The sequence below is a fragment of the Oncorhynchus mykiss genome, chromosome 2 (assembly GCF_013265735.2).
Source record: "Oncorhynchus mykiss isolate Arlee chromosome 2, USDA_OmykA_1.1, whole genome shotgun sequence".
In the NCBI taxonomy this organism is placed as follows: domain Eukaryota; kingdom Metazoa; phylum Chordata; class Actinopteri; order Salmoniformes; family Salmonidae; genus Oncorhynchus; species Oncorhynchus mykiss.
The window spans coordinates 49,719,291-49,791,379 of NC_048566.1; the positions used below are offsets into that span (position 1 = coordinate 49,719,291).

The following is a 72,089-nucleotide window of genomic DNA, read 5'->3' on the forward strand; positions in this document are numbered from 1 at the left end:
AACTGTTTGAATGATGTCGGTGAATATAACAGAATTCATATAGCAGGCAAAAACCTGAGAGAAATCCAACCAGGAAGTGGGAAATCTGAGGTTTGTAGTTTTTCATGTCATTGCCTATCGAATATAGTGTTTATGGGGTCATATTGCACTTTCTAAGGCTTCCACTAGAAGCAGTCTTTAGAACCTTGTTTGATGCTTCTACTGTGAGGGAGGGGGGAATGGGAGCAGAATGAGTCAGAGGTCTGCCAGAATGGCATGAGCTGATCACGCGCGCTCAAGTGAGGGCGAGCTCTGTTCCATTGCATTTTTATAGATAAAGGATTTCTCCGTTTGAAACATTATTGAAGATTTATGATAAAAACATCCTAAAGATTGATTCTATACTTCGTTTGACATGTTTCTACGAACTGTAATATGACTTTTTGTCTGAACGCTAAAACTTTTTTGAGATCTGACACAGTGGTTGCATTAATTTGACTATTCTCACATCATTGATTTAATTTACTTTCAGCAATTTGAGTTTAGGTTTTCATTACAGTTGTCTAATGTTGGTGGGGCATATTATTCTGTTTTTATGTTATTCCTGAATCTCTATGATAAATATAACCGTTTCTTTTTAGAATATTTTTAACAGACCTAAAATGTACTTTGAAGCGCACAGTGTCGAAATACATGTCAAATCAGTCATGCTGTGAACCAGGAGGTTGTGAGGTCAAATCCCAGGTGAGGACATGTTGAGTAATAATTGCTGTATATTTAAACATACACAATGTTATCATGTATATAAAAGTGTGTCAAATATGTAAGTTGAAAACACTGTATCTTAAAAGCACTGTGTGTGTGAGTCTAACATTGCATTTTTCTGCAACCATCAGGTGTCAACCATCAGGTGACGTCCATGGGACAAACCGGGAACTAGACAAAACTACCAGAGGACCATGAAATAATGTCCCAAGAAAGTCTTAAAAAACAACCTCGGGGGCAAAGATCTGTGTGACAAACTGGAAACTAGACAATACCTGTGGGACAAACCGGGAACTAGACAAAACCTCCAGGGGACCATGACACAACGTCCCAAGGACATCCTAAACATGTCCTTGGGAACATCCCCCTGACAAACCGGGAACTAGACAAAACCTCAAGGGGAACATGACACAACGTCCTTACCATTTTAGGCGACCATTTCATGACTTTTCCTTTCTATAGACAAATTCTTCTTTGCAGTGTTATATAAAAACATTGCATATCAGTTGAGATTTTAGTAGTAGTTTGTAGTACATACACACACATACACACACACACACAATCTCTCTCATCTCTCTCATTTACACAGACAGACAGACAGACAGACTTACTCATCCACTGACTCACTGATTCACTGACTGACTGGGGTTGTGGGGTCAATTGTGGGTAACACTTTATTTGATTAGTCCATCTGTAGATGCTCTACAGACTATCGGAAACATTTCAACAGACTATCGACTAACTCTAAACCTTAACCTAACCCTAGACCTAACCCTAACCTTACACTTATTCTAAACCTAACCCTAACTATAACCTTAGCAAGCAGTGGCTTATCAACAGATAGTTTGGTGATAATAGGACTATCTGTAGAGCATCTACAGATGGACTATCTGGCCTGTCCAAAATAAGTATAACCCAATTGTTTCATTTGAATGTCTTGATATTACTGCTGAAATACGGTTTATGCACAGGACGGATATCTGAGAACGTGTCTACAACTTCATCAGCCAGCTATCAAACTGTGGTAAATAAGTTACACGCTACATGTGTAACGCTACTGTTCATCAGTGGCAAAAATCACTAGCTAGCCACATTCCATCTGTGTTTGTCATAAATAAGCTTATCACTGGCATGTGGCAAAGTGCTTCAGTGGCGTTTTGTCTTTACAACATATTCACTATCTATTTAAGTTATATTGCCTGAAAAGCTGGTGTATATAGGAGGATATATTGGCATGGGTGTTGTTAGGCCCGAGACGAAGTTGAGGACTAGCAAACCATGCCATTTTATCCTCCAAACACCGTCTTCAAGGGCATTATCACTTTTATACAATGGGTTACCAACATATTAAAATGATTGACATATTTTCATTAAAAGCTTTATTTTGATGAATATATTTATACTATTTTATCCTTCCACAGAATATAGTCCCAACACAAATCTAGGGTTTCTACCCAAGCTCACTGTTATTTATTCTATTGGTTTGGTTGCGAGAGACACGACCCAGTCGTTCAGTCTTTTTGTTCTCTATCTCTGGACTCGACCAAGTCGTTTGTTCTAAATGTTCCATTGCCATACTGACTGTCAACATTCTTAGCCCTTGCTTGCTAGCTAGCGAACTGCGTCTAATTTACAGTCACGTCAAACAGTGCAGAGCGCATGATGTCTGTCTCGTCCCAACTTCCGACCTCTACACGTTCATTACTATGGGACAGCTGGAGATCAAATTTTATATTGAAACAATGTTGCAGATGTCGGAGAAACAGATAGCAAGGTTTATACAAATCTCCGCTATTAAAATCTATGTTAGTCTAAAATACATTTGAAATAATGTCTAGATACTTTTTATAGTAGAGATCGTTTATAACTTGCCTGGCTGGGCTGATGAGACAGATGGAACAGAGTAAATAGGCACTTTAATTTAGACAGTGGTAATTAACCAATCAGCATTCAGGATTAGACCCACCCATTGCATAAAATGCCATAATCAATGCATGATGTTATTATCATTATTTCATTATGTGCAAAAACGTTATTACGTTACTCTATTCCAGCTCACTGCACAATCCACTGTCTCATTAACCCAGCCAGGTGATTTAGAAACTTCATATCCACTGTGAAAAGCACCTAGATATAATCTCCAATTTCTTTTAAACTAGCAATTGGTTTTCAACAGCTGAGATTTGTATAAACTGTGTTGCTTGTCTCTCTGACATTGAACATGGTTTCAACACTGAAATCCGATCTCCAGCTGTCCCAGAGTAATGAACATGTTGGGGTAGGGATTTGAACGAGACAGACAGGCAGCTTTTCTCAGCCAGTTGAAATCATGAATCAGCATCATTTTTATGGATATATGCAAAGAAATACCAATACAAAAACACGAAACGCAGATAGTTTTCTGTCATTACAGCTTCAGATTGAAGTGATTGTTTGTAGCCGGCTAGCTCCTCCTGAACAGTGCCCTGGCGAGACAGCACATGTTCTATGCCAAGCGAAATCACGCAACATTAGCTCATTGTTATGAATGTATCCCCCCCAAAAATCACTAGAAACAGCTTTGAAGAAATGGAAATACAGCTACTTTGCTATTATTCTGGCTGCACTGTTTGACATGACTGTGTTAGCCGAAATTGGCAAGCTAGCAAGGAAGGGATAAGAACGTCTGGGTCGCGTTCATATATGTAGACTACAAAGACAACGACTGGGTCGTCTCTGGCAACCAAAACGATAGAACGAACAACAAGAAAGCTTAGGTAGCAAACCTAGATTTGTGTCAGGACTATATCTCGTGAAAGGATGAAATAGTATGAATAAATTCATCAAAATAACGTTTTTGTAATTCAAATATGTCAATCATTATTTGAATATGTTGGTAACCCGTTGTATAAAAGTGATAATGCCCTTCGAAGACGTTGTTTGGAGGATATACTGGCATAGTTTGCCATACCAATATATCCTCCTAACACCAGCTTCTTGGGCATTATCACTTAATAATTACATTATCAGTTGCTACAGGGTGCATCCCATCACCTGGTGATATTTTTAGGGGTGTGGCTTAAGGCAGATTCATTCCATAGTCTTTTAATATGTGTGTTTTGGTAGTGACAGCAAAAAGTGGGACAGCATGTTTCAGTGAAAGATGTTTAAAAACAAACACAACTACTAATCAGATCAGTATCTTCAAATGTAATCATATAACAAGTCAAGGTGTTGTACAGAAATAATAGTGTTAAATATTGTTTTACTTTATTTCCAAAAATAAACTTTTGGAGTCAGGGTGTGGGACAGCCACCTCTCATTAAAAATGGGTATATTAACAATGACTTTGTACTATTAATGTAACATTATGTTTGTTATTGCCTTGGAATTAATTGGAATATCGTCACGATGTAAATACATTTGCACAACTTCTTTAGAAAAACCCATATACACTGAGTGTATGTAACACCTGCTATTTCCATGACATTGACTAACCAGGTGAATCCAGGTGAAAGCTATGATCCATCATTGATGTCGCCTGTTAAATCCACTTCAAATCAGTGTCGATTAAGTGGTTAAAGAAGGTTAAAGGTTAAAGAAGAATTTGTATGTACCAGTCACAGGGTGAATGGGCAAGACAAAATATTTAAGGGCCTTTGAACTGAGTATGGTAGTAGGTGTCAGACATGGGAAGCATTGGAGTCAACATGGGCAAGCAACCCTGTGGAACACCTTCGCCACCTTGTAGAGTCCATGCCCCGAAGAATTGAGGCTGTTCCGAGGGCAAAAGGGGGAGCAACTCAATATCAGGAATGTGTTCCTAATATTTTGTACACTCAGTGTATATACACTACCTTTACAGGTATCTTCCAGTGACACTAGCTAGCCCAACATCCCAGTTACAGATTATACGTCATACACTGTATATGCAAAAGTATGTGGACACCCCTTCAATGTGTGGATTTGGCTATTTCAGACACACCCGTTGCTGACCGGTATATAAAATCTAGCACACAGCAATGCCATCTCCATAGACAAACATAGGCAGAAGAATGGCCTTACTGAGGGAGGAGCTCAGAGACTTTCTATGTGGCACCGTCATAGGATGCCACCTTTCCAACAAGGCAGTTTGTCAAATTTCATCCCTACTATTGCTGCCTCGGTCAACTGTAAGTGCTGTTATTGTGAAGTGGAAACGTCTAGGAGCAACAACAGCTCAGCCGCAAAGTGGTAGACCACGCAAGCTCACAGAACAGGACCGCCGAGTTCTGAAGCACATAGCAAAGCACATAGCATGTTGCTTCCAAACTGCCTTTGGAAGCAACATCAGCACACTAACTGTTCGTTGGTAGCTTCATGAAATGGGTTTCTATGGCCGAACAGCCGCTCACAAGCCTAAGATCACCATGCGCTATGCCAAGCGTCAGTTGGTGAGGTATAAAGCTGGCCACCATTGGACTCTGGAGCAGTGGAAACACATTCTCTAGAGTGATGAATCATGCTTCACCACGAATCTGGGTTTGGCGGAAGCCAGAGGAACGCTACCTACCCGAATGCATAGAGGCCAACTCTTTTTCATGTTTCGGGCCTAGGCCCCTTAGTTCCAGTGAAGGGAAATCTTAATTCTACAGCATACAATGAGATTCAATACGATTCTGTGCTTCAAACTTTGTGGCAACTTTTTTTGTTTCAGCATGACACTGCCCCGTGCACAAAACAAGGTCCATATAGAAATGGTTTGTCGTGCCCTAACCTCAATCCCATCCAACACCTTTGGGATGAATTGGAACGCTGACTGCGAGCCAGGCCTAATCGCCCAACATCAGTGCCCAACCTCACTAATGCTCTTGTGGCTAAATAGAAGCAAGTCCCCGCAGCAATGTTCCAACATCTAGTGGAAATCCTTCCCAGAAGAGTGGAGGCTGTTATGGCAGCTAAGGTGGTCCAACTCCATATTAATACACATGATTTCATCATTTTGGAATTAGATGTTTGACGAGCAGGTGTCCACATACTTTTGGTCATGTAGTGTATCATAATTATTAGTTATTATAACAATCAAATAGTATCATAATAAAAAACATTTGTTTAGAGATTGGTGAATTCTCAGCCACCAAAAAGCGTAGAGCTAAGGAATGTATTCATGCTTACATCATCTCACATCATTGCACCATAATTTATGGCTGGTGCTGACTGAAAACCAACTCCGAAAGACCAAGGAGTTCATAAACCCCCGGAACCTCAGTGAAATACCAAGGCACCACAATAATAATATGAAAAAAACTATGTCAACACAATATCATAAAATATTAAGAACATTAGAATATATCAACAATAGCCTTATGGATTGCAGAATGTTATTTATATCTGATAGTCATCTAATTTAATGTATTTGTGTGTCTGTGCAAAACTGTGTATTGGAGACAACGCCGGTGTTCTCTCACCCGGCAGACAATTATGTTGTCCAACCAAACTCTTCCCTGAGGGTTTCTTCCCTGGATTTCACTCAGTACAGTGTGGACTGACACAAGAGACAGTGGTGCTGTGTCCTCTGCCTGCTGCTTCTCCCATGTGTGTGTGTGTGTGTGTGTGTGTGTGTGTGTGTGTGTGTGTGTGTGTGTGTGTGTGTGTGTGTGTGTGTGTGTGTGTGTGTGTGTGTGTGTGTGTGTGTGTGTGTGTGTGTGTGTGTGTGCGTGTTTCTATTTCTGGACGTGTGAGACGTCTGAACGTCTGACCACAAAGAGAAACAGACATGCCCTGGGAGAAAGAGAGCAATGCAGCTGAGCACACACACACATACACACACACACACACTTTAACATAGAAATGTCCATTCACAAGTAACCTTAGAGACTGTACACACGTGAATACGAGGAACACATTTGAACATAATTTTTAACTTTTCTCAGATAAATGAATATTCTGAATGAAATGAAAATAGTCGAAGTCTCCACAGTTCCAATGCACTTCCTACCTTGTTGTTTGCAGGTTCTACCTTTCAGTCGCTCTCTGTCTTTCCAACGACGTTGGTTCCTCAAGATTTCTCTCCTCTTAAGATGGAAGACATGCGTGTTCCAAACTCCTCTTCTCTCTGCACTTCTCTTTTCGCTGTTTGTTCTCTTCTCTTCTTCCCCTTCTTTCTTATTCTTTAGTTCAAATCCAGTTCTGCCGTTCTCCTGCCAGGTCTACTCCTCAACCAGCTCCTAACAAAACAGTCTTGATAAACAGAGACTGAAAAAAGAAAGAGCGAACACAGAGAGCGCAGAGAGCACATAAAGGCCTTAGCCTGCACACACTCTGGAAGTCATCTGAAAACAGAGCCAGCCACAGAGAGCAGAGCGCCCTCCTAACAGAGAGGCACACTGAAATGAACACAGCTTTTTTCCCACTGGCTAGCTCCCCTGTGTGGGACTCCAATCCTGGCTGTTCGTCCTCCTCTGATATCCTCCCCCTCCCATCCCAGCCGCTCCAGCTCCAACCAACGACTCTCTCGACAGAGCAGCCACCAGTGAGAGTGCAGTCAGACTTAAGTCCAGCATGTGTGTTTGTCTGCTTGTGAACATACTCTGTGTTTATGAGCATGTACTGTAGATTTTTTTTCCATGAAATGTCTGCTGTAGTCATCTTAATAATATGCACTGAAGATATGTGTGTAATACATGTGACTCGTTCTGCATTTCTCAAAGGAGAATATGGTGTGATGTCTGGGTCTGCCTCCCTAATGGCACCCTATTCCCAATACAGTGTACTGCTTTTGACCCGGGTCCATAAGGCTCTTGTCGAAAGTAGTGCACAATACAGGGAATAGGGTACCATTTGAGATGCAACCTAGAAGACCTAGAAGCGCAAGACTAGTGACTATGCATTATTGGTGCAGCCTCTTACTGCCCTTCAAAGTGCTTCAAGGTAAAAAAAAATGTATGGGGGCACTGAGTTTTTCAATCTAAAAGCTTTGTCATAAAAGAAGGCCTCTCCCTAAGTATGAAATAGTATATTTCTCAATTCTCTTTTCCTGTTTGAGTTGAAATGGAATGGTGTGCCGTTATGGGTAATTTAAATTATAGAGCTCTATAATTTAAATTACCCATAACGGCACACCATTCCATTTCAACTCTATGAAGGTAAAATAAATCTAAAACAAGTGTAATTTATGTTTACAATTCCCTTATCCAAACGGATTACTCATTTACCTAGCTCTTATCAATAGCTCTTATCAAGTTGTAAATTACAGTGCATGGAAATTGTGTTATTTAGAGTAGGTAGTAAGTAGATGCTTTTTCCACTTGGAACCAGTAGGTTCGCTAGACCTTATTCATGGTTTCCTCACCGTAAAGGTGATGGAATTAAGTCAAGGTCAAAATAGGAACTGTAGACACACCGCAATTTATTCCATCTCCACCCTAAATGAAATGCTGGTGAATACGGGAAGGATTTCTGTATTTTGAAAGTTAGATATCTTGACAACTTGATTCCTGACTATGTTGACAATGGAGTAATGAAACAAACACCTAAAGATTGTTGTTGGGGGGGCCTCCCGGGTGGCGCAGTGGTTAAGGGCGCTGTACTGCAGTGCCAGCTGTGCCACCAGAGACTCTGGGTTTGCGCCCAGGCTCTGTCGTAACCGGCCGCGACCGGGAGGTCCGTGGGGCTACGCACAATTGGCCTAGCGTCGTCCGGGTTAGGGAGGGGTTGGCCGGTAGGGATACCCTTGTCTCATCGCGCACCAGCGGCTCCTGTGGCGGGCCGGGCGCAGTGTGCGCTAACCAAGGTTGCCAGGTGCACAGTGTTTCCTCCGACACATTGGTGCGGCTGGCTTCCGGGTTGGATGCGCGCTGTGTTAAGAAGCAGTGCGGCTTGGTTGGGTTGTGTATCGGAGGACGCATGACTTTCAACCTTTGTCTCTCCCGAGCCCGTACGGGAGTTGTAGCGATAAGACAAGATAGTAGCTACTAAACAATTGGATACCACGAAATTGGGGAGAAAACAGGGTAAAATTCAACAACATAAAAACACACACAAAAAAAGATTGTTGTTGGGTGGACTATTCCTTCAAGGTCAGAATACACGTAGAGAGAAAAGTGCGTAAGAAGGGAAATACCTTCCATTTACTCATGCTTAACTCAGGTCAGAATCTGGCCCTAGGAGTATAGGGTAGCTACACTGAGTCTATACCTCACCATTCAGCCTGGTCTCATAGACTAGAAGTAACATGGAAATTCAAGACACTGAAATGAGTATGATATGTTACGTTTGGTATGGCAACATAAGACAAATACTTAAGACAGAAACAAAAGTAGGGTGGTTGGTCAGGTGTATAACGTGAACGCCTGGCATCCCAAAGGATGCGAGTTCAAATCTCATCATGGACAACTTTAGCTAATTAGCAACTTTTCAAATATGTAAAGCGTTGGTCCCATATTTAATGAGCTGAAAACAAAGATCCCAGAAATGTTTCATAAGCACAAAAAGCTTATTTCTCTCAAATGTTGTGCACAAATTTGTTTAAATCCATGTTAGTGAGCATTTCTCCTTATCCCAAGATAATCCATCCACCTGACAGGTGTGGCATATCAAGAAGCTGATTAAACAGCATGATCATTACACAGGTGCACCTTGTGCTGGAGACAATAAAAGGCCACTTTAAAATTTGCAGTTTTGTCACACAACACAATGCCACAGATGTCTCAAGTTTTGAGGGAGCACGCAAATGGCATCTCTGTTGCCAAAGAATTGAACATACATTTTTCTACCAAAGTCGTTTTAGAGAATTTGGCAGTACGTCCAACTGGCCTTACAACCTTACAACCACAGACCACATGCATGGCATCGTGTGAGTGAGCGGTTTACTGATGTCAACATTGTGAACAGAGTGTCCCGTGGTGGCGGTGGGGTTATGGTATGGGCAGGCATAAGCTACAGACAACGAACACAACTGCATTTTATCTATCTATAGCAATTTCAATGCACAGATATACCATGACGAGATCCTGATGCCCATTGTGGGGCCGATTTTTTTTGAGGTATCTGTGAACAACAAATCTATAGATTAGGGCCTAATGAATTCATTGCAAATTAATGATTTCCTTACGTGAAATTGTTGTATGTTGCATTTATATTTCTGTTCAGTATACTTTGGAACTACTTAGCATGTTAGCTAACCTTTCCCCTCATCCTAACCCATTTAGCTAATCCTTCCCCTAACCCTGAACTTAACCTTTTACCTAACTCCTAAACTTAACCCTAACCCCATAACCCCATAACCCTAACCCCTAGCATAGCCTAGCTAAAGTTAGCCAGCTAGCTAACATTAGCCACCAAGCGAGAATTCGTAACATATCATATGTTGGGTGAAATTCGTAACATATTGCATGTTTCGTTATTTCGGAACCATTGCACATTTTGCAAATTCGGAACATATAATACAAATTGTAATTGGTAGCATATCATACAACATGGGTGATGGACATCCATCCACAAATGAATACATATATATCTGAAACGTAATATATCATTCCAAACGGAGTGTCTAGGAATTACGTACAGAATAATATGAAATGCTCTGAGACCAGGTTGCACTATTCCATCTAAAGGCGGCACTGAGAAGAGTCTACCTCAGAGTCTATACCACACTGTTCCCCCTAAAGGCTGCACTCAGAAGAGCAGAGTTGGGGTCAATTCCATTTGAAATCAAGTCAATTGAGACAGCAAACAATATTCCAACTCCAAATGTTCCTAATTGAAAAGCGGGTTAAATTATAATGTACTTCCTGAATATACTGCAATTCAAATTGAATTGACCCCAACCTTGGAGATGACTACCTCACACTTCACTGAGTTTACACCTCACTATTACCCTTAAAGCCAGTGCTGAGAAAAGGCTGCCTCACAGCAGAATAACTCCCTGTCTATTCTGCGTCATAAGCACTAACAATATATGGTGCGTCACTCTTCCCTCATAGGCAACAGCACTGAAAAGAGGATGCTTTGGTATATCACTGAGTTTGTACCTCACTGTCTATGGGTTATACATTCTAACCAGGAACCGAATAAAGCTAATTGTTTTGTGCATTTCAGCGTTTTGCATTTGAGGCTCTGTAAACCACCTCCTCCACTGTTCAACATGTAGAAGCTAACTAAGACGTTCAGAGACATTTAGAAAAGTGTTCTTGGGATGCATTCATCATGTCATGATATACTACGACCATTGAAAGAAAGTACAGAAGATATAAGTAAATATATTTTAACTGGTGATCAACGGACAGTGTTTAACCAAATCGTGGTTCTCAAACAGCAAGAGAGAGAAAATATTCCCAGTGTTTCAGCTGTCTGCTGTGTCGTGTTCCGGCTGTTACATAAAAGGCTGTCCTAAAAACCCTACCATCTAATTCTGCTCACAGTGCTGTTCGTTGTCTGCCTGTGTAATCTTATTTTTTCCTCTGGCTGTGTCTGTGGTGACCCAGTTTGCCTGCCTCTGCCTCCTCACTCAGAACACGACCCGCTGTCACTGTTCCTGTTCCTCCCTCAGACAGACAGACAGACCTGAGGACACACAGGCTGGGTCTAAAATGACACCATATTCCCTACTTTTGAAAGGGCCATGCACTAGTGAGCAGTCTCAGTGCTCTGTCTGCGGGAGAAATTGCAACCCACCCTATTCACTCAAAAGTGGTGCACTGCATAGGGAATAGGGTGCCATTTCAGACGATACCACAGTGCGCTGAGTTTGTTCTGGGCATAGACAGACAGGGCCCAACTCACCTGACCTAATTTCTACTAAACTCAGTCACCATGTCTCTTTCTCTTAATACACAACCGTCAGGACTTATCAGAGCAGAACTCTGAGAGACCCCTCCCTCTCTCTTTCTCTGTCTATCGCTCTTTCTATATCTCCACATCTCTCCCTCCCTTTAGCTCTCTCTCTCTCTCTCTTTCTCTCTTCCTCTCTCCTTTTCCTTTGCTCCCCCTCTCTCCCACTCCCCCTCTCTCTCCCTATCTGTCTGTGTACTGGGTTAGAGCCAGACATGGCCCTATCCACCCGGCCCGACCCAGTCAGCCACAGCTGCCCCTGATGGCATCATGTCTCCCTAAACACCAGTGCTAGAAATAGCTGTCTGTAATCCAGTGTACAGACAGAATGTTCTGTCTTTTTCATGCACATTCTCAGACAGCTTTTATGTTTCATAGCCATCAAAACACAGCCAGCCACCCACCCACCTATCCTCTCTTCATCTCCTCTCCTCTCTTCTCTCCTCCATTCTCTTGTACTCCCCATCTCCTCTAGCATCCTCTCCCTCTCCTCAGCTCTTCCGTCTCATCTCCTCCCACCTCGGCTCAACCCAGCTGATGAACTCATTAACTTATGCGGCCCAGTATTCATTCATATATTATGCCTTATTCTCATGCCAACGTCACTACAGGACCTGAACCACATATTGAATACTACCCAAATATGTGGTGGCTTAGAGCCAGTCTCCTACTATAGGAAGAGATGTGAAAATGAATAACTTGATGTGATGTTTGTGGGTCCAGCATAATAACTGTGTCATAATAGAACACCAGTCAAAAGTTTGTTGACGCCTACTCATTCAAGGGTTTTCTGTATTTTTACTATTTTCTTCATTTGTGAATAATAGTGAAGACATGGGGCGGCAGGGTAGCCTAGTGGTAAGAGTGTTGGACTAGTAACCGGAAGGTTGCAAGTTCAAATCCCTGAGCTGACAAGGTACAAATCTGTCGTTCTGCCCCTGAACAGGCAGTTAACACACTGTTCCTAGGCCGTCATTGAAAATAAGAATTTGTTCTTAACTGACTTGCCTAGGTAAAGGTAAAATAAAAAACATCAAAACTATGAAATAACACATATGGGATCATTTAGTAATAAAAAAAAGTGTTAAACATATCAAAAAATATGTTATATTTGAGATTCTTCAAGGATTCTTCAATTCTTCAAGATTCTCCTTTGCCTTGATGACAGCTTTGCACACTCTTGGCATTCTCTCAGGAGATGATTGTGGACTACAGGAAAAGGAGGACCGAGCACGCCCCCATTCTCATCGACGGGGCTGTAGTGGAGAAGGTTGAGAATTCCTTGGTGTCCACATCACCAACAAACTACAATGGTCCAAACACACCAAGACAGTTGTGAAGAGGGCACGACAAAGCCTATTCGCCCTCAGGAAACTAAAAAGATTTGGAATGGGTCGTGAGATCCACAAAAGGTTCTGCAGCTGCAACATCGAGAGCATCCTGGCTGGTTGCATCACTGCCTGGTACGGCAATTGCTCGGCCTCAGACCGCAAGGCACTACAGAGGGTAATGCGTACGGGCATCACTGGGGCTAAGATGCCTGCCATCCAGGACATCTACACCAGATGGTGTCAGAGGAAGACCCTAAAAATTGTCAAAGACCCCAGCCACCCCAGCCATAGACTGTTCTCTCTGCTACCGCATGGCAAACGGTATGGGAGTGCCAAGTCTAGGACAAAAAAAAACAGTTTTTACCTACAAGACACAAGACCAGAGATTGAGGGCATCAAGCTTAGATTTTAGGATGGCCTGGGTATTAAGCATGTCATAGTTTAGGTCACCTAGCAGCATGACCTCTGAATCTAGATGGGGGGCAATCAATTCACATATGGTGTTCAGAGCACAGCTGGGGGCAGAGGGTGGTCTATAGCAAGCGGCAACAGTGAGAGACTTGTTTCTGGAAAGATGGATATCTGCAGTAGATTGCAACACCGCAGTTCTATCTTGTCGGTATGGTAGGATGTGAGTACATTGGAGGTAAACCTAGGCATTGAGTAATGATGAGAGAGATATTGTCTCTAGAGATGTTTAAACCAGGTGATGTCACTGCATATGTGGGACATGGATCTAAATTGCAGGTTAAGGCATATTGAGCAGGGCTCTACAGTGAATTAAGACAATAATCACTAACCAGGACAGTAGTGGACAACGTATATTGATATTACGGCGAGGCATGCGTAACCGGGTTGGAGACACGGCGATTCAGACAACTAGCAGGTCGGGGCTACGAGCTAGCAGACCGGGGCTAGCAAGCTAGAGGGATGTCTCGACGGAGCAAAGTCTGTTTTGGTTTCCGAGTTGATGACGTCGATAGACCAGTCGTGATGGATTAGTAGGGTTCCGAGTCATTCAGGGGTGGTCGCGATGTAGAGGCCAGTTGAGTACCCCCTCGAGCAGATTAAGTCGTAGTCCAGTCGTGAAGGATTGGAGGGGCTCCGTGCCCCGTACCGGCAGTAGAAGGGGTCCGGGTATTGTAGCCCAGGAGTGGCTGATGGGCCTCTAGCAAGCCGGGAGAAAGGGCCTAGCATGAGCTCCAGGCTAATTGGTGCTTGCTCCGGGACCGACGTTAGCCAGTACTCGGATAACAGCTAGCTAGCTGCGAAGATCCACGTGAAAATGTCCAGAGCATGTGGTAGGAATCAAGGGATATGGAGAGAAAGTCCGGGAAATGCTCTGGTTTGAGACGCGTTGTACAAACTGGCTAGAGCTTTCTGAGCTAAAGGTTAGCTGATGACCGCTAGCAGTGATTAGCTGACTGCTAGCTAGTAGCTAGTGAGCTGGCTAGTGAGCTGGCTAGCTTCTGTTGTGGGATTCCTTATTCGGGGGAAATAATACTTTAGAAAAAAAACAGATCCGCACCACCTTGGGTGAGGCGGGTTGCAGGAGAGTGTTTTGAAGTTGAGTTTTAGAAAATATAAAAAAAAGATATGCGAAGAAAAATATATAAAAACATATATAAGACGAGGACAAAGGACGTCTGACTGCTACGCCATCTTGGATGTCATACTACCTCAAACAGAGCGACTAACCTGTGTCTGTATGTAGCCTCGCTACTTTTATAGCCTCGCTACTGTATATAGCAGCACTACTGTTATTTTTCACTGTCTTTTTACTGTTGTTTTTATTTCTTTACCTACCTATTGTTCAACCAATACCTTTTTTGCAGTATTGGTTAGAGCCTGTAATGAAGCATTTCACTGTTGTATTCGGCGCACATGACAAATTAACTTTGATTTGATTTGATTTGAAAACAAGCTTCATGACGTAGTCACCTGGAATGCATTTCAATTAACAGGTGTGAAGTCGGAAGTTTACATACACTTAGGTTGGAGTCATTAAAACTAGTTTTTCAACCACTTCACACATTTCTTGTTAAGACATGAAGGTCAGTCAATGTGGAAAATTTGAAGAACTTTGAAACCATCAAGCACAATGATGAAACTGGCTCTCAATAGGACCACCATAGGAAAGGAAGCCCCAGAGTTACCGCTGCTGCAGAGGATAAGTTCATTTGAGTCACCAGCATCAGAAATTGCAGCCCAAATAATTGCTTAACAGAGTTCAAGTAACAGACACATCTCAACATCAACTGTTCAGAGGGGACTGTGTGAATCAGGCCTTCATGGTTGAGTTGCTGCAAAGAAACCACTGCTAAAGGACACCAATACGAAGAAGAGACTTGTTTGGGCCAAGAAACACGAGCAATGGATATTAGACCGGTGGAAATCTGTCCTTTGTTCTGATTAGTCCAAATTTGAGATTTTTGGTCCAACTGCCATGACTTTGTGAGACGCAGAGTTGGTGAACAGATTATCTCAGCATGTGTGTTTCCCAACATGAAGCATGGAGGAGGTGGTGTGATGGTGTTGGGGTGCTTTGCTGGTGACACTGTCAGTGATTTATTTAGAATTCAAGGCACACTTAACCAGCATGGCTACCACAGTATTCTGCAGCGATACGCCATCCCATCTGGTTTGCACTTAGTGGGACTATCATTTGTTTTTCAGCAGGACAATGACCCAACATACCTCCAGGCTATGTAAGGGCTATTTCACCAAGAAGGAGTGTGATGGAGTGCTGCATCAGATGACCTGGCCTCCACTATCACCCGACCTCAACCCAATTGAGATGGTTTGGGATGAGTTGTAAACACAGAGCGAAGGAAAAGCAGCCAACACGTTTTTAGCATATGTGGGAACTCCTTCAAGACTTTTGGAAAAGCATTCCAGGTGAAGCTGGTCGAGAGGATGCCAACAGCGTGCAAGGCTGTCATCAAGGCAAAGGGTGGCTACTTGAAGAATCTAAAATATAATATATGTTTTGATTTGTTTAACACTTGTTTGGTTACTACATGATTCCATATGTTGTATTTCATAGTTTTGATGTCTTCACTTGAAGTAAAATAGTAACTAGTAATAGTTAAAATAAAGAAAAACCCTTGAATGAGTAGTTGTGTCCAAACCTTTGACTGGTATTGTAATTTTCCTCTCTATCTCATAGATATACAGTGCCTTGCGAAAGTATTCGGCCCCCTTGAACTTTGCGACCTTTTGCCACATTTCAGGCTTCAAACATAAAGATATAAAACTGTATTTTTTTGTGACGAATCAACATCAAGTGGGACACAATCATGAAGTGGAACGAGATTTATTGGATATTTCAAACTTTTTTAACAAATCAAAAACTGAAAAATTGGGCGTGCAAAATTATTCAGCCCCCTTAAGTTAATACTTTGTAGCGCCACCTTTTGCTGCGATTACAGCTGTAAGTCGCTTGGGGTATGTCTCTATCAGTTTTGCACATCGAGAGACTGACATTTTTTCCCATTCCTCATTGCAAAACAGCTCAAGCTCAGTGAGGTTGGATGGAGAGCATTTGTGAACAGCAGTTTTCAGTTCTTTCCACAGATTCTCGATTGGATTCAGGTCTGGACTTTGACTTGGCCATTCTAACACCTGGATATGTTTATTTTTGAACCATTCCATTGTAGATTTTGCTTTATGTTTTGGATCATTGTCTTGTTGGAAGACAAATCTCCGTCCCAGTCTCAGGTCTTTTGCAGACTCCATCAGGTTTTCTTCCAGAATGGTCCTGTATTTGGCTCCATCCATCTTCCCATCAATTTTAACCATCTTCTCTGTCCCTGCTGAAGAAAAGCAGGCCCAAACCATGATGCTGCCACCACCATGTTTGACAGTGGGGATGGTGTGTTCAGAGTGATGAGCTGTGTTGCTTTTACACCAAACATAACGTTTTGCATTGTTGCCAAAAAGTTCAATTTTGGTTTCATCTGACCAGAGCACCTTCTTCCACATGTTTGGTGTGTCTCCCAGGTGGCTTGTGGCAAACTTTAAACAACACTTTTTATGGATATCTTTAAGAAATGGCTTTCTTCTTGCCACTCTTCCATGAAGGCCAGATTTGTGCAATATACGACTGATTGTTGTCCTATGGACAGAGTCTCCCACCTCAGCTGTAGATCTCTGCAGTTCATCCAGAGTGATCATGGGCCTCTTGGCTGCATCTCTGATCAGTCTTATCCTTGTATGAGCTGAAAGTTTAGAGGGACGGCCAGGTCTTGGTAGATTTGCAGTGGTCTGATACTCCTTCCATTTCAATATTAGCTCTTGCAAAGTGCTCCTTGGGATGTTTAAAGCTTGGGAAATCTTTTTGTATCCAATTCCGGCTTTAAACTTCTTCACAACAGTATCTCGGACCTGCCTGGTGTGTTCCTTGTTCTTCATGATGCTCTCTGCTCTTTTAACGGACCTCTGAGACTATCACAGTGCAGGTGCATTCATACGGAGACTTGATTACACACAGGTGGATTGTATTTATCATCATTAGTCATTTAGGTCAACATTGGATCATTCAGAGATCCTCACTGAACTTCTGGAGAGAGTTTGCTGCACTGAAAGTAAAGGGGCTGAATAATTTTGCACGCCCAATTTTTCAGTTTTTGATTTGTTAAAGAAGTTTGAAATATCCAATAAATGTCGTTCCACTTCATGATTGTGTCCCACTTGTTGTTGATTCTTCACAAAAAAATACATTTTTATATCTTTATGTTTGAAGCCTGAAATGTGGCAAAAGGTCGCAAAGTTCAATGGGGCCAAATACTTTCGCAAGGCACTGTAGGACAGACACTTCAAAAACTTTTTCCTTGTGATTAATTTTTTTTACTCTTTTTTTGGTGACAGGTTGAAACTCATTGACTAAAACTCAAATTTCTTGGGGGTTGGCCCATGTGGGGGGAAAATGCAGGGAAAATGGCACAGCACAGCTTCCAGAAAAACTGTTGCTTTTCAAACTCAGAATTTTGTGGCTAATTGAGGACAGTTGCTAATTGCTCCTGGATTATGCATGTATGAACTACACGTTGACACATCCAGCCCAAAGAGCGCGAGATTTAATTTTAAAAAATTGTAGTTGCCAAAGTTCCAGAGCATGTCTTTTATGTCTTTAGCTTTTGTGGTCCTTAAAAAGAAACAAATTAGAGGAAATATGAATAATAACCACCTCCTCTGCTCTCTGCGTTGAGTTCAAATGCTCTCATACTTCCACAAGTGCACTGCGTGCAAAAAGCGGGAAATACAACAAGCTCACTTATTCAATGTAATCTCTTTACTTGAAGTACAAACTATACATGAAACAAAATAAAAATGAATGTTAAATTGCTTTTATGTATTTAAATGATTGTTTTGAAGATTTATGCATTACAGTGTTCCAGAAGATTGCATATTATGTATATTTTGTTTCAAAACTGCCTTTGCAATTATAATGATTCTGAAGATTATTAGGATCATGTACTGCTTAAGAAATGTATACATTCTTTTTGCAAATAAATGTTTTCTCTGCATTGATATGTGCGATTGTAAATTGATTGTAATTTGATATGTGCGATTGTAAAAGAGATGCTACTACTAACAAATGCCACTAGGTGGTACTCTCTGATTTCGTATTCCAGTTGAGTCAGCACAGTTTCACAAGTTGATGTCATATACCATATATGTCTGGTTGAATGACTATCTAGGCATAGTAAGAGAAGGTATAGGCCACACTTAGAAAGGTAGGATAGGTCATATAAAATGCCAAATAAACCATTTTCTCTAGTCAGTCACCATTCCATCACATGCCATGGACCAATAACCAATTTGCCTTTGCATGCCTGTATTTATAATTTGGGTGTGTGTTCCTCTCTTTATCCTACTCCCTTTTGATGAGGTCAACGATGAAATTATGGTAGCTGTCCCATCTGGGAATCTGAAAGTGAAAGCAAATTTGTTTCTACAGTTATAGCATCATTTTAGCTAGTATCTGCATACAAACAAGAGCATGCTACCTGGTTTTCATAAAATCTCAACTGAATACTGGCTCTCGCTATTTATACAAGCTAATGTTAGTGAGTAGTGGCTGTGGTAATAGAGGTACCTGTATGATATTCTTATGCTATTCCTATGGCTGTGGCTATGTGCAGTACAGTGTATTATATTTCTGTGGCGTATGCAAACCAGGGTGTGGATCTCAGTCTCAGACTGCTGGCTCTTTATGAAGGCATCTCTTGTCCTTTCTGTGTTCAGTCTCACATTCATTCAGATTGAACATTCAATCTCCTTCTCCATCGATTTACTTTCCAATATTGACTTTTCTTTATCTTTCCCCTCCTTCATCCTTTCCTTCTCACCTTCCATGTTCTCTCTCACTCTTTGCTCGCGCCGTCAATCTCTCACCTGCTCCATTTCCTCCGTTACCCTCTTCTCCCTCTCCTTCTCTTCCTTTTCCATTTCCTTCTTGACCCTCTTCTCCCTCTCCGCCTCTCCTTCTCTTTCTTTTCCATTTCCTTCTTGACCCTCTTCTCCCTCCACGCCTCTCATTCTCTTTCTTTTCCATTTCCTTCTTGACCCTCTTCTCCCTCTCCCTCTCAGCCTCTCCTTCTTTTACATTTCCTTTTTGACCCACTTCTCCCTCTCTTTCTCTTTCTTTTCCATTTCCTTCTTGACCCTCTACTCCCTCTCCCTCTCAGCCTCTCCTTCTTTTCCATTTCCTTCTTGACCCTCTTCTCCCTCTCAGCCTCTCCTTCTTTTCCATTTCCTTCTTGACCCTCTTCTCCCTCTCAGCCTCTCCTTCTTTTCCATTTCCTTCTTGACCCTCTTCTCCCTCTCCTTCTCTTTCTTTTCCATTTCCTTCTTGACCCTCTTCTCCCTCTCTGCCTCTCCTTCCCTTTCGTTTCCTCTTCCTTCTTGACCCTCTCCGCCTCTGCTTCTCTTTCTTTTCCATTTCCTTCTTGACCCTCTCTACCTCTCCTTCCCTTTCGTTTCCTCTTCCTTCTTGACCCTCTCCGCCTCTGCTTCTCTTTCTTTTCCATTTCCTTCTTGACCCTCTTCTCCCTCTCCGCCTCTCCTTCTCTTTCTTTTCCATTTCCATCTTGACCCTCTTCTCCCTCTCCGCCTCTGCTTCGCTTTCTTTTACATATCCTCCATTACCCTAGCTACATCACTGACTCTCTCCTTCATTTTCTTCTTCAAACCTTCCAACTCCTCCCCCCCTCACTCGATCCAACTCCTCCCTCTTCCTCTTGATCTCCTCTCTCTGTCATCATCTCATTCGCTCTCTTAATCTACTCTCTCACTCGCTTTATCTCTGTTTCCACTTACCGCCTTATCTCATCTCCTCATTTCACCCTCCTATCTCGACCTCCTCCTTCTTCTCCAGCTTCACTAACTCCACCTTCTTCTTAAACATTTCTTCTCTCTCTTTCAACTGTTTCATCCCTTCTTCCAAATCCTCTCGGACTCTCTCCACATCCTCCAATTACGTTTCTGTTGTTTATCTCTTACTCGCTCACACTCTCCATCTTCTCCTATTTCTCCTCTATTGCCTCCTTCAACTGATCCACCTCCTTTTTTTCTCCATCTCTGTCATCACTCTCTTTACCTCCATTTTCTACTCCTCCATATTCAACTTCACCGCCTCCTCTTTCTGTTTCTCCATGTCTGACATCCCCCTCCTTCCTCTTCTCAAACTCCTCCCTCTTTCTCTCCACTTCTTCCTCCTCTTCTCCCTCTTTTCTCCAATTCATCTTCTACTTCAAGTCCCCCAACTATTCTTTCACTCTACCTCATCCTTTGCCTTCTCTTCCACATCATGTCCATTTCATTCTCTTCCTTTTTAATAATCTCTCCTGAGCGTTGGGCTGGTAACCGAAAGGTTGCTAGATCGAATCCCCGAGCTGACAAGGTAAAAATCTGTCCTTCTGCCCCTGAGCAAGGCAGTTATCCCATCATGGTAAATAACTGACTTTCCAGATTCACTTAAATAAAACTTTTTTTTATTTTTATTCTTGCCGTCTTCTTCAGTCCTTCATCCATTTTATTTTCCCCTTCTCTTCCTCTTGTTGTATCTTCTCATGCTGTTTAAGGAGAACATTCACTGTGTTTTCATGCATTTCTGTATTCAAACTCTTTTATCTCCCTCTCCATTTCTCTCCTCCAGCCCTCTTTCCATTTGAGCAACTGGATAGAAAAGATATCTAATGAAATGTGATCTGCTCACCAGGTTTGCTGCTAGATGGTGCCACCTGCTGTTGTCCACATTGAACCCCTAAACTGCTCGAGGAGCACTATACTGTGGCTGACTCTCTCTGTGTGGTGGTTTGGGTGTAGTACTGGGAAAGCCAAAAAATTAAATCAATGAGTCAATAAATCAAACAACACAATCAATCAATCAAACCAATGAATCTAATCTAATCTAGTTTAGTCTAGTCTCTATAATTGAGTTCTAGTAAAAAAAACATGTAATTACACTTACTAACAGAGGGGACATAGTATGACATTATTAAAGTTAGCTAGATTGTAATTTTTTTAATAATAATAGCTCACCAAATAGGCGACTTGATTAGGGAACAGATTATTGATCAGGGCAAACAGCACAAGGCTGTTGTCTATTGTCCCCTCTTCGGTTTTTCAGGTTGGTGGGGAAAAGAGATGAAAAAAAGGAAAGAAATGAAATGTCTATGATGCCATCTATTTTGTGAAGTGCACCAGTCCTTCCTGCAGCAAAGCACCCCCACAATATGATGCTGCCACCCTTGTGCTTCACGGTTGGGATGGTGTTCTTTAGCTTGCAAGCCTCCCCCTTTTTCATCCAAACATAACGATGGTCATTATGGCCAAACAGTTCAATTTTTGTTTCATCAGACCAGAGGACATTTCTCCAAAAAGTATGATCTTTGTCCCCATGTGCAGTAGTCCGTAGTCTGGCTTTTATATGGCAGTTTTGGAGCAGTGGCTTCTTTCTTGCTGAGCGGCCTTTCAGGTTATGTCGATATAGGACTATTTTCACTGTGGATACAGATACTTTTGTACCTGTTTCCTCCAACATCTTCACAAGGTCCTTTGCTGTTGTTCTGGGATTGATTTGCACTTTTCGCACCAAAGTACGTTCATTTCTAGGAGACAGAACGCGTCTCCTTCCTGAGCGGTATGACAGCTGTGTGGTCCCATGGTGTTTATACTTGCATACGATTGTTTGTACAGATGAACATGGTATCTTCAGGCATTTGGAAATTCCTCCTAAGGATGAACCAGACCTGTGGAGGTCTACAATTGTTTTTTCTGAGGTCTTGGCTGATTTCTTTTGATTTTCCCATGATGTCTAGCAAAAAGTACTGAAGTTTGAAGGTAGGCCTTGAAATACATCCACAGGTACACCTCCAATTGACACACATGATGTCAATTAGCCTATCAGAAGCTTCTAAAGCCATGACATAATTTTCTGGAATTTTCCAAGCTGTTTAAAGGCACAGTCAACTTAGTGTATGTAAACTTCTGACCCACTGGAAATGTGATGCAGTGAATTATAAGTGAAATAATCTGTCTGTAAACAATTGTTGGAAATATTACTTGTGTCATGCACAAAGTAGATGTCCTAAACGACTTGCCAAAACTATAGTTTGTTAAAGTAATGACGGACTGTCATTTCTCTTTGCTTATTTGAGCTGTTCTTCCCATCATATGGACTTGGTCTTTTACCAAATAGGTCTATCTTCTGTATACCACTCCTACCTCGTCACAACACAACTGATTTGCTGAAACGCATTAAGAAGGAAAGAAATTCCACAATGATCTTTTAACAGGGCAGACGTGTTTATTGAAATGCATTCCAAGTGACTACTTCATGAAGCTGGTTGAGAGAATGCCAAGAGTGTGCAAAGCTGTCATCAAGGCAAAGGGTGGCTACTTTGAAGATTCTCAAATATAAAATATTTTTTGATTTGTTTAACATGTTTCTGGTTACTAAATGATCCCATATGTGTTATTTCATTGTGTTGATGTCGTCACTATTATTCTGCAATGTAGAAAATAATACAAAATAAAGAAAAAACCTGGAATGAGTAGGTGTGTCCAAACTTTTGACTGGTACTGTATGTCATTTTTTAAAGAACTCAGTCAGTGTCTGAATTTACTGTTGAAAGTTAGAATAATAGAATACGTAAGGTGCAATTTCAAAATTTGGTTGTGCATCAGCAATCAATTAGCCCAGGTCAGTATATTTTTTTAAATTGGTAAATTAGTCTAAACTTTTAGTAAGAAATCGGCACGTTCAAGGGGATCGGTCTGAGCAAGGCGCTGCATAGATTTGCTAACCTTGATCACATAATGACTAGTTATTTTGGGATGCAAAATGATGATAGAACTGTAATTATTCTGCAGCGCCTGGCTCTAGTGTTGTCACGATATCAGAAGTTTTTTCTTTGATACCAGGTTTAGTATCACGATACCATCATGATACTCGATACCAAAACGATACCACATCAAAAAAGAAGGCATATTAGCCAAAGCCACATAATGGCACTTGATCCAAACAGATAGTTACTGCTCTGTTCAATCTTTGGGCAAATGTTTTGTTCAATATCATTACATGGTTAAAAAAATTTAGACATAGCCATGTATGCATTAATGAATCAATTATACAGTCATACAATCAATTTGACCGTTTTTTGCTTATCTAACTACAGTGCCTTGCGAAAGTATTCGGCCCCCTTGAACTTTGCAACCTTTTGCCACATTTCAGGCTTCAAACATAAAGATATAAAACTGTATTTTTTTGTGAAGAATCAACAACAAGTGGGACACAATCATGAAGTGGAATGACATTTATTGGATATTTCAAAAAAATTTAACAAATCAAAAACTGAAAGATTGGGCGTGCAAAATTATTCAGCCCCCTTCAGTTAATACTTTGTAGCGCCACCTTTTGCTGCGATTACAGCTGTAAGTCGCTTGGGGTATGTCTCTATCAGTTTTGCACATCGAGAGACTGAATTTTTTTCCCATTCCTCCTTGCAAAACAGCTCGAGCTCAGTGAGGTTGGATGGAGAGCATTTGTGAACAGCAGTTTTCAGTTCTTTCCACAGATTCTCGATTGGATTCAGGTCTGGACTTTGACTTGGCCATTCTAACACCTGGATATGTTATTTTTGAACCATTCCATTGTAGATTTTGCTTTATGTTTTGGATCATTGTCTTGTTGGAAGACAAATCTCTGTCCCAGTCTCAGGTCTTTTGCAGACTCCATCAGGTTTTCTTCCAGAATGGTCCTGTATTTGGCTCCATCCATCTTCCCATCAATTTTAACCATCTTCCCTGTCCCTGCTGAAGAAAAGCAGGCCCAAACCATGATGCTGCCACCACCATGTTTGACAGTGGGGATGGTTGTTCAGGGTGATGAGCTGTGTTGCTTTTACGCCAAACATAACGTTTTGCATTGTTGCCAAAAAGTTCAATTTTGGTTTCATCTGACCAGAGCACCTTCTTCCACATGTTTGGTGTGTCTCCCAGGTGGCTTGTGGCAAACTTTAACCAACACTTTTTATGGATATCTTTAAGAAATGGCTTTCTTCTTGCCACTCTTCCATAAAGGCCAAATTTGTGCAATATACAACTGATTGTTGTCCTATGGACAGAGTCTCCCACCTCAGCTGTAGATCTCTGCAGTTCATCCAGAGTGATCATGGGCCTCTTGGCTTCTCCTTGTATGAGCTGAAAGTTTAGAGGGACGGCCAGGTCTTGGTAGATTTGCAGTGGTCTGATACTCCTTCCATTTCAATATTATCGCTTGCACAGTGCTCCTTGGGATGTTTAAAGCTTGGGAAATATTTTTGTATCCAAATCCGGCTTTAAACTTCTTCACAACAGTATCTCGGACCTGCCTGGTGTGTTCCTTGTTCTTCATGATGCTCTCGGGGCTTTTAACGGACCTCTGAGACTATCACAGTGCAGGTGCATTTATACGGAGACTTGATTACACACAGGTGGATTGTATTTATCATCATTAGTCATTTAGGTCAACATTGGATCATTCAGAGATCCTCACTGAACTTCTGGAGAGAGTTTGCTGCACTGAAAGTAAAGGGGCTGAATAATTTTGCACGCCCAATTTTTCAGTTTTTGATTTGTTAAAAAAGTTTGAAATATCCAATAAATGTCGTTCCACTTCATGATTGTGTCCCACTTGTTGTTGATTCTTCACAAAAAAACACAGTTTTATATCTTTATGTTTGAAGCCTGAAATGTGGCAAAAGGTCGCAAAGTTCAAGGGGGCCGAATACTTTCGCAAGGCACTGTACATAATACAAAGGTAATCATTTATTTGAATGGTACGTCTCTATTGATAAACTATGCCTATTCACAATACAGGTGAATGCATATTTAATAGTAAGTGTATACAATTGTGTGTGCAGTTATCGCTGATAGACAGACTTGTTCCATGAGACACGTTTGACAGAAGTACCAAAAGTAATGTCATGTTCTAGTATCGACAAAGTACAGACGTTTCGGTATATCATGCTGCTGCTCAGGCTGATCTTCTCAAAAACGATTAAGATCTTATTGTAGCCAAAGAAACCCTGAGGCTGCTTTTCATGACTCTTAATAGTCATGAGCAGTGTTGGTCAAGAGCTGGTGATGTGGGTTACTATGACAATTCACATTCACACCACACTGACATTCACTCTCTGCCCCTCACACGTTGATATCTCAGTAACTGGCGCTGGAGGGGATGGCTGCCATTTTACAGGCTCCTAACCAACTGTGCTATTTAGTTTGTTTTTTCGCATTGTTTGTAACTTATATTTTCACTTATTTTGTGCATAATATTGCTGCTACTGTGTCCTATGACCGAAAAGAGATTCTGGACATCAGAACAGCGATTACTCACCAACTGGATGGAGATCTGTTCTTTAACGAGTCCGACGCCAAGGATTTACTGCTTTCTCGAGACCAGACCCAAACCCCATCATTTGCATGAAGAAAAGTCAGAGAAAAAGGGGACAGAGGGGCTGCCATCTGAGAATGTGTAGGTGAGTGAGGAAACTTCCACTACCATCCGTACTATTGGCCAACATGCAATCACTGGAATATAAAATTAATGATCTATGATTATTAAGACTATCCTACCAACGGGACATTAAAAACGGTCATATCTTGTGTTTCACCGAGTCGTGGCTGAACGACGACACAGATACTATAGAGCTGGCTGGGTATTCCATGCATCGGCAGGACAGAGAAGCTACGTCTGGTAAGATGTGTGTGTATTTGTCAATAACAGCTGGTGCGCTATTTCTAATATTAAAGACATCTCAAGTTTTTGCTCGCCTGAGGTAGAGTACCTCATGATAAGCTGTAGACCACACTATATACCAACAGAGTTCTCATCTACAGTGGGGCAAAAAAGTATTTAGTCAGCCACCAATTGTGCAAGTTCTCCCACTTAAAAATATGAGAGAGGCTTGTAATTTTCAACACTTCAACTATGACAGACAAAATGAGAAGAAAGAAATCCAGAAAATCACATTGTAGGATTTTTTATGAATTTATTTGCAAATTATGGTGGAAAATAAGTATTTGGCAATAACAAAAGTTTATCTCAATACTTTGTTATATACCCTTTGTTGGCAATAATAGAGGTCAAACGTTTTCTGTAAGTCTTCACAAGGTTTTCACACACTGTTGCTGGTATGTTGGCCCATTCCTCCATGCAGATCTCCTCTAGAGCAGTGATGTTTTGGGGCTATTGGTGGGCAACACGGACTTTCAACTCCCTCCAAAGATTTTCTATGGGGTTGAGATCTGGAGACTGGCTAGGCCACTCCAGGACCTTGAAATGCTTCTTACGAAGCCACTCCTTCGTTGCCCAGGCGGTGTGTTTGGGATCATTGTCATGCTGAAAGACCCAGCCACGTTTCATCTTCAATGCCCTTGCTGATGGAAGGAGGTTTTCACTCAAAATCTCACGATACATGGCCCCATTCATTCTTTCCTTTTTACGGATCAGTCGTCCTGGTCCCTTTGCAGAAAAACAGCCCCAAAGCATGATATTTCCACCCCCATGCTTCACAGTAGGTATGGTGTTCTTTGGATGCAACTCAGCATTCTTTGTCCTCCAAACACAACGAGTTGAGTTTTTACCAAAAAGTCATATTTTGGTTTCATCTGACCATATGACATTCTCCCAATCTTCTTCTGGATCATCCACATGCTCTCTAGCAAACTTCAGACGGGCCTGGACACGTACTGGCTTAAGCAGGGGGACACGTCTGGCACTGCAGGATTTGAATCCCTGCCGGCGTAGTGTGTTACTGATGGTAGGCTTTGTTACTTTGGTTACTTTGGTCACAGCTCTCTGCAGGTCATTCACTGGTTCTGGGATTTTTGCTCACCGTTCTTGTGATCATTTTGACCCCACGGGGGGGAGATCTTGCGTGGAGCCCCAGATCGAGGGAGATTATCAGTGGTCTGTATGTCTTCCATTTCCTAATAATTGCTCCCACAGTTGATTTCTTCAAACCAAGCTGCTTACCTATTGCAGATTCAGTCTTCCCAGCCTGGTGCAGGTCTACAATTTTGTTTCTGGTGTCCTTTGACAGCTCTTTGGTCTTGGCCATAGTGGAGTTTGGAGTGTGACTGTTTGAGGTTGTAGACAGGTGTCTTTTATACTGATAACAAGTTCAAACAGGTGCCATTAATACAGGTAACGAGTGGAGGACAGAGGAGCCTCTTAAAGAAGAAGTTACAGGTCTGTGAGAGCCAGAAATCTTGCTTGTTTGTAGGTGACCAAATACTTAATTTCCACCATAATTTGCAAATAAATTCATTAAAAATCCTACAATGTGATTTTCTGGATTTTTTTTCTCATGTTGTCTGTCATAGTTGATGTGTACCTATGATGAAAATTACAGGGCTCTCTCATATTTTTAAGTGGGAGAACTTGCACAATTGGTGGCTGACTAAATACTTTTTTGCCCCACTGTATATTATTCGTAGCCTTTTATTTACCATTACAACTATAAGGCCATAAGCGAACAAGAAAATGCTCATCCAGAAGCGCTCTCCTAGTGGCCGGGGACTTTAATGCAGACAAACTGAAATCCATTTGACCAAATTTCTACCAGCATGTCACATGTTCAACCTGAAGGAAAACAACTCTTGACCCCCTTTAGTCCACACTCAGAGAAGCATACAAAGCCCTTCCTTACCTCCATTTGGAAAATCTGAACATAATTCTATCCTCCTGATTCCAGTTTCAAGCAAAACCTAAAGCAGGTATTACCAGTGACACGCTCAATACGGAAGTGGTCAGATGACGCGGATGCTAAGCTGCAGGACTGTTATGCTAGCATAGACTGGAATATGTTCTGTGATTCATCCAATGGCATTGAGGAGTATGCCACCTCAGTCATCAGCTTCATTGATAAGTGCATTGACGACATCGTCCCCACAGTGACCTTAGGTACATATCCCAACCAGAAGCCATGGATTACAGGAAACATCTTCAAAGAGCTGAAGGCTAGAGCTGCCGCTTTCAAGGAGCGGGACACTAATCCGGACGCGTATAAGAAATCCCGCTACTTCCTCAGACGAACCATCAAACAGGCAAAGTGTCAATACCGGGCGAAGATTGAAATCATACTACACCGGCTCCGACGCTCGTCAGATGTGACAGGGCTTGAAAACTATTACAGACAACGAAGGGAAACCCAGCTGCGAGCTGACCAGTGACACGAGCATTACAGACGAGCTAAATGCCTTTTATGCTGGCTTCAAGGCAAGAAACACTGAAGCATGCATGAGAGCACCAGCTGTTCCGGACGACTGTGTGATCACGCTCTCCGTAGCCGATGTGAGCAAGAACTTTAAACAGGTCAACATTCATAAAGCTGCGGGGCCAGACGGATTACCATGACGTGTACTCAAAGCATGCATGGACCAACTGGCAAGTGTCATCACTGACATTTTCAACCTTTCACTGACCGAGTTTGTAATGCAGATCTGTATCAAACGAAGCGAAGGTAACCTGCCTAAATAATTACAGGCTGTTTTCTTTCTTTTTTTATACTGCTGCTACTCTCTATTTATTATCTATGCATAGTCACTTTACAAATTACCTCGACTAACCTGTACCCTGCACATTGACTCGGTATCGGTATCCCCTGTATATAGCCTAGTTATTGTTATGACAATTATTGTGGGGAATGTTTTCCTGGCACACGTTAGGTCTCTTGATAAGAATTCAGGCTTTTCTGGAGGCAAAGGGGGGTCAGACACGATACTAGATGGGTGTACCTAATAAACTGACCACTGAGTGTATGTACACTCAGTTGCTGCAGACATATTATTTTGAATATAAAGTGGTGCCTTTTATCTTAGAAATAAAAACTATTATGGAAAGGCTTATTTAAATGCAAAACTAAGCTGAACACCATGTCTGTTGGTTGACTTTTTCACCTCTGCTAACAGCTGACTGTCATTGGTGTTCTGTATCAGTTGTTATTGGAGTCACTGAGCAAATAATGAATTTGATGGTTCTTTGTGTATTCTAAGTTTGTTTTATTTTTGATTCCATCATAGTTCCAAAAGTTGACTAACTTTTCTATGAAGTTAACATCACCCTCAGCATCTAATATTATTTTGTGTTATAGGTTAATTTGTTGTAATTTCTATTAAATTCATGTGAAAGAGATATGTGCTTATTTACACAGGGACACTGTAAATCTTCTACACTGAAAATGAAAACAACTAACATTATTTACAATCTCACTATCATGAGTGGACTATGTACCTTGTATTCAGCTGTGATGATTGATATTTTCGTTTTAAATACCACATAGGCGTTTACATAGGCTACTTCAAATACTGTATGTCACTGTAAAGAAAATACTGTAAAATACTAATCAAGTGAAACCGGTTATTGAAATAAACCAATAGACTGCTTTATATTGACATAGGTAATGGGTTGCGTCACAGTTTCGACGGAATACCTATCATACTTTTCTACAGGAGCAGTCGGTCGGTGCGGAAGGGCGTAGGGTTCTTGTTCGTCGAAAGAATATATTTCAAACCGAGTGGGCCAACGTGTCAACAATTACTGAATTGCACTTTGATTGCTGAAATAATCGAATCGTTTTTTTATTACCGAAATCGGACACATCGCTGGCTTTTAAAACAAAGGCTTCAGGTGTTGGGGCCGACATGTTTGTCAGCGGCTTGGTTTCGGTGTTACTATTCTTTCATGCAACAGGTGAGTGCTCTTTCTGTCGATCTAAACTCCACATTACTTTAAACTAGCCCTGCGTTTATACTATTCTACGTTTCAATGTAGTGTTTATTGTAGTAGTAAGATATGCACTTGATTGCTGTATATTTTCTAAACTTGCACTTTAGGCCCACAGGTAGGCACAGGTAGGATCAGTTTACCGAACCCAAAATACGAAAACAACACCATTAACAGACCTGGGATCAGTAGGGGCTTGCCTTGGCTAAGTCTTTGTACACAGTTCTTAAAAACTAGGAAACAATAGATCTACAATGATTCACATACATCTGACTAGCTATTAAAAATATAACCTAGTCAGACCATTACTAGGTGGGCTCTCAAGTGAAGTCTTAAGGCGCTGCATCTCGTCACTACAGACCCTGACTTGATACCAGGCTGTATCACAGTGGTCGAAGGCACTGCAACCCAATGCTAGAGGTGTCACTACAGACCCTGGTTTGATTCCAAGCTGTATCACAACTGTCTGTGATTGAGAGTCCCATAGGGCGGTGCACAGGGTCCTCCGGGTTAGTGTTTAGTCCGGGTAGGCCGTCATTGTAAATAAGAATTTGTTCTTAACTGACTTGCCTAGTTAAATAAATGAACGTAAAAAATTACTCTGTTGCAGCTGGCTGAGGGGCGTTATTAGATAGGTTTGGCATAGCACAGAGAATTTCCAACCAAACCTTATTTTGCCAATACTTCCTGACTTGAAAGACAACCAATGTCTTCTAAACATCCATGTCTAGTTGCAGGTGGTTAATTTGAATTTAGAAAATTAAAGTTAGTATTTTTTTCGCTCCATGAAGTAATCTGACAATGTGTACGCCATCTTGACTATTTCAAATCTTTGATTTTGCTGGGCACCGGTCCATGCCCCGTGATGTGATCGGCCAAAAGTGGTGAGAGAGGAGCGCCCTTCTCAAATCGAACAGAAACCTGCGACGATCGGTCATGTTGTTAACATGATGCATCCTCCGGAAACATCTATTTTCTGTAAAATACAGTGCCTTCGGAAAGTATTCAGACCTCTTGACTTTTTCCACATTTTGTTACGTTACAGCCTTATTCTAAAACTGATTTTTTTTTTTTTTTAAATCCCCAGCAATCCACACACGATACCCTATAATGAAAAAGCGAAACAGGTTTTTAGAATTTTTGCAAATGTATTAAAAACAAAAAAATGTTATTTACGTAATTATTTAGAACCTTTCCTATGAGACATGAAATTGAGCTCAGGTGCACCCTGTTTCCATTGATCATCCTTGAGATGTTTCTACAACTTGATTGGAGTCCACCTGTGGTAAATTCTATTGATCGGACATGATTTGTAAAGGCACACACCTGTCTATATAAGGTCCCTCAGTTGACAGTACATGTCAGAGCAAAAACCAAGCCATGAGGTCAAAGGAATTGTCCGTAGAGCTCCGAAACGGGATTGTGTCCAGTCCCAGATCTGGTGAAGGGTACCAAGGCATTTATGCAGCATTGAAGGTCCCCAAGAACCCAGTGGCCTCCATCATTCTTAAATGGAAGAAGTTTTGAACCACCAAGACTCTTCCTAGAGCTGGCTGCCTGGCCAAACTGAGAAATCGGGGGAGAAGGGCCTTGGTCAGGGAGATGACCAAGACCCTGATGGTCACTCTGACAGAGCTCTAGAGTCCCTCTGTGGAGATGGGATAACCTTCCAGAAGGACAACCATCTCTGCAGCACTCCACCAATCAGGCCTTTATGGTAGTGGCCAGATGGGAGCCACTCCTCAGTAAAAGGCACATAAAAGCCCGCTTGGAGTTTGCCAAAAGGTACTGAGTAAAAGGTCTGAATACTTATATTTCAGTTTTTTTTATTGTGTGTGTGTCGTTTGATGGGGGGGACTACTATCAACTTTTGAATAAGGCTATAACCTAAAAAAATAATTGTAATAAGTCAAGGGGCCTGAATACTTTCTGAAGGCACTGTATGTTGGAATTGTCAAGCTAGTTTTCACTGGGAAGGCAGATGAAGTGTTTATCAAAAGCAATCACCTTTTCACGTGAAAACACAGTATCCTACTCATTACTCCTCATGTTTATTATTTCCCTTTTGTTTTGAACCAGCTTTACCGTGGGATTTGAATGGGGCACCTGGCTCACGCCCAGGAGGCAGCCCGGTTCCAAAACAAATGCAATCAATTTTCACCCTGTGCAAAATACGCTTAGATGATTTGAATCCCCTCATTGATTGAGACCGGTGGGTGCCCACCCCAAAGTGCTGCATGTCATGAAATGGACAAGGTGTCGGCGTACACATTGTTGGATTACATCAGGGAGCAAAACATTTTAATTTATTAATTGAGCATTTTCTAAGTTTTCTAAGCAACTAGACATGGACATTTAGAAGACATGGGTTGTCTTCCAAGTCGGAAATTGAGGAAGTATCGACTAGTTACGGTTGGTTACAAATTCTCTGTACTACGCCAAACAGTACTCGGGGATGAAAGTAGATTTAATTTCTTCCAGATACAGGGACATGCACATGCTTTTTTAAAATCGTTTTTTGGGGCCAAAGCATAGAATTACATATAGAATCCCTAATAATTGAATGTGATCTCTGTGGGCCTAATAATACAGATGTCATCTAACTTTTAAAATGTATGTGCCTATCTTTTTTTTTTTATGTGGCATAAACACAACCAGTCATGATGTTTTCATCTGATTGTAAAACAATCACTTCAAAAGGCTCATGTAGGCACTTTACTCAGGGACAGCAGAAAGATTTTATTGACACGGTGTAGGGGGAACAAATTATTTTCAGACCTTTTTTTGATTTTTTTTCTGCTTATACTTTGACATTTGGTAGGCTTTGTTCGTCAACTTGTCTATAATTAGAATGCATGCAGCTTCTCTTCTGTCATTACTTGATGCTCTTCTAGAATACTAAATAAAACCTTGCTCACCAGAATGTAATAAACCAATAGAATGATCAATGCAGGGCCTCCCGAGTGGCGCAGTGGTCTAAGGCAGTGCTAGCTGTGCCACTAGAGATTCTTGGTTGGAGTCCAGGCTCTGTCGCAGCCGGCCGCGACCGGGAGACCCATGGGGCGGCGCACAATTGGCCCAGCGTCGTCCGGGTTAGGGGAGGGTTTGGCCGGCAGGGATGTCCTTGTCCCATCGAACACTACCGACTCCTGTGGCGGGCCGGGCACAGTGCACGCTGACACTGTTGCCAGGTGCACAGTGTTTCCTCCCGACGCATTGATATGGCTGGCTTCCGGTTTAAGTGGGCAATGTGTCAAGAAGCAGTGCGGCTTGGTTGGGTCGTGTTTCAGAGGACGCACGGCTCTCAACCTTCGCCTCTCCCGAGTCCGTCTGGGAGTTGCAGCGATGAGACTGTAACTATCAATTGGATACCAGGAAATTGGGGAGAAAATGGGTATAAAAAAAAGTGATCAATGCATCAACAGTCTAGTTGACAAAATGTCTCCTTCTCTCACAGAGCGAGGATGTTCGGCGACCGGTTTCAAGGAAATTAAAAGCTGTGAAAATGATCCAACACGTTTTGTCTTGGATACATATTTTATGTGGTTAAAAATGGAATACTGTCAGCTTTTGTCACTGAAAGAAATTGCACATCTATGCTACACGACACAGTCCCTAAGTGCGCGTCCTTATTCTCAAAGCTGCTGAAAGAAATGAATCACATTTCATGTTCCAGTGACAAAATTACCATTTGATCTATCATTTTACTGCGAGGACTACTTAATTCTGCAGGAGTTAATATTCTAATAGGCTACATGTGAGGTGTCCAGTCAGTGTCCAAATTTCAGTTAGTATTCCAACTATTAGACTACCACTCTAAAATAATTCCATCATCCATAATAGTGCCATTTGATAAATGCAAAGAGACATCACTTACAAAACATCAGTGTTATGAATGACATTCGTGATTGTCATTCCTTAGGCGGACACGTCTTGTAACCTCAATTTGTGCCTACACTGCTGTGCGTCTCGGTCTCGGCCACTCCTCTCTGCCACATTTCAGTGTTATCATTGAATAAACACGTTGACCTGCTTGAAGTCAATGTCAGAGCCGTAATAGGGCTTCATACATTTTTTTAACTAATTTGTTGATTATATCGGTGTAGGAAACAACCCATTCATCTGAGTTGAAACTGACCGTAATTCTTCCCCTCTCTCTATGGTGAATCACTGTCATATCCTAGCAGAATAACTGTGTGTTATTCTCAACCGCTGACCTGCTGGTAGGAGGACTGTTTGGTCTTGGAGGAGTGGCTCTGGGTCAGAGAGATACCAGGGGTGGGACGAGACTGGACCTCCTCCTGGGCCTGTGGGGGGATGGAAGGGGAGGAGAATTGAGTTGAGAAATTGCCTGATTTCACAGTAGGACCTCGGCGATATGAACATGTTGGGAATGTAGGTAGTTTAGAATATCCTTGAAATTCACTTAAAAACAACATCAAACTATATATATATATAGATTGCACAACATGCGCTTCCTAATCACTTCCAGTAATCACCAGGTACTGTGTGTGTGTGCCCGTTCATTCATTATGTCTTGCAACCCTTTTCCCATTTTTAAGAACCAAATAGAAGCCAACTAAACAAAATGGGGAGGGACCCTACCTGAATTTGTCCAATATAATCTTGCTGCCGGGGCTTTCCGCTAGCAGTTGTAACGGCTGTATGGAAGCATTTTCATTGCACCATTACAATGTGTAGCTAACTTGAAAGCAGAGTTGACAGGGAACAATATACTTTTCAAACGCGTACAATTTCCAGAGTAGGCTCTGGTACTTTTAATGATATTACCCGTTTTGTACATAGAAATTGACATTATAGGTAATTAATCAATCACAGCCCTCCTTTAGGATTGCACATACAGCAAATCACCAGCAATGGGAGTTCGCCTTGAATCCATTTACCATTCATTCTGTTGGTGGTGCTCCTGATATTGATTCAAACTTCCGAATTAGCAGAATGTTATCTACTTATATTGTTTGGACAAGTATAGGTCTTAAAATAAACCAAATCAAAAAAGGATACTTTTGAGATTCATGTTAATATTTTTTTATGTTGAGTAAATGAATGTCCGTGTTTGTATTTCAGAATCTAATGCATATTCCATATGTTAGAACACACTATAAGGAATATAATGACACCATGATGTTGTCTGTATCACGTACGGGTTCACAGATCATCAAGTCTTACAGTAGGCAGGTGTAGGTCTAAAAAAGGCCTAAAATGGCCACTTTCATCATGATTGTGATACAAATGTAAAAAGCACGTCAAACAGCCTTACCCCCAATTTAAGTCTCTAGGTGAAAATTGTTCTGGCAATCTGAGATGCCAAAAATAGTTTCTTCCTCCGCTGGTGTGGAATCGCCATTTATCTTTCTAAATATTCTCTGTTTTTTGGAGTACCACCTGTAACTGGACACAATAATTTATAAGAGACAAGATTCTTCGGAATTGAGAACTAAACGTATGGGGTTTTCCACTAGCGACGGTGTAACGCTGTATGGAAGCGTTTACATCTCGGTTAGAATGTGTAGCTACTTTCAAGCTGTAGTCCGCTGTGAGTCAAGTCGGCCTAGTGATATGGTCCTTTAACAATACACTTATGAGCCACACTGAACTATTGGGCAGCCTTTGTGCTGTACAAAAACACTGTGATTTATAATCTTAGTTTCAAGGGTTGAGCTAAACATTTGACTGGTGTAGAAGGCTTTTAGACACCTTCCAGACATCAACACAAGGGCCACTACTTTCCACCTGTTATATGTGTGGTTAATGTCTCACCTTGGAAGCTCTGCCTTCCCACCCCCGATACTCACGTAACAAGGAAATCGATCAATGGGGTTTATCTGACTAAACCATTTCTCTAAATGGGCAAACTAAACTCTCTTATCTCTTTGTTGTTCAGTCGCTAACTCCCCTCAAATAAAATCTGTTGAGTAAAAGTAAAGGCACTTTCTATTCTGGTGGAAACTCACCCAGCTAAATACTACTTGGTATCTGGTTTTAAATGTTAAGTACAGTGGTAGAACAAGTACACAGTTGTTATACTTGAGTAAAGGTAAGCAAATGCTAAACATCAAATTCTTTATATTACGCAAACCATAAGGAACAATTATTATAAAAATAAATAAAAAATACAAACAGCCAGGGGCACATTCCAACCCTTGGATATAATTTACACACTCCAACACTTGGATATAATTTACACACTCCAACACTTGGATATAATTTACACACTCCAACACTTGGATATAATTTACACACTCCAACACTTGGATATAATTTACACACTCCAACACTTGGATATGATTTACTCACTCCAACACTTGGATATAATTTACTCACTCCAACACTTGGATATAATTTACACACTCCAACACTTGGATATAATTTACTCACTCCAACACTTGGATATAATTTACACACTCCAACACTTGGATATGATTTACTCACTCCAACACTTGGATATAATTTACACACTCCAACACTTGGATATAATTTACACACTCCAACACTTGGATATAATTTACACACTCCAACACTTGGATATAATTTACACACTCCAACACTTGGATATAATTTACACACTCCAACACTTGGATATAATTTACTCACTCCAACACTTGGATATGATTTACTCACTCCAACACTTGGATATGATTTACTCACTCCAACACTTGGATATAATTTACACACTCCAACACTTGGATATAATTTACACACTCCAACACTTGGATATAATTTACTCACTCCAACACTTGGGTATAATTTACTCACTCCAACACTTGGGTATAATTTACTCACTCCAACACTTGGGTATAATTTACTCACTCCGACACTTGGGTATAATTTACTCACTCCGACACTTGGGTATAATTTACTCACTCCGACACTTGGGTATAATTTACTCACTCCGACACTTTGGTATAATTTACACACTGCGACACTTTGGTATAATTTACACACTGCGACACTTTGGTATAATTTACACACTGCGACACTTTGGTATAATTTACTCACTCCGACACTTTGGTATAATTTACTCACTCCGACACTTTGGTATAATTTACTCACTCCGACACTTTGGTATAATTTACTCACTCCGACACTTTGGTATAATTTACTCACTCCGACACTTTGGTATAATTTACTCACTCCGACACTTTGGTATAATTTACACACTGCGACACTTTGGTATAATTTACACACTGCGACACTTGGGTATAATTTACACACTCCGACACTTGGGTATAATTTACACACTCCAACACTTGGGTATAATTTACACACTCCAACACTTGGGTATAATTTACACACTCCAACACTTGGATATAATTTACACACTCCAACACTTGGATATAATTTACACACTCCAACACTTGGATATAATTTACACACTCCAACACTTGGATATAATTTACACACTCCAACACTTGGATATAATTTACACACTCCAACACTTGGGTATAATTTACAAACGCTGTATTTGTGTTTAGTGAATCCGCCAGATCAGAGGCAGTAGGGATGATACCATGTTATATTGATAGGTGCTTGAATTGGATTATATTGCTGTCCTGCATGAGCACTCGAAATGCAACGAGTACTTTTGGGTGTCAGTGAAAATGTCTCGGAGTAAAAGTTTTCAAAAAATAATAAATAGTAAAATACAGATGCTACCAAGTATTTTTACATAGATACTGTACGCCACTGGCTGGATATATAATATCCTCTAATACAACACTAGTGTGTAGAAATTAGCTAGGCTGTCCTATCCTGCATGTACCTGATGAAGGAATGTACAGTATTACTACCCAGGTTGTGACTGTTACTAATGTCATGTGTGCCACCTGCCTCTGGTGCCTGTCTGTTGCGGGGACATACTTTTGGTGGTGAATGGCGTGACTGCTCAGTGGGTCTCTGGCTGGACCATAGACTCTAAATGTCTGGAGTGGACATACTGACAGTCCAGTCTATTCAAATTCAAATTTAGAAAGAGGCTTTATTGTCCAAATGTCCATCAAATTTCTGTTAAGCGGGAAATAATCTAGTGTTGTTGGTTTCCCACTTTGAAAGGGCCCTTCAGACTGTTTTGGCCCAGTTCCACATGGAGGTTTCTGGCTCACTACAGAGGAGTGAGTCACATTTACCAGAATTTGTCAGCAGTCAGTCCACACGCTGTAGGCTTCAGGCCATTGGTTGGCAGAGCACCAGACATGCTCTTAGGGCTTTAAAATGCGATAGGGGCGGGTCATTAAAAGGTTCTTCCTAAGTTCAGCAGAAACTAAACCGGTCATCTCTGAAGGTGTGTGTTTCTGTTGTGGTGGTAAGACTGGAGCACTTGGTGTTTTGAATTCCAAAGATGCAATGTCATCTCCCTCATTTCCCTGACTGCTCGCTTTACTTTTCTCTCCCTTTCCCCAGGTGTAGAGGCCTTCATGGTTACAACCAAAAATCCAAACGTGAGGGCTAAAGAGAATGAGGGTAAGTCCTGGAGAATGGAAATTAGCTCTAAATGGGCAGTTTCTAAAATAAACAAGAGCTTTCACCTGCCATTGTGTGTGTGTGTGTGTGTTACAAGCAAGGAATAATGTATTTTAGAAAATCTATTGTATTTATTATATACTATTTTGCATGTTTATCCCCAAGCAATGTCGTTATAATGATCGATCTCATCTCTACAGGGGCTGATCTTTACTGTACTCCCTCGGCTGACTTTGGTGCAGATGCCAGAGTTGAGTGGAAGTTTAGGGACATGAAGGGTTCTACGACCTATGTCATTTTCGATGGGAAACCCACCAGTAAGTACACAAACTGTTCAGACTTGATTCCAAAGAAATGCATGACCTATGACTTCTTGTATTTGTGTCGTGATTGCTTCTGCATTTTTCTACAATTAGGGCTAGATATACTTCTCACAAATGAGTTACCTGCCATAATAATGACATTTTTTTTTATAATCGCTGATTTTCTTGCTCTCTCTCTCAGCACTTTATGAGGGCCGTGTCACCAAGTTTGATGGGATGCTGAGGTTCAGCAAGGTGTTGCGCAAAGATAACGGGCAGTATCAATGTGAGGTGTCTAACAAACAGTATGTTGGGGATGTCAACGTGAATCTCACTGTTTTAGGTAAGGAGAGTCGTATCATCTAACTGTTGCGCAACATCTATAATTTCCGGGTTAATTAACCAATAAGGCTTGAGGGGGTGTGTTATATGGCCAATATACCACGGCTATGGGCTGTTCTTACATACGATGCAAGGCGGAGTGCCTGGACTCAGCCCTTAGCTGTGTTATATTGGCCATATATCACAAACCGCCGAGGTGCCTTATTGCTATTATAAACTAGTTACCAACATAGTTAGAGCAGTAAATAAATGTTTTGTCATACCAATGGTAAACGGTCTGATATACCATGGCTTTCAGCCAATTAGCATTCAGGGCTAGAACCACCCAGTTTATAATTATTATTGTTATAGAACAGAACACTGCTTTTGAAGGATTATTTGTAGGACTGCATTCATCCCAGTGTGAGAAACTGAGAAACCATTTCATGTTGCCACGATGCTATGACAATATGAGTGAATTTATTCGTGATACCACGGCCATAAGATGTAAATATTATTTTATCAAATAAAAGAGTACTTTATTAATTTATGATTGCACCAGCTAATATAAATACACAATAAAAACACACAGACCATAAGAACAGCAATTAGCTGGTTGCTGAGTCACTAAAACAGGTTAGTGCCTCTCTGCTCTCACTCTCTGCTGCCTCTCACTACCTCTCTTACATCCTCCTGCAGTACCTCCATCCGTGCCCATGTGTAGGATCCCTACCTCTGTGACGACGGGGCATCGCGTGCTACTGTCCTGTCATGATGCAGAGGGGTCTCCTTCCCCCACCTACAAGTGGTATAAGGACAAGACCCCTCTTCCTGAGAACCCCAGCCAGTTCCCTGCCTTCAAGAACTACACCTACAAGATCAATCCTCTCAGTGGCAACCTGGTCAGTGGTGCCAAATACACCTCACCTGGATCATATTCATTAGGGCACACTGTAGCAAACCATTTTGCAATGGACAACAAAAACAATATATTTTGGGGGAGGAGCCTAATTAGTACAACCCAGGTCCCAGATGTGTTTGTGCTGAATGGTCAACTCGGCAGGCTAAAGGAGTCATCATGCTTCAGTTCGGCTAGCGCCTAGCCAAACTCAGCTAGGCGACACTAACAAGTGTGCTTGCATACACCCTTAAAAAACCTTTGCTTGAAAAACATTTTAAAAAGCGGCAATAGTACTTTTTCCATCTTGAGACGCCTCAAAATAGTCAAATTTAATCTGATAACTCAAGACATCTGTCATTAATTTGGACGTTTTTGGCGAGGAGATCTTAGTCGTGCAATTTTACATCTTGCTAATATTTTTGGTGCAGTAGTGAAGAAATGTGGATAAATTATTTATTATTTCTTTGATTGACAACAAACACTTAATTGAAGAATCTCTACTGTTGACCAATCACCGACGAAGGGGAGTTGACTTTGGCTGTTGACTTTGGCTGAGGACTTTGGCTGAGGACTTTGGCTTGCCTAGAGAAAAAATGTTGTGCGGACAAACAACCAAGAAAAAAAAAACCTTGGCGAAGACCAAAATGTTGTCATATGCACAAACTGTTACGAACTGTTTTGGCTGGGAAGCATGTGAATGCCCTTAACACAACAGTACTGTTTGGCAAATTCACATCTTTCTCTCTCTCTCTCATTTCAGTTGTTCACCTTGTATTTTAAATCAGTGATTTGTAAACATCTCCATATCTCTGCTGCAGGAGTTTCCCTCTGCTTTGGTGATAGATACAGGAGACTACAGCTGTGAAGCTATGAACGATGCCGGCCCTGTTCAACGCTGTCAAGCTGTGAGGATGGAAGTCCGTAAGTGCCCTTTGCTTTCTATGGGGAAAAGCCCATTGCAGACTAGCCTGGGCTAAACCGGGGATAAGAATAAACATTTTACCAAAATTAAAAGAAATATAGAATTGTTCAACTAACTTATTTACTGGGCCATCAACTCGATGTAAAACACTATGGTTTGGTTGAAAGCTCACTGACAAATAAAAAAAAAATATATATAGGGAGGCGATAAAGGAAAGTGTTTCCTGCACACTGAAATTTAATCCTCCGGCCTGTTCAGGTCTCCAGACTGCGACCATTTAGTCGCATTTTGACACCCTTTGACTTGGCTGTGCGAGGGAATCTTTTTATTGGTCACATCGGTGCGAGCTGCACATTCTACATGGTCACTTCACTCAAAACGTCCTTTTTCTAAAACCATGATTTGGTCAAACAGTATAGTACATTATCTTCATGATTCCTGTAATAAAAGCCTCCCTGACCCTGTACCTGTTTTGCTGAGGCATGGTGTGTCACGTGAGCCACTCTCTCCCCTTTCCCGTGGGAAAAAAGTGTCCTGATTTGAATAACATTTTAATATCCAGTTGCTTGGAAAACACAGCTGTCATGGTTGACGTGAGGAGGTTCTCCGGTTTCTGTAGGTATACTTTTGTTTATTTCTTAACTCTCAATTTTGAGCTCAATAACAACTATTTTGCAAACAAGATATTTGATATGCCTTTGCGATACGGATGCGAATATGCCATTGGGAGCGCATAGGCCTCATTGGGGCGGTAGGCTACAACTGCAAGGTTTTTTGGGACATTACATTTTACTGTTAGATTAATACATGGCTACTAGCAGTGGGTATTATAAACTCAGCAAAAAAAGAACCGTCCCTTTTTCAGGACCATGTCTTTCAAAGGTAATTTGTAAAAATCCAAATAACTTCACAGATCTTCATTGTAAAGGGTTTAAACACTGTTTCCCATGCTTGTTCAATAAACCATAAACAATTAATGAACATGCACCTGTGGAACGGTCGTTAAGACACTAACAGCTTACAGACGGTAGGCAATTAAGGTCACAGTTATGAAAACTTAGGACACTAAAGAGGCCCTTCTACTGACTGAAAAACACAAAGAAAGATGCCCAGGGTCCCTGCTCAACTGTGTGAATGTGCCTTTGACATGCTGCAAGGAGGCATGAGGACTGCAGATGTAGGCAGGTCAATAAATTAAGACAGAGCTACAGGGAGACAGGACGGACAGTTGATCATCCTCGCAGTGGCAAACTACGTGTAACAACACCTGCACAGGATCGGTACATCCGAACATCACACCTGTGGGACAGGTACAGGATGTAAACAACTGCCCGAGTTACATCAGGAAGCACAATCCCTCCATCAGTGCTTAGACTGTCCGCAATAAGCTGAGAGAGGCTGGACTGAGGGCTTGTAGGCCTGTTGTAAGGCAGGTCCTCACCAGACATCACTGGCAACAACGTTGCCTATAGGCACAAACCCACTGTCGCTGGACCAGACAGGACTGGCAAAAAGTGCTCTTCACTGACGAGTTGCAGTTTTGTCTCACCAGGGGTGATGGTCGGAGTTGCGTTTATTGTCAATGGAATGAGTGTTACATCGAGGCCTGTACACTGGAGCGGGATCGATTTGGTGGTGGAGGGTCCGAAATGGTCTGGGGCGGTGTGTCACAGCATCATCGGACTGAGCTTGTTGTCATTGCAGGCAATCTCAAGGGAAGACATCCTCCGCCCTCATGTGGTACCCTTCCTACAGTCTCATTCTGACATGACCCTCCAGCATGACAATGCCACCAGCCGTACAGCTCGTTCTGTGCGTGATTTTCTGCAAGACAGGAATGTCAGTTCTGCTATAGCCAGCGAAGAGCCCGCATCTCATTCCCATTGAGCACGCCTGGGAACTGTTGAATCGGAGGGTGAGGGATAGGGCCATTCCCCTCAGAAATGTCCGGGAACTTGCAGGTGCCTTGGTGGAAGAGTGGGGTAACATCTCACATCAAGAACTGGCAAATATGATGCAGTCCATGAAGTGGAGATGCACTGCAGTACTTATTGCAGCTGGTGGCCACACAAGATACAGATTATTTATTTTTTTACCCCCCATCACTGGATTAGGTTGCACATTCAAATATGAAAAAATTACTTATTTCTTGAATACCATTTCAGTAGTCTATTACACTTTTTAATGAAGAACTCTGTATGACTTGATATGAGGATGATGTTAAATGTCATTTAGCAGATGCTCTTATTCAAAGCGACTTAGTCATGCGTGCATACATTTTACATATGGACTGTCCCGGGAATCGAACCCACTATCCTTGCATTACAAGAGCCATGCTCTACCAACAGAGCCATGCTCGCAACCCCGCCATTTTTTGGGGGTGTGACCAAATAATTTGTTGTTGGCCCTCGTGCGACTAAGTTTTTCAGTTGGTGCCACATGCTCATAATTTAGTCGCACCAAAACAGTGGGCTCTATTCCCGGGACAGTGGGGTCTTTTCCCGGGACTGCCAGGACAGTGGGTTCTTTTCCCGGGACAGTGGGTTCTTTTCCCGGGACATTGGGGTCTATTTCCGGGACTGCCAGGATAGTGGGTTCTATTTCCGGGACAGTGGGGTCTATTCCCAGGACTGCCAGGATAGTGGGTTCAATTCCCAGGACAGTGCGTTCTATTCCCGGGACAGTGGGGTCTATTTCCGGGACTGCCAGGACAGTGGGTTCTATTCCCGGGACAGTGGGGTCTATTCCCGGGACTGCCAGGATAGTGGGGGAAATATTAGTGTGGAGCCCTGCTGTTGCAGCATATTCACATGTGACCTGTAAACCTCAAATGTTGCCATGCTGGTTGGGCTGGTAGTGATGTTGCCAAACAACCTTTTGAAATCATAAACAGTCCTAGTTGGTGCTAGTGCTAGTTGGTGCTAGTTGTTACACACACTGTTTTCATCAATCAAATCCATCAAATGTATTTTCTAAAGCCTTTTTTCATCAGCGGTTTGGTCTAGATGTATTGTTTGCTTTGTTCTTTATTGCATACAGAACTCACATATTGCTTTTCCACACGAGGACCATAGTGTTCAACTGAACCTGAGATATTGAAACTATTTCACTCTCCCATTTTGACTTTGTCGTTTAGAAATGTGAGCCAGTGTAACACATCTCATTTCCCTCCCACTTTCTATAATGCTCTCTCTCTCTCTCTCTCTCTCTAGGCAACATCAACACTGGAGGTATTGTTGCTGGGGTGATCGTGGCTCTCCTGGCCCTGGCCCTGCTGTGCTTCGGACTGTGGTACGCCCACCGCAAAGGATACATGCCCAGTGAGTTTATATCCCATATTCACCCTAAGTACTCCTCATCCTGTATTAAGAAAGTGTCTTGTAGGAATGCTGATCTAGAATCCAATTGGCCTTTTAGATGATAATGAATTAGATCAAGCTGATCCTAACGGTTATAGGCTTATTTCTATTTTGCCCTGTTTATCAAGTGTTCAAGTGTTCAAGTGTTTGAAAAACATGTCAATAATCAACTGACTGGCTTTCTTGATGTCTATAGTATTCTCTCTGGTATGCAATCTGGTTTCCGCTCAGGTTATGGATGTGTCACTGCGACCTTATAGGTCCTCAATGATGTCACCATTGACCTTGATTCTAAGCAATACTGTGCTGCTATTTTTATTGACTTTGCCAAAGCTTTTGATACGGTAGACCATTCCATTCCTGTGGGTCGGCTAAGGAGTATTGGTGTCTCTGAGGGGTCTTTGGCCTGGTTTGCTAAATACCTCTCTCAAAGAGTGCAGTGAATAAAGTCAGACAAAGTCAGACAATCTGCTGTCTCAGCCACTGCTTGTCACCAAGGGAGTACCCCAAGACTCAATTCTAGGCCCCACGCACTTCTCAATTTACATCAACTGCATAGCTCAGGCAGTAGGAAGCTCTCTCATCCATTTATATGCAGATGATACAGTATTATACTCAGCTGGCCCCTCTCTGGATTTTGTGTTGAATGCTCTACAACGAAGATTTCTTAGTGTCCAAGCTTTCGCTACCCTTAACCTTGTTCTGAAGACTTCCAAAACAATGGTCATGTGGTTTGGTAAGAAGAATGCCCCTCTTCCCACACGTGTTATTACTACCGCTGAGGGTTTAGAGCTTGAGGTAGTCACCTAATACAAGTACTTGGGAGTCCTCCTCTCAGCACATATCAAAGCTACAGGCTAAAGTTAAATCCAGATTTGATTTCCTCTATTGTAATCGCTTCTCTTTCACCCCAGCTGCCAAACTAACCCTGATTCAGATGACAGTCCTACTCATGCTAGATTACTGAGACATAATTTATAGATCGGCAGGTAAGGGTGCTCTCGAGCGGCTAGACGTTCTTTACCATTCGGCCATCAGATTTGTCACCAATGCTCCTTATAGGACACATCACTGCACTCTATACTCCTCTGTAAACTGGTCATCTCTGTATACCCGTCACAAGACCCACTGGTTGATGCCTATTTAAAACACTCTTAGGCCTCACTCCCCCCTATTTGAGATATCTACTGCAGCCCTCATCCTCCACATACAACACCCGTTCTACCAGTCACATTCTGTTAAAGGTCCCCAAAGCACACACATCCCTGGGTTGCTCCTCTTTTCAGTTCGCTGCAGCTAGCGACTGGAGCGAGCCGCAACAAACACTCAAACTGGACAGTTTTATCGCTGTCTCTTCATTCAAAGACTCAATCATGGACACTCTTACTGACAGTTGTAGCTGCTTTGTGTGATGTATTCTTGTATCTACCTTCTTGACCTTTGTGCTGTTCACTGTGTCCAATAGTGTTTGTACCATGTTTTGTGCTGCTACCATGTTGTGTTGCTACCATGTTGTCATGTTGTGTTGCTACCATGTTGTTATGTTGTGTTGCTACCATGCTGTGTTGTCATGTGTTGCTGCCTTGCTATGTTGTTGTCTTTGGTCTCTTTATGTATTGTTGTGATGTGTGTTTTTGTCTTTATATTTATATTGTTTTTTTTAATCCCAGGCCCCGTCCCCGCAGGAGGCCTTGTTTGCCTTTTGGCAGGCCGTCATCGTAAATAAGAACTGACTTGCCTAGTTAAATAAAAATATGACATGGACAGAGGGAACCTGATCCGTGATCTCCTACTTTAAGACACTATAAATACAGGGCAGTTCATAATGTCTCTAACCTTCAAATGTCACATTTGACTCACTATTTATACTTTTTTTTTTCTTTTGCCTTTACAGAAAAGAGTGAAAGGTAACTGATTACTTTCTATCTGCGATATCTTCTTGTTAATGCATGACTTAGCAGATTGGTTTTAAAGTGCCAGAGTTGCGGGCTTACACTAGTTTGGAGGTTTTTCAATTGTGATATGTGTACAGTTTACATCCACGTTTTGTGATAACATTTCCTTGCACATCTTACAAACAGTTGATAATACAACAGTATGGTACACTAATAAAGAAGTTGATTGATATACAGATGTTTCTGCTGGCTTCATATGTTGTTTCTCTTACAGCAAACCCAAACCCTCAGTGGTCTACCAGCCAACATCGGAGTCCGGCGATGAAGAAGATGTTAGTTTCATCTGTATTTTTCCACTTATTACAAGTCTGAGGCTTTTGTTTTTTTTGGCCTTTTCATTTAAGGAGTATTTCTTCCATCTTATGTTTGTATAGTTTTTGCAAACAGAAAATGTTATTGAAAAGAACAGACAATAGCATTTGTCTATTTAGAAGGAACTCTCGGCTGCTGAAAATCATTTGTGTATGCTTAGTTCTCCTCTCGGTTTGCTCTCATAGGGAAATTCAATTTTCGATAAACAAAGCCCTTTGCATCCCTAGATCATTATTGTGATCATAGTGTATTATATGGTTTGGTTGTCAGGGAAATGATTTTTACTGAGTTCCCTTTCCTGTAATGTGTAATATATGGCATTCAGCAGATTATTTTATCCAAAGTGACTTAGTCATGCGTGCAGAAATGTTACTTATGGGTGCTTTTCATCAATGGAACCCATTATCCTGCCGTTGCAAGCTCCATGATCTATCAGTACCATCTCTAAAGAGTTAATTGTTGCTGTCCTTTTCATCTTTTGTATTTCAGTGAAAAGGTGTAGCCTCGTTTCGTAACCGCAATCTTCTGTGTCTGTTTCAGGGGGAATTCAGACAGAAGTCGTCTTTCGTGGTATAGCCAGGGCGTGCAACACATGTCCCGGATATACCCAGGAGTCTACAGCAACTAGTGACTATGGGTGCGTCCCAATAACATCTCCCCTTTCTCCTGAAGTGTGCTGTCGTTCACTCCTTCCTACACATCTCAAAGCATTGGGTTGTTGGAGGCATGGGTTAGTGGGTGTTTCCACCGTATTTCTTATACCAGTCATTTTCTTTCAAATCAGCGAAGGGAAGTGAACAAGTGCACACTTTGGGCCTAGAAGAGATAATTGGGACAAAGCCTATATATGACAATACCACTGCCCCTTATACCTGCTCACTGTGGATAGGTGTGAATTGGTGTGGTTGGATTTTTAACATTTTTATTCCATATGTTTCTAAAAACTACATACATTTTTGAATATTTCTCTAACTGGCAGTTACCTACAACTCTACTGTTTTGTGGTGACTGTATAGATCTGAAAAAATACTTCCACTTATACTTCATATTTTTCAAGTGCCTCCGTTCTGTGAAAGAAATCTCGCATTCAAGGAAATGTAAAGGGGGAAAAAAACTGGAAATGAATTTATGAAATCTTAAAGAAGACTGGCCATTTATTTTCTATTCCTATTACTACATGCCTTGCTTTCTTTTATGGTATTTTCCAAATTGCAAAAATATTCCCTACAGAGTGCGCTACTTTGGACCAGGGCTCATACAGTAGCATTGTGTAGGGTATTTGGTGCAGTTGTGGTACACATACCTTGTGTGTTGCGTCTACTCTAAATCCATGCTTTCAGTGAGTTGTAATGTGAAATGTTTTGTTTACGATAGATACAGACATTTGTTTGGCATTGTGTTAGTATTAGAATCAAACTCCATTGTGTTGTTATTGCATCTGCTTGTTGCGATGTTGCTGGTCCCAGATCTGTTTGTGCTGTCATGACAACTCATGAGGAGTTGTCAAGACACCAGGAACAGACTGGCAACCAGGCTTGTTGAGCTGTACATGGTCTCTTTCTTTGTAAGTTTGATCAGGTTGAGCATTCCAAAGAAATTATATTGTGCTCACAGAAAAATCACATAAGGTGATGAATTCGAGTCAGGTTTAAGCAATATACAGTACCAGTCAAAAGTTTGGACACCACTCATTCAAGGGTTTTTCTTTATTTTTACTGTTTTCTACATTGTAGAGTAATAGTGATGACATCAAAACTATGAAATAACACATGGAATCATGTAGTAACCAAAAAAATGTTAAACAAATCAAAATATATATTATAATTGAGATTCTTCAAAGTAGCCACCCTTTGCCTTGATGACAGCCTTGCACACGCTTGGCATTCTCTCAACCAGCTTCACCTGGAGTGCTTTTCCAACAGTCTTGAAGGAGTTCCCACATATACTGAGTACTTGTTGGCGGCTTTTCCTTCACTCTGTGGTCCAACTCATCCCAAACCATCTCAATTGGATTAAAGTCGGGTGACTTTTTAGTAGTGGTTTCTTTGCAGCAATTCAACCATGAAGGCCTGATTCTCCTCTGATGAGATGTTTGTTTGTTACTTGAACTTTTTGGACTGCAATTTCTGAGGCTGGTAACTCTAACTTATCCTCTGCAGCAGAGGTAACTTAGGGTCTTCCTTTCCTGAGGACCCTTCATGAGACAGTTTCATCATAGTGATGGTTTTTTGCGACTGCACTTGAAGTAACTTTCTTATTCCGCATTGAATTACTTTCATGTCTTAAAGGAATGATAGACTATTGTTTCTCTGCTTATTTGAGCTGTTCTTGCCATAATATGGACTTGGTCTTTTACCAAATAGGGCTATCGTCTGTATACCACCCCTACCTTGTCACAACACAACTGATTCCTTAATTAATGCATTAGAGCCAAATAAATTCCACAAATTAATTTTTAACATGGTTAAAAATTAAGTGAAATGCCTTCCAGGTGACCAACTCATGAATCTGGTTGAGAGAATGCCAATAGTGTGCAAAGGGTACTTTGAAGAATTTGAAATATAGCACTTATTTGGTTACTACATGATTCCATATGTGTTATTTGATAGTTTTCTTCACTATTATTCTACAATGTAGAAAATAGTAAAAAATAAAGAAAAACCTTGGAATGAATAGTTGTCAACTTTTGACTGGTACTGTATATTTTTGAGAATTTTAAGATTGACACATTACTTAATTTGTAGATTAGCATAATGCTTACATGGAGGAAATTGTCTCTGAAGGACTCATTTTGTAATAAAATTGCGCTTTCCATATATTGACTGCATAATATTATTTAATAATAAAATGTTATTTGTTGATGTTATTTTCATCTTACATTCTTCTTGTAGCATCCGTACACACACACACACACACACACACACCAGATGATTATCTGTCATTCACAATAATCGGTTTGTCCTAGATCTTGATTATTGAAAGGCACACTGTAAACAATACAAGTGCATTGTATTCACTGTTATGTTTTGTAGGGCTGATTAGGAAGGTGTAGCCTAAGTGGAACTGAGGGCTGAAATACCAATGTAATGGTAAGAGGGTTAAGATGGCAGCTAAAGAACATCTTTACACCAAAGTCACCCCACAGAGGCAGTGCCAGAACCGACCGGGCACTGTGAAACTTTGGGGCCAGTCTGAACGTGCTGCTGTCCATGGGATTTGTGCTGCTGTCCATGGGAGCGACTCCGGGAAGGCCAGCATCCCGGAGTCATCTCTTCACTGTTGACGTTGAGACTGGTATTTTGCAGGTACTATATAATGAAGCTGCCCGTTGAGGACTTGTGAGTGAGGCGTCTGTTTCTCAAACTAGACACTAATGTACTCGTCATTATATTCTGGTTAGAGCCAGTTTGCGCTGTTCTGTGAAGGGAGTAGTACACAGCATTGTTCGAGGTCTTCAGTTTATTGTCAATTTCTCGCATTGAATAGCCTTCATTTCTCAGAACAAAAATAGACTGACAGGTTTCAGAAGAAAGTACTTTTTTTCTGGCCATTTTGAGCCTGTATCGAACCCACATGCTGATGCTCCAGATACTCAACTAGACAAAAGAAGGCCAGTTTTATTGCTTCTTTTAGCAGTACAACAGTTTTCAGCTATGCTAACATAATTGCAAAGGGTTTTCTAATGATCAATTATTAAATGATAAACTCTGACTAGCTAACACAACGTGCCATTGGAAAACAGGACTTAGAAATGTCCTTGTTTTTGAAAGAAAAGCAATGTTTTTGCCCATTAAAATAACATCAGGAATTTTATTTCACCTTTATTTAACCAGGTAGGCCAGTTGAGAACAAGTTCTCATTTACAGCTGCGAACTGGCCAAGATAAAGCAAAGCAGTGCGACTAAACAACAAGACAGAGTAACTCTGTGTTGTTGTTTTGTCGCACGGCTTTGCTGTATGATTTTTACATTTGTAAATGGCTTTTGGCGAATGTCTGTTGAATATCTGAATGTGTGAATATAAAACCAACTTGTCATCGGTCTAAAAAATAGGTATAGGAGTGGAATTGGTTGCCTTGGCATGAGAGACTGATTTAAACAGATTTTCAAACAACCTATGTGAGAATATCAGGAAATGACAAGTCCACTATCTGCCCCAGCTGTCCTACTATGCCAGTTGCATGTGTTTAACTGAATGTATTGCTTCTCCTAAGAGTTTATGGATTGATGTCAGATGACTATAAATCATCTGCATAACTCCATCTCTGTCACATTATGGAGAGGTTTCATATTAGTGATTGAATGCTGTATAATTAAAGTGCACTCGACAAGTTAATATTTGCATTAGGGGAATAAATTATGTAAATGTCAGCATGTATTTGTATACCAGCCGGTAACCCCCGCCAACAAACACTGCTCATGTAGTCAGATGTCTTTTAGACTCTGCTGATAGAACAAAAGGCCACAACATCTCTTTCAACTTTCACCTGATTAGGTTAGCCTAAATTGCCTTACAGGTAACTTGTCTGCTATATGGCATATTTTAAGTAGAGAAGCTCCAGCGCACCTGCTAATAACCTACTGTACTCTGGAGTGCATTACACTACTGAAACATTGTACTGCAACGTTGTTGTGTAAATAATAATAAGCCAGTCTATATTGGGGAAGACTGGGTTTGGGTGAAAGATAATTCAATAATATGATGAATGTGAGCCAATCTTCCAATCTAGCCAATTAGCACTTGACTTTCACTTTCTAGAATTTCATCTCTGACCTCTAACCCCAGACGGGTCATAGGGAAGATCAAGGTCTCGTTCCAGGCAGACTATATTGCAGAAGTGGTATTGCATCAACCAATGGCAGGCGTCTGCAATGTAATCAGCCTAAAACACACCCTTCCCAAGTGTCCGGCATTGGGATGGCTGGACGAACTTTTAATTTACTTTTGGTAGAAACTAGAGGTAGTATATTTTCTTAACCAACGATGCAGTTCAAGAAATATAGTTAAGGGCTTGTAAAGTAAGCATTACACGGTAAGGTCTACCTACACCTGTTGTGTTCGGCGCAGGTGACAAGTACAATTTGATTTGATTAGTGGAGTTATCAGACAGCAGCTGATGTGGAAGTTCACCCCTTGCCTTCTAGATTAGATGTCTTGTTCAAAAGCCTAGATAATTGAGACTAGATCAGAAGAGACTGGTGGTGTTTCAAAAAAAATGTTTAGGAAATAAGGCCATACCACTTCAACCATGTGAAAATCTACAATCCATTTACGATCCATTTGTTGGATGGTAATCTGCTCTTACCATATTTGTTTTATTAGCACTTTAAGATGTATTTCTTAATGTTTTAGTAAGATTTTTTGTGAGGGTCCATAACAATGGAAAAATATGCAAGCATTTCCCTCACCAGACATTATGCCAATGAAAATGTATATTAATGGCCTCCTGGGTTGCACAGTGGTCTAAAGCACTGCATCGCAATGCTAGCTGTGCCACCAGAGACTCTGGGTTCGAGCCCAGGCTCTGTCGCAACCGGCCGCGACCGGGAGGTCCATTGGGCGACGCACAATTGGCCTAGTGTCGTACGGGTTAGGGAGGGTTTGGACGGTAGGGATATCCTTGTCTCATCGCGCACCAGCGACTCCTGTGGCGGGCCGGGCGCAGTGCACGCTGACCAGGTCGCTAGGTGTGTACGGTGTTTCCTCTGACACATTGTTGCGGCTGGCTTCCAGGTTGGATGCGCGCTGTGTTAAGAAGCAGTGCGGCTTGGTTGGGTTGTGTTTCGGAGGATGCATGACTCTTGAGCTTTGTCTCTCCCGAGCCCGTACGGGATTTGTAGCGATGAGACAAGACAGTAACTACTAACAATTGGATACTATGAAAAGGGGGGTACATTTAAAAAAAAATGTGTATATATATATATATATATATATATATATATATATATAACTTTTTGGTCAGTGTGGTGTGTGTGTGTGTGTGTAACCTTAATTTAACTAGGCAAGTCAGTTAAGAACAAATTCTTATTTACAATGACGGCCTACCCCGGCCAAAGCTGGACGACACTGGGCCAATTGTGCGCCGCCCTATTGGACTCCCAATCACGGCAGGATGTGATACAGCCTGGATTCAAATGAGGGACTGAGGGACTCTTGTACTGAGATGCAGTGCCTTAGACCACTGCGTCCATATATGTGTGTGTGTGTGTCAACTATTTAACTGTACTAAAAGGCCGCAAAATATTTTAATATTGATATCAGTTTTTTTTGTCAAGGAAAATATCGGTTATCGGATTTGGCCAAAAATGTCATATCGGTGCATCACTAGAAATGTCTGCTCTACCCAAAAGTACAACCAACTAATTGCAGCATTACTGCAAAAGTGGAAGAGGCAAGTGGCAGGGGGAAAAGGTATGTTTTCAAACACTTATTTTTTACAAGGGCTATTAGCAGGACAATAGACACGATGTTGTCCCAAAAACACCTGAAGTAGGGTCCAGCATATCTCTTGAAGATGTCATTGAATGTCTTGCCAGCTTTGTTTAAAGTGCGTTTGGGCCACCTCATGCAACCGCAAAATGTTAGATAAAGCAGTGTACAGAATTTCTTCATCGACATCTTTATGCTTTCGTTAATAAAATGATGGTAAAAAGACTCTTTCAAAATGCAGATGTTTTTTTCATTATGGATCCATAACGAATTACAATGCAGAATAAAGTAGGCTAATGAAAGTAACAAATTGTTGCTTACTGGAACACCCAAAGTCATCCAATTGTTATAAACTACAGTACAAAACAAGAGAACACACCATGGTTAATGTTCTGAATACATGTGTATATATATATATATTATATATATATATGTGTGTCATGGCTCCCGAGTAGCACAGTGGTCTAAGGCACTGCACAACTGGCCAGGCGTCATCTGGGTTTGGACGGGGTAGGCCATATTAGAAAGATAAAATTGCAATAATAAGATCTAAAGATACAAAACCCTTCAAGGAACCTTGGACCTCAAATGTAATTTCCATGTATGAGCGCACCAATAGACGATTTCAATAGACTCAATTTAAAGACGTGTAACTGTATGTATTTTTGATATAGCACTGAATGAGAGCAAATTTAGTTAGTTGGGTAGCACTTTGTTTGACACCCACGTCATGTCATAACAGCTGGCATAACGTGTCATAATATGGTCATAACACTGTCATGACCCATATATTTACACCTATTGTGACATACAGTGCATTCAATAAGTATTCAGACCCCTTGACTTTTTCTACAACTTGAGTCAACTTTTTGGACAAGATGGGTCCTATTATGTCTGGTAAAAACCACAGTAAGAACCTCATACCAGCGGTCAAGCGTGGTGGTAGTGTGATGGTTTGGGGATGCTTGATGCCTTAGCACCGGGAATACCTGCCTTAATAGAGGCAGGTATGCAAATGCAAATGCAGCTACTTTAGTTATTCTGGCTATACTAACTGACGTGACTGTAAGTTATCCGTAGTTGGCTAGCTAGCAAGGGATAAGAATGTTGACAACCAGTATGGCAATAGAACATTTAGAACGAATGACTGGGTCGCGTCCATAGATACTGAACGACTGGGTCATGTCTCTAGCAACCCTAGATTTGTGTCGGGACTATATCTTGTGGAACGATGAAATAGTATGAAAACATTAATCAAAATAAAGATTTGAATGAAAATACGTCTTTATTTGAATATGTTTGAAACCAAATCAAATCAAATCAAATTTTATTTGTCACATACACATGGTTAGCAGATGTTAATGCGAGTGTAGCGAAATGCTTGTGCTTCTAGTTCCGACAATGCAGTAATAACAAGTAATCTAACTAACAATTCCAAAACTACTGTCTTGTACACAGTGTAAGGGGATAAAGAATATGTACATAAGGATATATGAATGAGTGATGGTACAGAGCAGCATAGGCAAGATACAGTAGATGGTATCGAGTACAGTATATACATATGAGATGAGTATGTAAACAAAGTGGCATAGTTAAATTGGCTAGTGATACATGTATTACATAAGGATACAGTCGATGATATAGAGTACAGTTTATACGTATGCATATGAGATGAATAATGTAGGGTAAGTAACATTATATAAGGTAGCATTGTTTAAAGTGGCTAGTGATATATTTACATCGTTTCCCATCAATTCCCAATATTAAAGTGGCTGGAGGTGAGTCAGTGTCAGTGTGTTGGCAGCAGCCACTGAATGTTAGTGGTGGCTGTTTAACAGTCTGATGGCCTTGAGATAGAAGCTGTTTTTCAGTCTCTCGGTCCCAGCTTTGATGCACCTGTACTGACCTCGCCTTCTGGATGATAGCGGGGTGAACAGGCAGTGGCTCGGGTGGTTGTTGTCCTTGATGATCTTTATGGCCTTCCTGTGACATCGGGTGGTATAGGTGTCCTGGAGGGCAGGTAGTTTGCCCCCGGTGATGCGTTGTGCAGACCTCACTACCCTCTGGAGAGCCTTACGGTTGAGGGCGGAGCAGTTGCCGTACCAGGCGGTGATACAGCCCGCCAGGATGCTCTCGATTGTGCATCTGTAGAAGTTTGTGAGTGCTTTTGGTGACAAGCCGAATTTCTTCAGCCTCCTGAGGTTGAAGAGGCGCTGCTGCGCCTTCTTCACAATGCTGTGTGTGTGAGTGGACCAATTCAGTTTGTCTGTGATGTGTAAGCCGAGGAACTTAAAACTTGCTACCCTCTCCACTACTGTTCCATCGATGTGGATAGGGGGGTGTTCCCTCTGCTGTTTCCTGAAGTCCACAATCATCTCCTTAGTTTTGTTGACGTTGAGTGTGAGGTTATTTTCCTGACACCACACTCCGAGGGCCCTCACCTCCTCCCTGTAGGCCGTCTCGTCGTTGTTGGTAATCAAGCCTACCACTGTTGTGTCGTCCGCAAACTTGATGATTGAGTTGGAGGCGTGCGTGGCCACGCAGTCGTGGGTGAACAGGGAGTACAGGAGAGGGCTCAGAACGCACCCTTGTGGGGCCCCAGTGTTGAGGATCAGCGGGGAGGAGATGTTGTTGCCTACCCTCACCACCTGGGGGCGGCCCGTCAGGAAGTCCAGTACCCAGTTGCACAGGGCGGGGTCGAGACCCAGGGTCTGCAGCCTTGCGAGGGTTAACACGTTTAAATGTCTTACTCACCTCGGCTGCAGTGAAGGAGAGACCGCATGTTTTCGTTGCAGGCCGTGTCAGTGGCACTGTATTGTCCTCAAAGCGGGCAAAAAAGTAATTTAGTCTGCCTGGGAGCAGGACATCCTGGTCCGTGACTGGGCTGGATTTCTTCCTGTAGTCCGTGATTGACTGTAGACCTTGCCACATGCCTCTTGTGTCTGAGCCGTTGAATTGAGATTCTACTTTGTCTCTGTACTGACGCTTAGCTTGTTTGATAGCCTTGCGGAGGGAATAGCTGCACTGTTTGTATTCGGTCATGTTACCAGACACCTTGCCCTGATTAAAAGCAGTGGTTCGCGCTTTCAGTTTCACGCAAATGCTGCCATCAATCCACGGTTTCTGGTTAGGGAATGTTTTAATCGTTGCTATGGGAACGACATCTTCAACGCACGTTCTAATGAACTCGCACACCGAATCAGCGTATTCGTCAATGTTGTTGTCTGACGCAATACGAAACATGTCCCAGTCCACGTGATGGAAGCAGTCTTGGATTGTGGAGTCGGCTTGGTCGGACCAGCGTTGGACAGACCTCAGCGTGGGAGCCTCTTGTTTTAGTTTCTGTCTGTAGGCAGGGATCAACAAAATGGAGTCGTGGTCAGCTTTTCCGAAAGGGGGGCGGGGCAGGGCCTTATATGCGTCGCGGAAGTTAGAGTAACAATGATATGCTGATAAAATTTAGGGAGTCTTGTTTTCAGATTAGCCTTGTTAAAATCCCCAGCTACAATGAATGCAGCCTCCGGATAAATGGTTTCCAGATTGCAAAGAGTCAAATAAAGTTCATTCAGAGCCATCGATGTGTCTGCTTGGGGGGGGATATACACGGCTGTGATTATAATCGAAGAGAATTCTCTTGGTAGATAATGCGGTCTACATTTGATTGTGAGGAATTCTAAATCAGGTGAACAGAAGGATTTGAGTTCCTGTATGTTTCTTTCATCACACCATGTCACGTTAGCCATAAGGCATACGCCCCCGCCCCTCTTCTTACCAGAAAGATGTTTGTTTCTGTCTGCGCGATGCGTGGAGAAACCCGTTAGCTGCACCGCCTCGGATAGCGTCTCTCCAGTGAGCCACGTTTCCGTGAAGCAAAGAACGTTACAGTCTCTGATGTCCCTCTGGAATGCTACCCTTGCTCGGATTTCATCAACCTTATTGTCAAGAGACTGGACATTGGCAAGAAGAATGCTAGGGAGTGATGCACGGTGTGCCCGTCTCCGGAGTCTGACCAGAATACCGCCTCGTATCCCTCTTTTTCGGAGTCGTTTTTTTGGGTCGCTGCATGGGATCCGCTCCGTTGTCCTGTTTGTAAGGCAGAACACAGGATCCGCGTTGCGAAAAACATATTCTTGGTCGTACTGATGGTGAGTTGACGCTGATCTTATATTCAGTAGTTCTTCTCGACTGTATGTAATGAAACCTAAGATGACCTGGGGTACTAATGTAAGAAATAACACGTAAAAAAACAAAAAACTGCATAGTTTCCTAGTAACGCGAAGTGACGTGGCCATCTCTGTCGTTGTATAAAAGGGATAATTCCCTCGAAGCCGGTGTTTGGAGGAAATGTTGGCACGGTTTGCCGGCCCGAGACAAATATTTCTGAATATGTATTGCACCTTTAAATTATTATACCAAATTCTTGCTACCAACATAATGTTGTATACTGTGTGTATATATGACAATCTCAGCTCTGCAGATTTTTTTCTGAGGAGAAACAATCATTTATTCTGCTATTGTCCCCATGCATCTTGTTTCTGGTCACAGGTTCAGGAATGGCTGAAAAATCACAACAATACCTTAAAATGAACCTTACAAATAGCAGTGTTGGAGTGATTTGGAAAGTCATAGTCAATCAATTAACAATATACATAATACATTTACAACGTAAATGTACGTTGAAGATTAATAATCTTTGGATACTGTTAGGTTCTAAATATCAGAGTAAGAACTCGACAGACACTACAAAAGCTTAAACCAAGTTTATTCACATCACAGGATCGAACAGCTGGACAGACAAAATAAATATTCACACAAGCACTGTTATTTAACCCTTTCTCTTATGCTGAGTCTCTCCCTACACATCTGAACAGGCAATGTATCTCTGTTGCTAGACAGAACCTTAGTGATATCTGTTCTTCCTCACTTCATCTGACTTGACCTCTGCCCCAAAGTGCTCACTCCTCCCCAACTCACAGGCTGTCATGTTGACTTGTACCAGACGGTGTATTTCCTCCTCCCATTGGATCCCTGATAGCTAACTGTAACGTCTCCTGACACCATGTAAATAATATAAATTACCCTCTCTGCCTCAGTGAAAGGAATAAGTATATTTCATAAGTCTAGAAATCAGAACCCAACAATACTATGCAATTAGAAAGGTTCAAAATTAATGTAAGACATCACTGGACAGTTAAAATATATGGCACATGGAAATCAAAAGAGCGTGGTCTATGGAGATGGGTGTGATGTGCTAAGAGTAGCAAAAAACTGAGGATCAGTACTACTTAGTTCTCAGAAATCTATGTTGTGTTTTCAGTAATGTCTATCCAAAATGTATACATTTGTTTTGTAACTACTGTGTATAAAAGTACAATATATGTAAAATGTATATTTAACAAAAAAAGCTGTAAAAATGTATAACAATGTTACTATTGTTCTCCAAAGGTGGTGGATGGGCCAAAAAATAAATACAAAATAAGTCCATGTTACCATGGAAATGGACATTTCTGCTGCAGCCGTCTTATGTCAGCTGTTTGTTCCACAACACAAAATTCTTAAACGGTCTAGTTTTGCCTCCTCTAGTTTCCTTATCAGCTGTCGGATGTAAACCAGACTACTTTGCTGCGTTTGGGGAAAATTTGTTGACTTGACTATGAAGTTAATTTTAAAAAGCTTATGAAGGTCTTCGAGAAATAACCACTTTCCATTTACAGCTAGGAGAGATGAAAAAGTGAAGAGAAAGGTTAGAGCAGGTTGTTTCTGCTTTGACGTGTGTGTGTTTGTAGCATCTCAAAGCCCAGTGTGTCCTTCCAAGATAGCAGAGGTGATGCCAGAGGGACTCCATAGCTTGTAAGGATATTTTTTATTTATTTGACCTTTATTTAACTAGGAAAGTCAGTTAAGAACAACTTCTTATTTTCAATGACAGACTAGGAACAGTGTGTTAACTGCCTTGTTCAGGGGCAGAACGACAGATTTGTACCTTGTCAGGTCAGGGATTTGAACTTGCAACCTTTCGGTTATTAGCCCAACACTCTAACAACTAGGCTAACCTGATTATAACTGGATAGAAAGATACAAATAATAAGAGTTCATTCTACATGATACAAACAGTATTCTAAAGTAGGGGCTTCAGCCTGCCTTAATGTAAAGTTGTTTGAGTGAATAGCTCACTTATTAATGTTTCTGTGTAACAGCTGCCTGGAGAAGCAAACTTGTTTGCATATACTCTGTCTCTCACTTTTCTCACAGTAGAGCTTCACTGAGGTGTGAGATCAGTTATGTCCAACACAGCCTCTGTTTTTTTGAGGGACTCTTTGTCTGTGTACGACTGTCTCTCTCTCTCTGTATGTGTGATTCTCACTATCTGTTTTTATGGAGGAGCAATCTGCCCAGTCTCTGTTGCCATAGTAAGCGTCCCTCCCTGATGTAAAATACTGGTTGTGCCCAATCGCCATCCATCCCCAGTCTGTTTATACCCATCAATACTGAGAGACCGTGGGCACTGGCTTTAGGTTCTGGAAGGCCTGTGCAACAGAACATAGTGCAGATGGCCCTCTGTGTCTGTGATGACATGGGATGGCCACAGAGTAATAGGCTTTTAATTACAACACCAGATTACATTTTTGGACTTTTGATGACACACCAATGGGGTACAAAGTTTAACTGGCCTGGTATTAGTCGATCGGATTCAAGTCCGGGCTCTGGCTGGGCCACTCAAGGACATTCAGAGACTTGCCCCGAAGCCACTCATACATTGTCTTGGCTGTGTACTTAGGATCTGTGTCCTGTTGGAAGGTGACAGTCATGAGCGCTCTGGAGCAGGTTTTCATCAAGGATCTCTCTTTACTTTACTAGGCTCATCTTTCCCTCGATCCTGACTAGTCTCCCTGCCGCTGAGAAACATCCCCACTACATGATGCTCAAACCCCCATGCTTCACCGTACGGTTGGTGCCAGGTTTCCTCCAGACAAAACGCTTGGCATTCAGGCCAAATAGTTCAATCTTGGTTTCTCATGGGCTGAGAGTCCTTTAGGAGCCTTTTGGCAAACTCCAAGCGGGCTGTCATGTGCCTTTTACTGAGTGGCTTCTGTCTGGCCACTCTACCATAAAGGCCTGATTGGTGGAGTGCTGCAGAGATTGTTGTCCTTCTGGAAGGTTCTCCTTTCTCCATAGAGGAACTTTGTGCTCTGTCAGAGTGACCATCGGGTTCTTGGTCACCTCCCTGACCAATGCCCTTCTCCTCGATTGCTCAGTTTGACCGGGCGGCCAGCTCTAGGAAGAGTCTTGGTGGTTCCAAACTTCTTCCATTTAAGAATGGAGACCACTGTGTTCTTGGGGACCCTCAATGGTGCCTTCCCCAGATCTGTGCCTTGACACAATCCTGTCTCGGAGCTCTACGGACAATTCCTTCGATCTCATGGCTTGGTTTTTGCACTGATGTACACTGTTAACTGTGGGACATTATATAGACAGGTGTGTGCCTTTCCAAATCATGTCCATTCAATTGAATTTACCTTGACTCCAGTCAAGTTCTAGAAACATCTCAATGACGATCAATGGAAACAGGGTGCACCTGAACTCAATTTCGGGTGTCATGGCAAAGGGTCTAAATACTTATGTAATTAAGGTATTTCTGTTTTAATTTTTAATGCATTTGAGAATTTCTAAACCTGTTTTCACTTTCTCATCATGGGGTATTGTGTGTAGACTGTTGAGGGAAAACATTTAATCCATTTTAGTATAAGGCTGTAACGTGGAAAAGTCAAGGGGCCTGAATACTTTCCGAAGTCATTGTGTGACAGTAAAACAAAAACTCAGCAAAAAATGTCCTCTCACTGTCAGCTGCGTTTATTTTCAGCAAACTTAACATGTGTAAATATTTGTATGAACATAAGATTCAACAACTGAGACATAAACTGAACAAGTTCCACAGACATGTGACTAGCAGAAATTGAATAATGTGTCCCTGAACAAAGGGGAGGTCAAAAAAAAGTAACAGTCAGTATCTGGTGTGGCCTCCAGCTGCATTAAGTACTGCAGTGCATCTCCTCTTCATGGACTGCACCAGATTTACCAGTTCTTGCTGTGAGATGTTACCCCCCTCTTCCACCAAGGCACCTGCAAGTTCCCGGACATTTCTGGGGGGAATGGCCCTAGCCATCACCCTCCGATCCAACAGGTCCCAGGCGTGCTCAATGAGATTGAGATCCGGGCTCTTCGCTGGCCATGACAGAACACTGACATTCCTGTTTTGCAGAAAATCACACAGAGAAAGAGCTGTATGACTGGTGGCATTGTCATGCTGGAGGGTCATGGAAGGATGAGCCTGCAGGAAGGGTACCACATGAGGGAGGAGGATGTCTTCCCTGTAACCGCAGTGTTGAGATTGCCTGCAATGACAAGCTCAGTCCGATGAAGCTGTGACACACTGCCCCAGACCATGACGGACTCTCCACCTCCAAATCGGTCTCACTCCAGAGTACAGGCCTTGGTGTAATGCTCATTCTGTTGACGATAAACGTGAATCCGACCATCACCCCTGGTGAGACAAACCGCGAATCGTTAGTGAGGGGCACTTTTTGCCAGTCCTGTCTGGTCCAGCATGGTGGGTTTGTGCCCATCGGCGACGTTGTTGCCGGTGATGTCTGGTGAGGACAAGCCCTCAGTCCAGCCTCTCTCAGCCTATTGCAGACAGAGTGAGAACTGATGGAGGGATTGTGTGTTCCTGGTGTAACTCGGGAAGTTGTTCTTGCCATCCTGTACCTGTCGCGCAGGTGTGATGTTCGGATGTACCAATCCTGTGCAGGTGTTACACGTGGTCTGCCACTGCAAGGGTGATCAGCTGTCCGTCCTGTCTCCCTGTAGCGCGTCTTAGGCGTCTCACAGTTCAGACATTGCAATTTATTGCCCTGGCCACATCTGCAGTCCTCATGCCTCCTTGCAGCATGCCTAAGGCACATTCACGCAGATGAGCAGAGACCCTGGGCATCTTTCTTTTAGTGTTTTTCAGTCAGGACACTGAAGAGGACTTTCTACTAAGTTTTCAGAACTGTGACGTTAATTGCCTACCATCTGTAAGCTGTTAGTGTCTTAACGACCGTTCCACAGGTGCACATTCATTGTTTATGGTTCATTTAGCAAACATGTTAAACAGTGTTTAAACCCTTTACAATGAAGATCTGTGAAGTTATTTGGATTTTTACGAATTATCTTTGAATGACAGGGTCCTGAAAAAGGGACGTTTTCTTTTTTTGCTGAGTTTTTGTCTTACTCACAAATCAGAATTTTCACTTCATTTTCATGACGTTCAGACAATATACTGATCAGTTCATGTGTAGGTCCTCATCCCTTGGGCCCATGCCTCTCTACCTTAAATTGATGGATTTTGATGGGGATTTATTTATGTAACTGACGCACCAGTGTGTCAATCGATTCTAAGAGGTTAAAGTATTTTATCCCCTTCTCAAATGTAATTATTAGTGCAATATACAGTATATTTAATTCACGAGAAAATAAGCCGACTGTTTTAGTTTTCATTCTTATGGTTAATATCTGCCAGTTAATCACTAAACTACCCGTGCTGCATAAATAATGAGCAGAGGCAATTATACCCTCATTAACACAAGTCCTGTGCAGATTTTTCTGTCAAACACATAATCACTTCACCATTTACATTATCTCACATAGCATCCTATTTCAGAGTGCAGACAGCTCCTAATAACAAATGTGATGAAGTTTCACCCATTTCCTTTGGTAGATTAAACATTCAACAACATCCCCAGCAATTCCCCACTTACACATTAATTCCCCATCTCCTCGCGTCCTCAGGCCAACACTGCAGGTATCTAGCCTCTGTGGAGAATGGTGAGAAATAGGGGGGGGGGGGGGTGAAACGTGAGGGAAAGTATGATGAAATAGTTGGCTGTTGGTTTAACATACGCTGGGAGTCAGGAAGCAGGTCCAGGAGGTGAGCATAATAAAGAATCAATTCCGATGAACAAACATGAGAAGCATACAGAAAGAGGAAACAATACTACCTAATGACTGATGTCTACTGAGGGCTAAATAAAGGGGGCGTAATCACAGAGTAAATTATGACCAGGTGTGCTTAATGATGGGGAGCAGGTTTTTGTAATAATAGTTGCCAGGGCTGGTGCTTAGCTCCCTTTTTTTTTGTATCCTGAAAAACTCCCCAGTCCTTAACGATTTCAAGCATGCCCATAACCTGATGCAGCCACCACTATGCTTGAAAATATGCAGAGTGGTACTCAGTGATGTGTTGTAATGTATTTGCCCCAAACATAACACTTGGTATTCAGGACAAAAAGTAGTGCTGAGTGGTTAACCGAAATGTTTTTTTTTTTTCATGAAACCACTAATTGACCGACATTGGTTCAATTATTTGAATTCCATTTTGTTCGGTTTTCTTCTCTGAGCTTGATGTGCAGTTTCTGTAGGGGTGCAGTACCAGTCAAAAAGTTTGGACACACCTACTCATTCAAGGGTTTCTTTTGAAATTTGACTATTTTCTAGAATAATAGTGAAGACATCAAAACTATGAAATGACACATATGGAATCATGTAGTAACCAAAAAGTTGTTAAACAAATTAAAATGATATATTTGAGATGATTCAAAGTAGCCCCTCTTTGCCTTGACAGCTTTGCACATTTTTGCCATTATCTCAACCAGCTTCACAAAGTAGTCACCTGGAATGCATTTCACTTAACAGGTGTGCCTTGTTAAAAGTTCATTTGTGGAATTTCTTTCCTCCTTGATGTGTTTGTTGAGTTGTGACAAGGTAGGGGTGGTATACAGACGATAGCTCTCGATTTGGTGAAAGACCAAGTCCATATTATGGCAAGAAAAGCTCAAATAAACAAAGAGAAACAACAATAAATCATTACTTTAGGACATGAAGGTCAGTCAATCTGGAGAATTTCAAGAACTTTGGAGTTTCAGTCGCAAAGTGCAGTCGCAAAAACCATCAAGCGCTACGATGAAACTGGCTGTCAGGAGGACCACCACAGGAAAGGAAAACTCAGTTACCTCTGCTGCAGAGGAAACGTTCATTAGAGTTGCCAGCCCAAATGCTTCACGGAGTTCCAGTAACAGACACATCTCAACATCAACTGTTCAGAGGAGACTGTGTGAATCAGTCCTTCATGGTCAAATTGCTGCAACAACAAAAAAAACTACTAAAGGAAACCAATAAGAAGAGACTTGCTTGGGCCAAGAAACACGAGGAATGGACATTACACCGGTGGAAATCTGTCCTTTGGTCGAAGTCCAAATTTGAGATTTTTGGTTCCAACTGCCGTGTCTTTGTGAGACCCAGAATAGGTGAACGGATGACCTCTGCATGTGTGGTTCCCACCGTGAAGCATGGAAGAGGTGTGATGGTGTGGGAGTGATTTGCTGGTGACACTGTTGGTGATTTATTTAGAATTCAAGGCACACAACCAGAATGGCTACCACAGAATTCTGCAGCAATAAGTCATCCCATCTGGTTTGCGCTTAGTCCCACTATCATTTGTTTTTTAATGGGACAATGACCCAACACACCACCAGGCTGTGTAAGGGCTATTTGACGAGGAAGGAGAGTGATGGAGTGCTGCATCAGATTACCTGGGCTCCACAATCACCACAATCACAATTGAGATGGTTTGGGATGAGTTGGGCCTCAGAGTGAAGGAAAAGCAGACAAGTGCTCAGAAAATGACTCACCACCTGGCTTTGGTCTTATCTAGAAACATTTGAATTATCATTTTTTTTTACATTGGAAAAAAGTGGAGACTCATAGCTACAAAATGGTATATCATACACTGCATTTTTGAGGAACAGTGGGAAAGTGATTTTACTTTAAAAGTTGATCATTGTAAACTCACTTTTCAAAAAAGGGCCTTTAATTGTTTTGGTACCTACTAGAGAGCTCTACTTTGTCTACACCCACTCAGCATTGTTCACACCCTCTTAAGCCAGCCCCACCCATCTCTTTAAGGATTCACATGTGAGGTCATGTGCTAAGCAGTGAGTAGTGTAGTAAAGATTAAGACTAAAGTGGTAGTTGCCTACAATAGGGAAACATTCCAGGTAAACAGAAAGTGTCCAGATAAAAATATTTCTAAAATAAATGGCACTTACCCAGATACACTTGTCTAAATTGATGGGTCATGTGCAATAAATGCTTTAACCCACATCAGTGGTGGAACAATTACTCATATATGTCATACTTGAGTAAATGTATAAATCATTTCAAATTCCTTATATTAAACCAGATGGCACAATTGTATTTTGTTTTTTTTAAATAGCCAGGGGTACAATGTACTTAAGTATCAAAAGTAAAAATATAAACCACTTCAACTTCCTTTAATATTAAGCAATCCAGACAGCATAATTGTATTTTTCATTTTTATTGATTGATAGCCAGGTGCACACTCCAACACTCAGACATAATTTACAAAGGAAGCAATTGTGTTTAGTGAGTCTGCCAGATCAAAGGCAGTATGGATGACCAGGGATGTTCTCTTGATAAGTGTTTGAATTGGACAATTTTCCAGTCAAACTGTAACAAGTACTTTTGGGTGTCAAGGAAAATGTATGGAGTTAAAAGTACATTATTTTCTTACGAGTGAAGTGAAGGTTGCCACAGATAGTAATGTACAGATACTACTTAAGTAGTACATTTAAAGTATTTTTACTTAAGTACTTTATATCACTGCCCAAATGCCTTCACACCAGTACATTACCATACTTTATATACTGTTACACATGCACTTATCACATAGTATTCCATAAGTGAGGTGCACATGTACAGTACATAAACAGATGCATGCGCCATATATTTAAGTGGTGGACACGGTCACATGATATTGTTGTGGTATGTCACAATATCATGTTACGACCACACATATCTATATTAATTTTATAAATCAATATTTTGCTATGTCTTGCTAAGTGGATGGTCTCTACATAAGGTGTAAACGGTCCAGCCAAACGGTTACTTGGATAGTAGCAATATCCGATAATGTCAATATGAATAAAATATACAGTATGTACAATAATGATATCCGTGATAGACAAGGCATACAATCAGGGGTAAAGTGGCTGAGCAGCAGGACAAAATAAATGGTGTGTTAGGAGAGAGTCGTGAATCGGGGCACTGCAGATTGTGCTGATGACTGGTCCGTTTAGCCACGCATGAACAATAAATCTATATTCGAAGAGCCTGTTTCTGTCCTGCCCTTGACTTTGACGCAGGGCATGTGATATCCATAGCTTCTTCATCGCAAAACTCCCTGATCTTGGACAAAAATATAGTTTGTCTAGCTGTGTCCAGTCCAGGTGCTGCTTTTACAGGCAGAGAGGAAGGATGTCAGCGTTGTGCAGCAGCTGAAACCTGGTCCCGACAGACCGAATGCTTCTTGGCGACAACACCAGGCTCCAGAGCATCGACGCTGTAAAACAGGGAACAACAACACAAAGTCAGAAGACATTACAAACCTGCATAACATCAATTCACCTTCCAAGTTTAGATTAAAAAAAGAACCTCATGCAATGCAATAAATGTTTTTCACCTGAAGTGCTTGATCTGTGGCAGCTCTCTTTTTGATGGTGGATTAGAGTCAGGCGTGTTTTACTGATTCATGCTGAAAGACAAATTCCAGATAGAAATATTTTAGCATTATTATACAATGGATGCGAAATGGCATTCTGAGATATCACCACACACAGTTCATACAGGTAATGTTAGCTACTGTAGCTAGCCAGCCATCTAACGTCAGCTGGCTAGCTAACAGCAAGCTTTAACTAGCAGTACAAACAGATCGTCATAGCTAGCTAAAGTTAACCAAATAGGTTCAAGGTTAGCTAGCTAACATTAGGCTATAACTAGCAATGCAAAATGGCATTCTGAGAGAACATCACTAACGTTACACACAATTCATACACATAAGTTAATGTTAGCTAGCAAGCCAGCCATCTAACCTCAGCTAACGTTAACTAGCCAACAGCAAGCTTTAACTTGGGGTCTTTTGTTTAGACAGGTCACGTTAACGTTAGCTAGGTAGCTAAAGGAACTATAATCCCAATCCATAGAGTAACGTTACTAGCAATACAAACCGATTGTCATAGCTAGCTAAAGTTAACCAAATAATGTTAGGTTCATTGTTAGTTAGCAAGCCAGCGATCAAACTCCAGCTGACTTGTTCCACTGATTTCAAAACGTGTTATGCAATGAAATTCAGCATTGCATAGCACGGTCGTCGTCCAGAATGTAGTCTATCACAACTTTTTCCCACTGTCCTTTGTCGATAGTGCCTGATAAATTCAGGGCAGCAATGCCATTGAGAGCAGTAGCAACATAGCTGCATTTCTCCATGGCTATAATAACCTTTAGGGAAAAAACTGCAGTACAAGCAGTTCAAAAAATAAATGTGAAGTCTTGACTTGCGACATATGGCTAGTTTCCTGAATCGGTTCACATGTGAGAACTCCTTCAAGACTGTTGGAAAACCATTCCAGGTGAAGCTGGTTGAGAGATTGCCAAGAGTGTGCAAAGCTGTCAAGACAAAGGGTGGCTACTTTGAAGAATCTCAAATATAAAATATATTTTGATTTGTTTAACACTTTTTTGGGGTTACTACATAATTCCATGTGTTATTTCATAGTTTTGATGTATTCACTACTTATGTAGAAAATAGTACAAATACAGAACCCCTTGAATGACTGGGTGTGTCCAAACTTTTGACTGGTACTGTAAATCAGATCAAGCCTGAACTATGTGATATATCAGTTAGTTTCCAACATGACAAAATACAACATAGTTTAACGCAGAAAATGTGGTAATTGACTACAATGAACATAATCCATTGTGTGTCTGTTTAAACTTGTCTAGTCTGTGTGGCGCACTGATCTCGTCTGTCTAGTTGTACTGTCTAGTCTGTTTGGCGCAATGTTGCTTAACAAACCTAAAAATACATGATGTAATGCAGTGTTCTCATTGGTAGTTTGAAGTGACTCATCCTATTTATTTGCATATCCGATTAGAATCTGTTATTTTTCCTGCAATCTGAACAGCCAAAAAGCACATGGAACCGGATATTCCAAGACATAATTCAAATCACCTTCATAGGGATGCTGGAAACATGTATATTTCAGGGGATGCAGCAGCACCCTCAGCACCCCTTCTTCCCGTTGCTATGCCACCACCAATCAGCCTACACCACTGCGCACACACACTGTGTTACTATGACAACTAGTGTAGCCTTGTCAGCAAATGACTGCTGTCTGAACACACACATCAGATTTGGTCACTTGTAACTGTTTGGACAATCAGTAGTCCAAAATGGATATGAAAAACGGATTTGAGCATTACGACCTTCAATTTGAACAAGGCTTAAGTGATTGATAATTGGGGTTCAGCAGTCATAAAAGTATTCCTTTGAACTACTAAAATTTTGATTTTTGCTACACAGCATAGGCAGCAGCTCTACATAGATGAGATGATGACTTGGAATTAAATAATAAAGTAATCAAATAAAACAAATATATATTTGGGGGAGGGTTCTACTAAGCTATATGGAATTGTTTTAAGAAGTTCATACCAAGGATCATTTTTCTATTTGATTTTTAATTTTAAGACTCATTGAAGTATCCAAAGAATTATCTAAACAAAATTTGATAAAATGTATTTGGCCTTATTGCTATTATCCCATACAAACAAATTGAATAACAGATTCACTTCATGGAACAACAAATAGTCCCCGCCCCCCCCAAAAAAGTTTGTTTGTTCTGAAGTGTATGTTCTATATCTTAGAGATATAAGAAAGATCAGGAAACTTTTTTTTTTAAAAGTACTTAACCCATTATTTTTGGCATCAAACAGTCTCCATATATACAACATGGCCATTTAAAGTTTTCAACTGGTACCTGCGGACATTCAGACGATTCTTGCGAGGCCTGTGGGCATTATATTATTGTGTAGCCAAAACTCTTCGGACGCTACAGATAGAAGTTGGCAGATCGTCTGTATCAAGACACTTGTGGGGGTCGCAGAACAAAACAGAACACCATCGTGTTCATGGAGTCTCATCTTTCCATAAAGAGGTCATACTAGTGTGTTTGCCAAACTGTTAGGACCCTACAGATTTTGTAAGACCAATTTTTGTGATATCTCATTGTCTGACAAACACTCCTCCAGCTCTGTCACCTTTCACCGCCGATATGACATAGGGGGACGCAACAAGTGCGACATTGGCAGATGCGGTGGATTGAGGCGCATCTAATGCAACAAAAAAAACAGATTAAACTGACAGGTTTTTACGGGGATTTTTTTAATGCTAATTCGGTTTTCACGGGGGTGGAAATCGACCTTATGGCTTATGTACACTAGCACAGTAAATTGCCATGTGCCGCTTTGGCCACCCAGCGTGCTGGCAAAATATGTCCAGCATATAGAAGCAGTTCGATTAAGCATCAAGAATTCAGCATGGCAAGTTTGTATGGTCTTTTTATTAACTTCTCTAGGGTAGGGGGCAGCATTGGGAATTTTGGAGGAAAAGCGTGCCCAAATTAAACTGCCTGCTACTCAGCCATAAAAGCCAGAATATACATATAATTAGTATATTTGGATAGAAAATACTCTGAAGTTTCTAAAACTGTTTGAGTGATGTCTGTGAGTATAACAGAACTCATATGGCAGGCAAAAAATCCAACCAGGAAGTGGGAAATCTGAGGTTTGTAGTTTTTCAACTCTTTTCCTATTCCTATAGACCCCACGGTGTCTATGGGGTTATATTACACTTCCTAAGGCTTCCACAAGATGTCAGCAGTCTAAAGAACCTTGTTTGAGGCTTCTACTGTGAAGTGGGGGCGAATGAGAGGGGAAGTAGTCAGAGGTCTGCTAGAGAGGCATGAGCTGAACCATGTGCGTTCACGTGATAGTTAGCTTGCGTTCCATTGCAGTTCCACAGACAACGGAGCTCTCCGGTTGGAACATTATTGAAGATTTATGTTAAAAACATCCTAAAGATTGATTCTATACATGGTTTGACATGTTTCTACGGACTGTAACGGAACTATGTGATGGTCTGAGGGTGCTAAGGTGGTGGGAGATTTGTACAGGGTAAAATGGATCTTGAGGAAGGAAGGTTATCATTCCATTTTGCAACGCAATGACATACCCTGTGGACGGCGCTTAATTGGAGCCAATTTAGTCCTACAACTGGACAATGACCCACAGAACAGCTCCAAACTATGCAGTAACTATTTAGGGAAGAAGCAGTCAGCTGGTATTCTGTCTATAATGGAGTGGCCAGCACAATCATCGGATCTCAACCCTATTGAGCTGTTGTGGGAGCAGCTTGACCGTATGCTACGTAAGAAGTGCCCATCAAGCCAATCCAATTTGTGGGAGGTGCTTCAGGAAGCATGGGGTGAAATCTCTTTAGATTACCTCAACAAATTGACAACTACAATGCCAAAGGTCTGCAGGGCTGTAATTGCTGCAAATGGACGATTCTTTGACGAAAGAAAAGTTAAGGACAAAATTATTATTTCAATGAAAATCATTATTTATAACCTTGTCAACATCTTGACTATATTTCCTGTTCATTTTGCAACTCATTTCGACTATGTTTTTAATGGAAACCAAGGACATTTCTAAGTGACCCCAAACTGTTGAATGGTAGTGTATATACATTTTACACACCGCGTACAGTTGAAGTCGGAAGTTTACCTACACCTTAGACAAATACATTTAAACTCAGTTTTTCACAATTCCTGACATTTAATCCTAGTAAAAATAACTTGTTTAGGTCAGTTGGGATCACCAATTTATTTTAAGAATGGGAAATGTCAGGATAATAGAGTAATTTATTTCAGCTTTAATTTATTTCATCACATTCCCAGTGGGTCAGAAGTTTACACACACTCAATTAGTATTTGGTAGCATTGCCTTTAAATTGTTTAACTTGGGTCAAATGGTTCGGGTAACGTTCCACAAACTTCCCACAATAAGTTGGGTGAATTTTGACCCATTCCTCCTGACAGAGCTGGTGTTACTGAGTCAGGTTGTAGGCCTCCTTTCCTCTCGCATGCTTTTTCAGTACTGCCCACAAATGTTCTATAGGATGATGGCCACTCCAATGCCCTGACTTTGTTGTCCTTAAGCCATTTTGCTATAACTTTGGAGGTATGCTTGGGGTCATTGTCGATTTGGAAGACCTATTTGCGACCAAGCTTTAACTTCCTGAATGATGACTTGAGATGTTACAACAATATATCCACAACCTTTTCCTTCCTCATGAAGCCATCTATTTTGTGAAGTGCACCAGTCCATCCTGCAGCAAAGCACCCCAACAACATGATGCTACCACCCCCGTGCTTCACGGATGGGATGGTGTTCTTCGGCTTGCAAGCCTCCCCCTTTTCCTCCAAACATAACAATGGCCATTATGGCCAAACGGTTCCATTTTTCTTTGATCAGACCAGAGGACATTTCTCAAAAAAGTACGATCTTTGTCCCCATGTGCAGTTGCAAACCGTAGTCTGGCTGTTATATGGCGGTTTTGGAGCAGTGGCTTCTTCCTTGCTGAGTGGCCTTTCAGGTTATGTCGATATAGGACTCGTTTCACTGTGGATATAGATACTTTTGTACCTGTTTCCTCCAGCATCTTCACCCGGTCCTTTGCTGTTGTTCTGGGATTGATTTGCACTTTTCGCAAAAAAGTATGTTCATCTCTAGGAGACAGAATGTGTCTCCTTCCTGAGCGGTATGACGGCTGCGTGGTCCATGGTGTTTATACTTGCGTACCATTGTTTGTACAGATGAACATGGTACCTTCAGGCGTTTGGAAATTGCTCCCAAGGATGAACCAGACTTGCGGAGGTCTACATTTCTTTTCTGAGGTCATGGCTGATTTATTTTGATTTTCCCATGATGTCAAGCAAATAGGCACTGAGT

General features: G+C 41.6%; 2 protein-coding genes across 2 annotated transcripts; one reads left to right on the forward strand and one right to left on the reverse strand.

Annotated features, from left to right (window-relative positions):
* Positions 1 to 19,551: 19,551 nt before the first annotated feature.
* LOC118936760 (octapeptide-repeat protein T2-like) lies at positions 19,552 to 19,956 on the reverse strand. Its single transcript, XM_036933957.1, has one exon. The coding sequence runs from the start codon at positions 19,954 to 19,956 to the stop codon at positions 19,552 to 19,554; it is 405 nt and encodes a 134-aa protein (XP_036789852.1).
* A 9,866-nt stretch (positions 19,957 to 29,822) lies between these two features.
* Positions 29,823 to 47,835, forward strand: LOC110490948 (junctional adhesion molecule A). The gene is made up of 10 exons (XM_021564368.2): positions 29,823 to 30,108; positions 38,563 to 38,622; positions 38,823 to 38,939; positions 39,127 to 39,267; positions 39,945 to 40,147; positions 40,965 to 41,067; positions 44,281 to 44,388; positions 46,322 to 46,334; positions 46,597 to 46,654; positions 47,235 to 47,835. Exons 1-10 carry the CDS (start codon positions 30,060 to 30,062, stop codon positions 47,268 to 47,270), a joined length of 888 nt encoding a protein of 295 aa, XP_021420043.2. The 5' UTR covers positions 29,823 to 30,059; the 3' UTR covers positions 47,271 to 47,835.
* The last annotated feature ends 24,254 nt before the right edge of the window (positions 47,836 to 72,089 follow it).

Excerpts from the sequence above, each read along its gene's own strand:
- LOC118936760 (XM_036933957.1), bottom strand. The coding sequence starts at position 19,956 with ATGGAAATGGAAAAGAAAGAGAAGGAGAGGCGGAGAGGGAGAAGAGGG.
- LOC110490948 (XM_021564368.2), top strand. The coding sequence starts at position 30,060 with ATGTTTGTCAGCGGCTTGGTTTCGGTGTTACTATTCTTTCATGCAACA. Across the intron at positions 38,623-38,822 it reads GAGGGCTAAAGAGAATGAGG|GGGCTGATCTTTACTGTACT; the intron begins GTAAGTCCTGGA and ends TCATCTCTACAG. Across the intron at positions 46,655-47,234 it reads AGTCCGGCGATGAAGAAGAT|GGGGAATTCAGACAGAAGTC; the intron begins GTTAGTTTCATC and ends TGTCTGTTTCAG.